Source organism: Balaenoptera physalus, assembly GCF_965194825.1.
Source record: "Balaenoptera physalus genome assembly, chromosome: 10".
Taxonomy (NCBI): domain Eukaryota; kingdom Metazoa; phylum Chordata; class Mammalia; order Artiodactyla; family Balaenopteridae; genus Balaenoptera; species Balaenoptera physalus.
The window spans coordinates 17602842-17674930 of NC_138889.1; the positions used below are offsets into that span (position 1 = coordinate 17602842).

At 48.5% G+C, this 72089-nt stretch overlaps 1 long non-coding RNA gene across 1 annotated transcript; it reads right to left on the minus strand.

The window, feature by feature from the left end:
* Positions 1-10556: 10556 nt before the first annotated feature.
* On the minus strand, positions 10557-54475 carry LOC309637118. The gene is made up of 2 exons (XR_014250420.1): positions 54404-54475; positions 10557-24651 (listed from the first exon to the last, which is right to left on the minus strand). It is a non-coding gene; the product is annotated as an uncharacterized lncRNA (long non-coding RNA).
* Between the last annotated feature and the right edge of the window lie 17614 nt (positions 54476-72089).

Consider the following 72089-nt stretch of genomic DNA (forward strand, 5'->3'; position numbering starts at 1 on the left):
ATACTGTATAGTTATATTCACAGGATACTCTGGGAAAGGCAAACTAAAGGAACAAAAAACAGATCAGTAGTTGCCAGGAGCTGAGGATGGGAAGGCGATTGAATGAAAAGGGACTCAAGAGATATATGGAGGGTTGATGGAATTGTTTTGTATTTTTATTGTGGTAGTGATTACATGACTTTATGCATTTGTCAAAACTCATAAAACTGTACACTGAAAAGGGTTAATTGTACCATATATAAAGTATACCTCAATCCAAAAAAAATTGAAGCTCTTTATTCTTCACAAACATACCCTATGAGATATGTACTAAAAATTGTTATCCCCATTTTACAGATGAGGAAATGGAGGAATAAAGAGATTGATTAACTTGTCCAAGGTCACATAGCCAGTAAGTGGTAGAGTTGTGATTGGGATCCAGGCTCTAGAGCTCCAGTTTCCATCCTTTTAGCCATCAGGCCATACTGCCTCTGACACTTGGGAATGTATTCTTAAGTATATTTTGGCTCATCCATTGGATTTTAACCAACTTGAAGATACAGTCTAATTCATTTTATTTGTGTTTCAAATACATGAGAATAACTTGAAGATATTGTAGTCTTAAAAACACTTGAACAGAAAAAGAGTACAGAGAGGGAAGGGTGAAGGGCCCCATCACTCCTGCCCCTGCACATACCCCTGCTTCAGGAGTGTTCTTGTTGACAAGATGGCCTTCCACCATGGACGGATATGCTTACATATGCACATCATATGTATTTCCAGTATCCACTCAATCTCCAGTCATGGACACGTACTTGACTTGGAAACAAAGCCCATAATAGGTTCATAATCTTGCTTTTCATAGACTAGCTGTATGACCCACAGGAAGCTAGGTCACCTCTATGTACCAGTTTTTTTCATTTCTAAAATAGAAGTAATAATACCTACTTTTAATAAGGATAGATCCCTTATCATATAACAGTTCAGTAAATGCTATTTAATCCAAACGTGTGGGTAATTGAATTGCAAGATGGCAGCTCCGACTGCAAACACCAGGTCTCCATTCAGTCAACTCCACTGAATGAGGGTGATTCACACTCAGCTAGGTCTGAATTCAGCACCTGTTGTTTTTTTCAACAATCCACTACTCAATCCTAACAAGCAATCTGGGTCTTATGTCACTCAAGGTATGACTGTAGGAATTGAAGGGATGGGAAATACTTAGCCTAGAGAGGCAAAGATTCTTCAGGGATGTGACCATTGGTTTAAAATATTTGAAGGCTGTCGTATAGGAAGAGAAGGCAGATTTGTTCTCAGTGGCTCCAGGGCAGAGCCGGAATTAATCTGGTTGCAGATTTTGTATTATGGAATAAAATTGTCCAACAACTACTCTTAGCCAGCAAAGGAGGAGCTGCCCGTGAGGCAGTGAGCTTCCCACCACTTTCAGGTAATTAAGCTGTGCAATTATTTGTCAGAAAGCCAAAGAAAATTCCCAGCAAGTCAATTTCGGGATCCCATGCCTCTCGGTACAGGGGTGCACATGCCCAGAACATATGTAGGTGTATATGAACACTGAAAAGGGCCAGTGTGCCCCATCCATCCTTTCATCCTCCCCAGTAATGGGGGTAAGTGGAGTTACATGCATCCAGGAACCCAGGCAATACACAGATAGATGGTTTCATCAGCTGGTCTTGCATTAAAGGGGAGCAAAGGAGAGAATGTCCTGCCCTCCAAAAATGCAGACCTATTTGGATCCTAGTTGAGGTCCCTTGGCAGCTGACACAGATGCCCATCTGCCATGCTGGCACAGTGCCCCCAGCAACGGGAGCTCTGCTTCCTGCTGGTGGGCATAGGTGCCAGGTGGTTGTATATAACTGCAGGGGGGACCTGGGTCCCACACAGCTCAGGGCACTTGCAATCCCCATGTCCACACCCCGCCTTCCCCACCTGGGGCATGGAGGCGCCCCGGAGCTCCAGAGAGTTAAGTGAGAAGCCAGGCACTGGAGGGGTTGGGGTTACCAGATGAACAGGCCTTGCTTCATCCAGCATGTCGTGGAGCCAAGACCACCCAAGGAACAACCAAATGGACGCTTGGAAGGAAAGGCCAAGGCACACATGACACCTACTCAAAGGGCATCACAAGGGGTTGGGCCCTTGAGAGGGAGATGGGGTGTTAGAGGATGCCCCGGACTCTGTCATTCTCCTCCAAGGATGCAGAGGAAGAACTCTAAGGGAGGATCCTCATGTTTTTCTACATCTGACCTTGGTGGAGAAGTTCATCCTCCTCTGCTGTTGAATGGGAGTGTCCGAGCGCGTGGTCACCTCTGCCTAGCTGTGTGGGAGCGTGTCCACTGCGCTGGCTTGTGTGTGTGTGTGTGTGTGTGTGTGTGTGTGCGTGTGCATGCCCACGTCTGAGGGTTGCAGTCATTGCGTATTGCTGATGCGGCAAAATCACATAAAGGCTGGGCAGCTAATCCAATCATTCATGCTTCCCTTGTTCTGACTCTTGGATCTGATAGATAAAAATGCCCAGGCAAATGACCAGTTTCATGGACTGTTTCCTCTTTTGTCAATACAAGGAATTGTGAGCTTTCATCTTGTCCCTCCTCTCCAGAGAGAGGACTCAAATATTTATGACCTGCTTTTACAACACTAATCGTATTTCTAATTGTTTTCCCCTCTCAGCAGCATTGCTTCCCTCACCCCGGTGACGATGGGCAGTTCTGGGGTTTATGAAGAGTGGTTTGTCACAAGTGAAATTCAGAAGAGATCTGGAATGAGGCGGCCGCATTTCCTGCTTAGTGGTCCTCCTCCGTTCTGAAGCCTGGGCTCTGGCTGGACGCCAAGGCTACACGTCCAACGGGCCCTACAGAAAGGATGGGATTGGCTCTCGTCTCCCCGTCCCCAGAGATGCGGCCGCCAGGGAAGCATAGAGGGCAGCTCCTTGTGCTGGGTGCCCTTCGACCACAGGGCCAGGCAAGTCCCTGCCTCAAGTCCCTACCTCGAAAATCTCTTCCCTCTCCCCCCACTCCCAAACTGCTTCTTGTATTTCCTCTCAGCAAAAGGCCCGTGGGTGAGTTTATTTTTAAGGGTCTGAAGACTGATTTTTACATTTTCAGATCAATGAAAAAGTGCTGGAATGAGAGTGGTGTCCTGGGCAGCACGTTTGACTAGGAATGGGGGAAGCTGAGATCTGGTCACTCAATTACTCATTCATTCATTTATACAGCAAACATTTATGGGGGCTTCCCCCGTGAGAAGCATCACCTGCCTCCTGGGAGTAGAGAGGCCACTGCCTCCTGTCAAGCTCCTGGAACCTTTCACCTCCCAAACCACAGCCAGTTCTTTATCGCCACCAACACTGCCTTCCAAGAGCCGCCGTCACAGCATTTCACAGGACGGCCGGAGGAACAACACTGCTTAAGTGAAAAGAGGTCCGGACCAAGCGTTGGGAAGACCCTGCTCTGCTTCTTACTAGTTCATGACCTTGAACCAATCACCTGGGCTGTCTTAGGTCCAGTTTCTTTATTCCTTCATAGGACAGGAATCAAAACAGTCTTGGACCCTACATTGAATTTGAAAACTAGATGAGATAATGTAGGTAAACGCTGTCTGTAAACGACATGTGAAGCAACCTGTGTAAAATGAGAAATCACTATTATTAATAATCCCAGAGCCCTAGCTATCTCTTCCGGTCTCCCCATGCAGGGTAAAAAGTGGACATTAGGATGTGATGTTGGGGAAGAAAATCCCTATTGACTGCCCCCTTTTCGAAAGAGGGAGAGAAATCTTCTCTCCAGTAAATCTTGGAGGGTCCCCCCCCTGAGACTTGGCTGGAGCTAAGCAGCATTCCACAGGTAAAGGACGTAAGCTCAGTCATAAGTAAAAGAATAAAAGAGGTTAAGTCTAGGGTGAACTCACCCTAGGGAGAAGTCTTTGGCTACTGGTGAGATGTGTAAGCCCGGCCTCACAGAGCCCTGGATCTGTTGTCCAATCAGGGTTCCAGGGAGCTGATACGTTTCGTGAGTTTCCTGAGCCAGGGAGGGCAGGGGTGAGGCAGCAGAAAACCATGATGGGGAGAGGGTGTGGCTACTCTCCGTGCTCTACCCCTCACCCCAGACCCAGCCTCTCTGTGTCTCCTTTCTGATGCTCTTTCATCTGGAGGCAGCAGACTAATTGGTGACCATGGTGGTATATGAAGAAAGGAATTCTCTAAGCAGGTGAGGTTGGAAAAGAAAGTTAAAGTAACACAGCATGTTTTACATAGAAAAGACCTCGGATATCAGCTCTTCCCAATCCCTCCTTGCACTGGTATGATCTGAACAAGCAGTGGTGTTGGCTGTAGGGACTAGGTTAATCTATATGACCTTGGAACAGTCTCTTACTTCTCTGAACCTGGGGATTTGACTTCTTAATTTGTCACTTGGTGGTAACAGTAAGTTAACCACCTTATGGGGTTAGAGGGATCGTATGAGGTAATACTGTGTAAAGCCCTTCCAGAAATGGTATGGCCTAGAGGAAAGAAAGCATGTAGGAGAGAGCCTGGATTTATGATTCAATGGTTCTATCTGCCTGTGGCCTTAGTGAAGTCGTTTAATGTCTCTGAGCTGCATTTTTTTTACCTGTGAAACGGAAATAATGATAATGATGCCCACCTCAATGGGTGAAGAATAGCAAGTAAGATAATGAAAGCCCTTGAGATGTGAAGTGCGTTTCAACATTAGCGACGGCCCTTCTGATAAAGACACTGAGGGCCAGGGAGGCCACCTGACTTGCCCAAGGCCCACAGCTAATGTGGAACCGGACCCACATTCAGAAGCCAGCCAGGCCCTGACTTCCAACAGGTCCCCTGTCCACTCCTGCCCTCTGGGGAGGAGCCTCGCCCCCCCTGACAGCCCAGGCTTGCGGCACGGGCCTGCTGGCGGCCACCCTAACGAAATGCAGTGGGGGGGGGGGGGATTTTACATCTATTTGACGGCTGCTGTTTATATTTGCCTTCCCTCCGGAGTTAACTAGAGTCCTTCCAGCATTGATTAGCTCTATCAGGTTTCCTAATGGAGTAAACACAGGGCCCCTTGGATATTGACGCGAATTTAACAAATATACCCCTTACAACACCAAAATCGGCCACAGGACACAGCATTTATAAGCACAGGCCACTTCTGCCTGAACCCCCAGCTGGACGTGAGCTGTGACTTCCCCTGGGGCTGCTGCGGCAGAGGCTCTGAGCTGAACTCATGCATCCATGGGACTGTTCCTAGTTTTTCCTTTTTCATTTTGAGGCAGAAGTGATTCATTTGAGCCTCGTGGAGGCAGAGGACAAGTATGTGTGGAAATGGCGAGGCAGAAGAGAAGCTGAGCTCGTGCCAATGTCTGGGCCTCCCGGAGCTTCTCCCAACGGGCTGGCCTCCTTTGCCAGCCTCTCCCCACCCCCAGCCCGGGGACCACTCTGAGCAGGGATATTGCAGCCCCGCTTCAAGCCGACATCTGGAGCTCGGACTGAGCCCTTCAACCACCCTCCACGTAAACTCAGTCTCCCGTTCCCCGGCTCTGCCTGCACCCCACTCTACAGGCCCTCCTCCCCACAGCCTCCTCACCCAAGCCTGTCGGGTGCCCAATCCTGAGCCCCGACCCTCCCCCAGCAGAGTCGCGGCCCGCCTTTCAGCTGCTCGCTTCCGCTGCTGCCTCCTGACCTCAGCCTGCTCCCCCAGGAAGACTGCAGCGAGGCTGCGATCAGCCAGGTGAGCTGCGATGGGGCCGTGGGGGGCGAGGGGGGCGAGGAGGGTGAATCTCCACCCCGGCTCCACGGCTCTCATCTGCCCCGCGGGGAAATTCCAGATTAGGCTCAGCGCCTGTGCTCGGACCCCCACCCCCAGCTTTCTGAAACCAATCTTTTTTTCATCATGCCTTTGAGCTGCTGGGGTGTGTGTGTGTGTGGGAAGAACCTCTGGCATGGCTCATTGATGAGGTGCGGCTGGTTTGGGAGAAAGGGTTCCTGCTGTCTTTTGGGGAGCGGCACCTAGCACCCGTCCTCTCCGGGCACAAACTCCCTTCCAGGGCCTCCTCCTCTCGTTTGGCGCAGAGATTCGGAGCCAAGCTTCTGAGATCCCCAAGGGTGTGCAGGTAGCCTCCGCCTCCTTCTGAAAAGAGCCCCAGCCTGGAGAGGGAGGGGCGGGAGGGGACACTGGCTTCTCTGCCTGCTCCTCCTGCCCCAGCAGGGCTTCCCTGGTCCCTGCCTGGTTCCACCTCCCCAGGTCCCCAAGCACTGACTCACCCCCACGGCTTCCTAAGGAGCCACACAATAGATTTATTGAGGGGAGCTATAAATTTCAGCAAGGTCGACCCTGGGAGGAGCCAGTGACCTTCTGGGGGGGGGGCCTCCCTCTGGGCTGACTGTATCCAATACAAGAGGGTCTTTCATAACCACTCAGCCTTGGCCACGGGTTAGGGCCGGCCCGTGCAGGGGCGGGTGCTGAGTGCACCCCTGACCCCCCTAATCTCCCCACTAGCACACCCCCATCCCCAGACGGCAGCATCAGGAGGGCAGCGGTCACAGGAACAAACACTTCTGCTTTGAAGGAGACTATTTGGTTGGCTGCTTCATCGTTTCCCCCCAGTTTTGGCCTCAGCCCAAAATCGAGTTGAGGGAAGGATGAAGAAGAATAAATAACTATATCTTGCAGGCCTTTTTTAAAGTTATGACACATCAGGAGATGCCTGGAGGGGAGGGGAGGAGGGGGGAAGGGAGGAGGACCTTTTCCCTCTTTACTGGGGGGAAATTGCTACATTTTCTAACAACAAGTAACTAGAAAACAGCTGAACCTGAAAACTTCAAACTTCAATCAAAGTCACTCTTACAGAGGAGTAGGTGGTTTGCAAAGGCTAGGAAATAAGAAGAAAAAAAAGGACAATTGGTCTGGAATTAATCAAGATATTAATATAAGAAAAGGTAGCAGAACAGACAGGCTGTACCCAGGTGGCTGGGTATGAAGAACCCAGAGCCTAGGGTCCCCTCTCAGCCTATCCCTTCCCCCTGAGAAAAGCTCATGCATTAGGGACAAGACCTTGACTGGGGAGAGGTCAGGGCAGTGTGAAAAAGACGACCTTCCCAGCCACCGGCCACCAACCACCCCAGCCTCGCTTCCACCCACGCCTCTTCTCTGCAGTGACAGGCCAGCAGCGTGGGTGGGGACATCTGTCTCCAAGGGCAGGTACCCATGGGGCAGCGCTGACTGACAGCTGCAACCTACAAAGGGACTTATTTGATGGGAAACAGACGCTTGGGCTCCCCATGGCTGTCAGGCCATTCCCGAGCTCTCAACTCATTTAAACTAAAACCCCAAGTATATTTATTCCCTCATAGACCTGATACAATCCAGTGCTCCTGCCAACTTGCTTTGCAACTTTGCACACAGCAGATCAATGTGTGCAATTTAGGAACAGAGACATGAAGACTTTGGTGAAGACAAGGGGGGTGGGGTAGGGGCAGGCAGGCTGGGAGCTTGGCTCCTGCTTACTGCCCCTCATCCCTCCCTCTTAAAACTCTTGCTTTCCCCCGCCCACCTCATAGCACTGATCTCTGAGCCTTTAAAAGGGGGAGAAGGTCTTTGAGGTGTGGACACAGAAAGACAACTCTTCCACGTTACCCAGAACTGGCATCTTTTTTCATGTGCCTCACGTATAGTACAGGACCGTGATCATAAGTTCATAAAAAAAATCCATCCACGTGTCCTGTTCTGAAGGGCACCCTGTAGAGCTCAGGTCCCCACTCCCCCTGCCAGCCCAAGGAGCTCCCAATTCCTAAGCAGATATTAAGCAACGTGGGGCAGGTGACATAATGTTGAACAAATACAGATGCTATTTACCCTCCATCCATTTTCCTGACTATTCTTAGGGGACTCAAAAAAAAGTTTCACTCAGTTCTGCTGTGAAAGGAGCTTGCAGAATCTGCTGTTTTTAAGAGAGTGATTCTAGCAGGTTTTGGAAGATTCTTCTCCACGTTTCCAACCTCTCCTATCAAGGAGACAACTCAAGGGGAGACGACTCAATTCTGCCAGCTGGTGTTAAAACAACAGACCTGAAGCTCATTTTCATAAGGTCACCAGCAAACTCCCTCAGCACCAAAGCAAGGCCTTTTGCCCACTTTCACATACACCCTCAGGCTGAACATGGCTCCTTTTTCCCAGCAAACTTGCCCTTGATGTTTACTTCCAGCTGAATTCACTTGAACCGTGACACCAGGGAGAGGGGCACGGTGAATTTTGCTTTGGGGTGCACAACGCCTGCTAGGAAGGATATGAATGCCTAGTAGGGTTTAGATGAAGCAAAAAGGATTCTGCATCTGCTGAGTACAGGGCTCTGTGATGTGACTTTGTGTACATTTCTAGACTCTTCTACCAGTATCACCTTCCCACCCCGGCCAAAATTCCCCAAACCACAGATGAAAACCAGTTAGATCGATTTACCCACAGTCACACAACATGTGAGGGATAGCACTAGGATTCAAAACCAGATTTTCTGACCCCAACGCTAAGGCCATTTCCTTGAAAGCACCATGATGTGGAGGAAAGACGGGCTCCTGGCCCAGGCAAACCTGGATTCAAATCCTAGGTCACATCTCATTCCAGCACTTGCTAATGGCATGGCCTTGGACAATTACACTTTTGGGGTATTAGTTTCCTCATCTGTGAAATGGAGGACCTAACACCTATCTCACAGGATGGCTGGGAGGATTACATGAGCTAACACCTGTAAAATCTAGCATGACGGCAGGCTTGAAGTAGGTATAAATAGATATGTTACGTCCCTTTCTCCTGACTTTCCTCCATTTTAGAAGAGAAAAATAAGTTGAAGATATGTTTTATGGTAGTTTAACGTAAATGTACAACTCAATGGTTTTCACCAAATGCACCATGATATCAGACAAAGGAATATTTCCACTTGCCCTACCCGGGGACTCCCCTTCTGCCCCTTCCCAGTTACCATCTCCCTTCAAAGGTAACCACTATCCTGACTTCTAACACTATAGATTCGTTTTACCTGCTTCTGACTTATATAAATGGAATCATCTAGTATGTTCACGGTTGTGTCTGCTTGCTTTCATTCACCATATTTATGAGACTCATCCATGATGCTGCATTGGTTATAGTTTGTTCTCTCTTTTCTATATAGTTTCCCAGAGTGTGAATATACCCAATTTATTTATCCATTCCATTTTTGATAAATATTTGGTTTTTTTTCCAATATTTTGCTTTTACTAAAATGCTGCTCTGAACATACTTGTGTCTGTCTTTTGATAAATACACATACGGTTTTTCTGTTAGCTCTAAGAAATGTGTGTTTTGTATCAGTAGAAACTGCCAAACTGTTTTCCAAAATTGTTGTTGCAATTCTCACTCCTACCAGTAGTGTTTGAGTTCTGATTGTTCCACATCCTCAGGACATACTTGGCATTGTCTCTTTTTTATTTGAAACATTCCACTGAAAACCGGGTGATATTTCACAGTGATTTTAATTTACATACCCCTGATTATCAAAAGAGTTGAGCACCTTTTCACATGTTTATTGGTCACTTGGAGATCTTTGGGGAAAAGCCAGTTCAAGTATTTTGTCCATTTTTTCTATTGAATTATCTGCCTTTTTCCTACTGGTTTGTAGTGTTCTTTACATATTCTGAATATGAGTCCTTTGAGAGATATATATTTTGCACATATCTTCTCCAGCTCTGTGGCTTACCTTTTTTGCCTTCTTAGTTGTGTGGTTTTACCTTTTTTATTATTAATTGAAGTTATTAATTTTAATGTAGTTTAATTCATCAATTTTTTTCCCCTTATGGTTAAGCATTTTGTGTCCTGTTGAAGGAATCTTTATCTAGCCTGGCTCCTGAAGATATCCTTCCATGTTTTTTTCTAAAAGCCTTTATAATTTTACCATTCTCATTTAGAATTATAATTTATCTGTTTGGTGTGAGGTAGGGATTTAAAAAAAATTTTTTTTTCAAATAAGGATATCCAGTTGACTTAGCATCACTTATTGAAAAAGGCCATCCTTGTCCCCACGGCACTGCAGTCACCTTTATCATAAATGAGGTGACTGAATATGTGTGGGGGCCTGATTCTAGACTGTGCCATGTTCAATTCGTCTATCTGTCTATCATTTCATCTGTAGAACACTGTCTTTATTATTACAGTTTTAGGTAAGCCTTCAAGATACTTTCTAAAAAACTAAAACACCAATATCTTCCCAATCCAGGAATTGAGGAAATCTGTGCCCCCTTCCTTGTCTCAGGTAGCTTGTTCTGGTGCCAAACCATCCTTCCAGTTAGTTGGATGGGAAGAGGGGAAGGAGTAGGGAGAAAGTAGAAAAATTTGTTTTGAACATTTCATCTTCAGACTAAGTGAGATTGGGGTAAGTTGCCATGTGTCCTTCAAGGTGAGAAAAACCCGAAGACATAAGAAAGTTCACAGAGCAATGGGAAGAGCTTGGGCCTAACAGTGAGAATTCCCAAATTCTAGGCTCAGTCATATCTCTCATTAGCTGTGTGACCTTGAACATCCCGGTTCCTCTGTCTGGGCCTCTTTGCCTTCTTCTGTAAAAAGAGGGGATGGAACTAGATGTCCTCCAATGTCCCTTCTATCTCTGAGAGTCTATCACTCTGACTCTTAGCCAAGGAAAAGAGAAACTGGTGTAGGAAATGACTCTTCAGTCTATAAAGGTATTTTCTATTAGAGCAATAGAACTTTCCTATTCTTATTCATCCCCAGTGCAATATCTATTCAACGATGTGGACTCTGTTGGGCAGGATGTCTCCTCTGTATTCAGCATGGGGCTGTTCATGACTTCCTCTGTTCTGAGACTTGGTCTAGAAAGAGACAGGTATGGTTTTGCTGTGAGACAGACATGGGGTTCAAATCCTGATTGTGCAACTTACTTGCTATGTGACTTTGGGATAATCACTCCACTTCTTTCAACCTCAGTTGCTTCATTTGTAAAATGGAGGCTAAGAATACTTCTCATGTAATTTTTTTTTAATAGATCTTTATTGGAGTACAATTGCTTCACAATACTGTGTTAGTTTCTGCTGTACACCAAAGTGAATCAGCCATATGCATACACATGTCCCCACATCCCCTCCCTCTTGAGCCTGCCTCCCACCCTCCCTATCCCACCCCTCTAGGTCATCGCAAAGCACCGAGCTGATCCCCCTGTGCTACGCTGCTGCTTCCCACTAGCTATTTTACATTCGGTAGTGTATATATGTCGATGCTACTCTCACTTCGCCCCAGCTTCCCCCTCACCACCCCCACCCCGTGTCCTCAAGTCCATTCTCTATGTTTATGTCTTTATTCCTGCCCTGCCACCAGGTTCATCAATACCATTATTTTTTTTTAGATTCCATATATACGCGTTAGCATATGGTATTTGTTTTTCTCTTTCTGACTTACTTCACTCTGTATGACAGACTCTAGGTCCATCCGCCTCACTACAAATAACTCAATTTCTTTTCTTTTCATGGCTAATATTCCGTTGTATATATGTGCCACATCTTTTTTATCCATTCATCTGTCAATGGACATTTAGGTTGGTTCCATGTCCTGGTTATTGTAAATAGTGCTGCAATGCCTTCTCATGTACTTTTGCCAGCCTAGAATATCTCCACAAGGACAAGCTACTATTTACAAGCTACATAGTGTGGCTGCAGTGTCTAAAAAACAGGTGTCTCGTCACTTCTGACCTGTCCAGTTGCTTTCCTGCTTCTCATCCCCATCTGTCATAAGCCAGCCAGTAAAGGTATCAGCAAATTAATCATTCACCTGGAGCCAACCCAAGGTAATGCACACCTGCTCAGAGATTACTTGGGTTTATTTTTGGTCTGAGTTCCCAGATGCTTCAATCCTGGAGAATGTGGTTGTGAGTGTTTGTGAGGTCAGAGGAGAAGGGCTAAGTCAACAGGAAGAGTTAATGGGGGATCAGAAGTGATTACGTTCACAAAACTATTTAGCCCAGGGGCTGATGCATGGTAAACACTTAATAGTGATATCTGCTGGTATTTCTATTATTCTATTAATTATACCTGTTCAGTTAAAGGACAGCACAGGTGTTCTTATGTGAAAAACACCTGTGGTCCTGCCCCTTAGATGGGGCATACCTAATGTGGCATGACCTCTACCTTTTTCCATGTTGAGAATAACCACAGGATTCCACCCCCCAAGCCAATTCAGCTTTTGGTTGAAACAAAACCACTGTAGGTTACTTCTTTGGCAGGAGATGGAGAGAAAAATGAAGAGATGGGTTGTTAGGGAAGATGTCTGTGCCCTCCACCCAGTGGCTCCTAGGGAGCACTTCCCTTCCCTATAGAAAACAGGATTCTCCTATAGCTGGACTCTCTGAACTGTCAAAGGCCCCTGTGGCCAGAGAGCAGGCCTCTGGTCACCAGTCCCTGAGCTTCCACTGGTCAAAAAGGGCCACTTTATCTTTCCCACTCCATCACTGTGCCCTGCAGAGGTGACTGCCTGCTGTTCAGTGATGTCTCTGTGCTAGAACCACCCCCCAAACCCCATCAGATGTTACAGAGAGGTATTGCCTTCTTCTCTGTCTCTTCTTCTGTGTGGCTGGAGGGGAGCAGGTTGGGCACACAGGCCCTCCGCCGGATATAACAACAGATCCGTGCATTGCACGCAGTTCCCAGCATATTTGTTTGACCCATGTCCAGGTTCACTTAGACATCTGCTTCTAAGCCGACAGCTGAACATAAAAGCAGTCCCAAGCGGCTGTTTTCAGGTCTTCAGCACTGGTTAGCCGCAGTTGGGAAATCTTCTCCTTCCCTGTGCCCCTAAGTGAATTATCACATGTTATCAAGTCAGAGCTTCGGGGTGGCCGAAGAGTAGCTCTGCTGCTCTTGCTCTGATGATCCATCGCCCACCGAGTGGGTGATTAAGATATTCTCTGCCTGGGAGTGTGCATCAATCTGCGGCTCGGCTGTCCTTTCAAGGGGGCATGGCGGAGGGGCGCCTGGCATTTCTGTCCCCTAGATGTTTGAGTCGCACACTCTGTACCTTGAATCCACTGAGACATCCTGAGTCTGATCACCAATCTACCTCCAGCCCATACTAACTCCCTCCCAGTCATTGCCCCTGCATCCGAGCCATTCAAGGGACACCTTCTTCCAGCGCCAGCCCTCCCAGAGCACAGGATGCCAGGTCTGCCCCACAGTGCCCAGGGACGGGCCCTCCAGCCCCTCCTTGCCCCTCTGCAACCAGGTCATCCCTGCTGCTCTCAGCCCCCAGGCCACGTGGAGGATTAGATTGCACATGAATAAGCAATATTCACTTGGCTCTGAAAGCCTAGAATAAATCCCTTGAGCTGCTGTACGGGAGCAGTGCAATATTTCCCATCGCCTCCCCATCCCCTACCTCCCCCCTCACCCGGCTCCTATTCCATTTGAAGGCCTTTTTTTCTGGGATGTACTTGCAGGTGGGTAACTATATTAGAAAAACATCATCAAAACACAGCATTCAGAGCAGAAAACCAGATCCCTGGGAGCAGTCACTCGATTAACAATAAGGAGAGGTGCTGGAAGAAAGCATCCCCCATCTGACCTCTCTCTCTGCTGGCAGGAGGACGGCGGTCAGTCCTTTGCTTTCCGCACAAACTCCTGCTGGTCACCAGCCCCACTTGTGGAAGGAAAAACCCCCCAGAGGCTTCACGGGAGCCACCCACCCTGTGAAAAGCCTGCCCTTCAGAAAGGGCTGGAAAGGCAAGGCACCCCTGTGGTACGATGTCTTAGTTAGCTCAGGCTGCTTTAACAAAACACCATAGACTGGGTGCCTTAAACAACAGACATTTATTCCTCTCAGTTCTGGAGACTGGGCAGTCCAAGATCAAGGTGTGGGCAGATTCAGTTCCTGCTGAACGTCCTCTTCCTGGCTTGCAGACGGCCGCCTTCTTGCCGTGTGCTCTCACGGCCCTTCTTTGGTGCTTGTGCATGGACAGAGTGGGGTCTCTCTGTCTTCTTCTTCTTATAAGGGCACTAATCCCATCAAGAGGGTCTCACCCTCATGACCTCATCTAAACCTTATTACCTCCCAAAGGCCCCACCTCCAAATATTACTATCACATTGGGGGTTAGGGCTTCAACAAAGGAATTTGGGGAGGATGCAAAAATCAGCCCACAACAAGGTGACTGACTCTTTTTACCCAACTCACAGTGAATATTCAACACCAATTGTAAGAGTCAAATCCCGCCTACCACTTACCAGTTGTGCTTCCTTAGGTAAGTGACTTTATCTCTCTGTGCCTCATTTTTCTTACCTGTCAAGGGGGAAATAATGCTCTTCAATGTGATGGCGAAGTCACAGTGAAATGTTTAGAACTGTGCCTGACCCGTACTAAATGCTTAAGAAACACGAACAATCTTTATACTCCTTTCATCCTGCCACCTCCACTTCCCATCCCAGGCCAAATATCAAGAGGCATGCCAGGTACAGCAGAAGGAAATAAGGAGGAAATTTTATTTAGTTGTCTTTGATGAAGTACCCACCACCCCCTCAGTGGTCCTTCATCAGGCCTGGAAAATGTCTGTTAAACTTCTTTGTCTCTAGCACATGATGGGTGCTCAATTAATCTATTTCAAGAGAAGAAAGAGACAGGAAAAGGAGGGAAGGAAGGGAAACGTAAGAGGGAGGAGAGAGGAGGAGCGGTAAAGAGGAGAGATAATGGAAGGAATTAGTGCAAACCCAGTCTGTACAAAATTGAACTCATCAGCTATCTCCTCCCACCCTGGCCCCAGCCTGCTTTCCCTCCTGACTTCATCCCTATCAGTGGTATTAACATTTTCTATTGTCGGAGGCGCAAAACCTCAGGGTCATCGTCAACTCTCCCCCTTTCTTGTTCCCCTTATGCATCCAACCACTGACCCATAGTAACCCCTTTTTTTTTTTTTGACGTATAATTGACTTACACTGTTATATTAATTTCAGGTACACAACATAGTAATTTGACACTCCCATCTATTACAAAATGATCACCATGACCAGTCCAGCCACCATCTGTCACCATAAAAGTTATTTGTATATTATTAACTGTATTTCCCATGCTGTACATTACATTTATTTATTCATTATTTATTTTATAACTGGGAGTTTGTACCTCCCAATCCCTTCCACTTATTTCACTTATTCCCCCATCACCCACAGCAGCAACCTGTTTGTTCTCTGTATCTGTGAGTCTGTTTATGTTTTGTTATGGTTTTTCTCCTGTTTTTATTTTTTAGATTCCACGTATAAGTGATATCATACAGTGTTTTTAACTTTGTCTGACTTATCTCACTTAACATAATACCCTCTAGGTCCATCCATGTTGTTGGAAATGGCAAGATTTCATTCTTTATTATGGCTGAGTAATAGTCCATTGTATATATACACCACATCTTTTTTACCCATTTTTCTATTGATGGGCACTTAGGTTGCTTCCATATCTTGGCTATTATAAATAATGCTACACTGAACATTGGGGTGCATATATTTTTTCAAATTAGTCTTTTGTTTTCTTTGGGAAAATACCCAGAAGTAGATTTGCTTGATCATATGGTAATTCCATTTTCAATTTTTTTAGGAACTTCCATACTGGTTTTTATAGTGACTGCACCAATTTACTATCCCACCAGTAAGTGTACAAGGGTTCCCTTTTCTCCACATTCTTGCCAACACTTGCTATTTGTTGTCTTTTTGATAATAGACCTTCTCATAAATGTGAAGTGGTATCTCAATGTGTTTTTTTTTTTAAATAAATTTATTTATTTATTTATTTTTGGCTGCGTTGGGTGTTCGTTGCTGCACGCGGGTTTTCTCTAGTTGTGGCGAGCTGGGGCTACTCTTCATTGCCGTGCGTGGGTTTCTTATTGCGGTGGCTTCTCTTGTTGCAGAGCACCGGCTCTAGGCGCACAGGCTTCAGTAGTTGTAGCATGCGGGCTCAGTAGCTGTGGTTCACGGGCTCTAGAGCGCAGATTCAGTAGTTGTGGTGCCTGGGCTTAGTTGCTCCGCGGCATGTGGAATCTTCCCAGACCAGGGCTCGAACCCATGTCCCCAGCATTGGCAGGCGGATTCTTGACCACTGCGCCACCAGGGTAGCCCTCAATGTGGTTTTGATTTGCATTTGCCTTATAATTTGTGATGCTGAATATTTTTTCATGTGTCTGTTGGTCATCTAAATGTCTCCTTTGGAAAACTATTTGGGTCCTCTGCCCAATTTTTAATCAGGTTGTTTGTTTTTTTGATGTTGGGTTGTATGAGTTCTTTGTATATTTTGGATATTAACCCCTTATCATTGTTTGCAAATATCTTTCTCCCATTCAGCAGGCTGCTTTTCATTTTGTTGATAGTTTCCTTCACTGTGCAAAAGGTTTTTAGTTTGATGTAGTCCCATTTGTTTATTTTTGCTTTTGTTTCCTTTGCCTAAGGAGACATATATTAAAAAAAAAAAATAGCTAAGACCAATGTCAAAGAGCATACTGCCTGTGTTTTCTTCTAGGAGTTTTATGGTTTCAGGTCTTACATTTAAGTTTTTAATCCATTTTGAGCTTATGTTTGTATATGGTATGAGAAAGCAGTCCAATTTGATTCTTTTGCATGTAGCTGCCCAGTTTTCCCAACACTATTTATTGAAGAGGCTGTCTTTTCATAGTAACTCTTCATAATGTTTCTCGACATATTTTTTTCCTTTTCTGGCAACTCTCACTGTAGTTCACAGCTTTATCAACTCCCCTTCCCCATAATGTGATGGTCCTGCCTCTAACCTGTGTCCTCGCAAGCCATTCTGTCTAATGCATCCAGATTAATCTTCTTAAATTACCATTCCCACTGCATTATCCTCTTTCAGAAACTGACAGTGGCCCTTTCCCATGGGTCCCCACATCATTCCAGCCTCATTCTCCACTTCTCTTCTGTACAGACGCCCTCCTCCAGCCTGGTATGTCTTCTCTCTGTTCAGGATGCATTAAGTGCATTTGCATCATGAAAAATTTCAATTGGATGCTAGATCTGAACTGTCTGAAATGGTAGCCATTAGCCATGTTTGGCTACTGAGCACTTGAAATCTGGCTAATGCTACCAAAAACTAAATTTTTAATTTTATTTAATTTAAATTAAAAAGCAGAAGCAGTGTAAAATATTTTGGCATTAGACACGCTTTTATTGTTTTGATAGAAGCACATTTCACTTTAACCTTTGTATCCCATTAGATATCACTGTTGTACTGTAGTACATGTATCAGCAACGTGTGTCATTTCTTGTACTGAAAACACAGAACAAATCGGGAGAGAGATAAATAAGGAGTTTGGGATTAACATATACATACAACTATATATAAAATAGATAAGCAATAAGGACCTACAGTATAGCACAGGGAACTATACTCAATATCTTGTAATAACCTATAATGGAAAAGAATCTGAAAAAGAATTGATATAAATATATGTATGTATAACTGAATCCCTTTGCTGTACACCTGAAACTAACACGATATTGTAAATCAACTATATTTCAATGAAAAAATAAAAGATAAAAATAAATAAATAAAAACAACACTGGTTGTGTCAGTGTCAATGGATTGATTCAGTTGGAATGATTTTATTTTCTATGCACTGATATACCACTGTAATGTGATTTTTAAAATATTTTATGCAGATAGCATGAGCTACAGTGATACTTCTTTTTATTTCTTTTAATGTACCTAATAAAACATGTAAAAATACATATGCGGCTTGCATTATATTTCCATCGAATTGCTCAGTAGTAGCTCTGCGTGATGTTGACACACAGGAACTTAATGGTAAGGGAGGCGGGAAACAGGCCTCCTGGAGATGGTTACGGCAGCCTCTATATTGATCCAGTCCTGCCTGTGGCATCTAGGAACCAGCTTAGGCACAGTGGGGACCTTCAGTAAACGTTGCAGAAGGTGGTAGAGTGTGGTGAGTAGGGGGAGAGGCTTGGAATGATCAGACACTGAATTTGAATCCCGGCTCTGACAACGGGATCGATGACTCCGAGCCTCGGTTTTTCCATCTGCTGAACTGGCGTGTTAACATTACCGAATTCAGAGGGTTAGAGAAAAATGACATAAGATAATACCTACTCTTAGCATGGGACTTGCCGGTAACGAGTGCTCAATAATTGAGCGCTAATAAATTACTTTTGGAGGCCCTTCGATTCCTCTTCTCTGTGATTCCCAGTCACATGGTTGCTGCAGAGGATGACCTTCTGACTCACAGAGATGAGGTTCATTGCAGCAATAAAGTCACCTCGTAGAGAAGTATGTTTTGCCCATAGACTCAGCACAAAATGCATTCTCAAATGCCCATCAGCTAACCACGATGACCTGCCCTTGCAAATCCCATGATCAGCTCTGAGCTCCACCTCCAGTCTCCCTGGGATGGGGCGTGGGGGTGGGGTGGAATGGGCCCTGTTTCCATGCAGTTCCTGGGTTTGTCAAAAAGTAATCTTCAGGATGCCTAGCCCTCCTCCCAAAGCACACCTCCAGGCTCTCCCAAGGTCAACTGAACCCCCAGGCTAGAAGTCACCAGAATTGTGGTATAAGTGACTCTCCAGAGAAGTGCCAAGGAAAGCCTCTTCTCCTTATTCTTACCTTGCTCTCTGCCGATATAAGAGGGCGTGCTGAGTCCTGGCACAACCCCGCAGACTGACCAATGTCTTGGCGACCTCTCCTGGGGTCTTGCCAGGCAGGAGGAGAGGAAGCAGTTTTATAGCTGAGTCATTGGAGCTCATATTCTCTCCCAGTGCTTCTAAGTGGAGAAGAGAAACAACAGTGATTGCAGACAACACTCGAAGAAACAAGAAAGCAGAAACCAACTCCAAGTTCTCTGCAATGTTCTGGGACCCGGAACCAAGGAGAGAGCCAGAGAGTCTTGGATTTAGCACCAAAAAGGCAGAGAGTAACTCAGAGGGCAAAGCACCACAACCTTCTCACAAGTGAACGCACGTGGGAGCCAGTCCTCTAGTTAAAGTAACCAATAAACCTACAAGGGCTGTTAGAGTTCCTCCAGTGTCACAGGGAGCTGTAAAGGGGTCTTAAAGGAGAGGAAGAGCAGGACCCTTGTGGCTGTGACTGACACTTTTTCTAATGAAAGAAAGAAAAGAAGGAATTTATTAAAAGGATCCTGAGTATCTACCATAATCAGAGCTAAGATTAAATAACCAAGCCATGGGAAATATAGAGATGTGACAACAGACCAGCTTTGTCTATGTGGCAGAATTACTCCAAGGAGCAGAGATTACTGGGAGCCTAGTACAACATGCATTCCTCCTTTCCTCCTTAGAACCCCAGTTTTATTGAGCAGCAATGGTTCCCAGCTAAAAGATTACATTTCCCAGCTATCTTTGCAGCTAGGTTTGGCCATGTGACTAGGTTTGGGTCAATGAGATGTGAGGAGAAGAGCTAGGCCTTCTAAAAAATGAGGGCCATGCTCTTTTTCTCCCTTTTGTCCTTCCAACCTCCTGAAATGCAAATAAGACCACTGAAGTTCCTGCACCCTTACTGGAACAGGAGATAACTTGGAGGCTGGAAACTGCCCTGAGGATGGAGAAGCAGAAAGATCGGAGCCTGACCTTGGAGCCCTCAGCTGGCCCTGCACTGCCTACTTCTGGACTGTTTTTACAGAAGAGCAACATATATGTCTATTTTATTTAATTATTATTTTTGTTTAGTTGTGCTTTTTTGTGGCATGGGTGGGATGGGGGTTTCAGCTAAATGCAGCAAAATCCAATCTTAACTGATATACTACAATTAGGCTGTTTCCTATTTACTGTATTCTTAAGCAGACATGGTCTGACTAGCTTCCTCAGTTCTTAATTCAAAATCCTGGGAAAGTCCTCAGATTGGCCCAGCCTGGGTCAGCTACCATCCCTGGACCAAGCAGCTGTGGTCATGGGAGCATATCCTGAGAAAACCAGGAGCTGAGGGGAGAAAGGGTGGATCTCATGCTGACCTCTGCCCACAGAGAGAGGGGTAGCAGGTCATAGAGGTAAAGACAGAAATGAGTAGACAATGCCTGCAAGTCTCCTATAAGAAGAGATGGGTTTAAATTACCTTAATCTTGGATGGACCTAGAGATTATCATACTAAGTGAAGTAAATCAGACAGAGAAAGACAAATATCATATGATATCACTTATATGTGGAATCTAAAATACGACACAAATGAACCTATCTGTGAAACAGAAATAGACTCACGGACAAAGAGAACAGATTTGTGGTTGCCAAGGGAGAGGTGGCTGGGGGAGGGATGGAGTGGGAGGTGGGGTGAGCAGATGTAAGCTATTATATATAAAATGGATAAACAACAAGCTCCTACTGTATAGCACAGAGAATTATATTCAATATCCTATGATAAACCATAATGGAAAAGAATGTAAAAAAAAGAACGTATATATAACTGAATCAGTTTGCTGTACGGCAGAAATTAACAGAACATTGTAAATCAACTATACTGCAATTAAAAAAAAAAAGAATCCTTTAAGGTAGTTGTGTAATATCCCCATTTTACAGAAACAAAACTGACACTGAGACAGGTTAAAGTCACTTGTCCAATGGCTCACAGCCAGAGAGCATTGGAGCTAAATTTCAAGTCAGGGTACAATTTCTATCGCATTAACTATTTGTCAAGCTCAATTCATTATTGAGCTTCCCTTACAGAGAGAACTGGATTAGAGATGACATACCTCCCCTCCCATCCCTACCTCCACCCCCTAAAAAAGACACAGCTCTGTAGTCATGTCACTTAGAATCTAACTGGGGGGAGGGAGCAGACAACAGTGGGACTATGTAAAATTACAAAGCAGAAAAGTAACTGTAAATTAAATAATGTCTCCAGGAGAGATGGATGTGTAAGGACTGCCCGTCAGACCCTCCAGGAGAGTCGGCCGTGATTCTGTTGTTAGTCCAGAAAATCTGTGAACCTGGCAGCAGAGCTGTGAGAGCAACAATATCCTTACTGGAACTTATTTTTAAGAGCTTTTGATTAGCCTGAAACATTAGTGTGACTTATTTTCTCAGCTCTCGTAAATATTTAATTATCAAAAATCATGGTGTCTTTTTTTTTTTTTTTAACCTTTTTGAATCTAAATCACAGTGAGAATTTTATTAAGGCTGTCTTGGCAGTGAATGGCATCCCAGTGTGGCATCTTTTAACTGACATCCCTATAATTAGAAAGAATTGTCTTTTCATACCACAAATTTGAACTGGCTAATTACTCACTGAATATTTAGCTTCTTACGTAGGCAAATATTATGTGAAGAGAGGAACTTTACTGAATAAGTATTCAACCCAGAAAACTTCCCAGGAGCCAGCTATGACCCTGTCTATCTGAGGTCTTCTACACTGCTCTTCACCCCAACTATTCACCACCCACCTCTGCCATCTCAGACTCACACACATGAATGTATACACCACACACACACACACACACACACACACACACACACACACACACCACATCCTGGCACTTCTGAGAAAAGCCGAGGGGGTCCTTAGTTGTTGTTTGGATTTTCACATTTTTATTTCTTAATACTGTAAAATATTTCTGAAAATATTTCAACCACTCAGAAAATTTAAGGAATATTATGATAAATACCCTTGTGCCCATATCCCAGCATCATAAATAAAACATGACCAATAAGGTTGGATGCCCACGTACTACAGCCCCTTCCTCCCAACCCTCCCTCCCACTCCCTATTCCCACGCTCTTGAATTTGACCATCTTTGAATTTGGTGTCGACATTCCTATGTATTCTTCATAAAGAGTACATGGTTTGGTTTTGCATCGCTTACAGCTTTTCTAAGTGGTATCACAGTGTATATACTCTTCTGCAACATGCTTTTTTAGCTCCATGGTGTTTCATAGAATCATCCATGTTGATACATGTAGTTCCACTTCATTCATTTTTATTGCTGAAAAGAACTCCATTCAATGAGTATTTCACAACTTACTCAACTTATTCATTTCATTCTCTTGTTAATAGAAATTTAGGTTGTTTATTCTTTTTTTTTTCTCCTGTTACTAACAATGCTGCTATGATTCCTCCGGTGTCTGTCTCTTTTTGCACCTATATGTTTCTCTAGAGCCTGTGCCTAGAGTACAGTTGCCCAATTGTAGGGCAATGTATCTTCAACTTTACTAAATACTTCCAAATATTTGTAGCTCAATGAGCAACAGATAAACCACTCAAGAAAAACTGATGTTTTGAACCCACCTTACAGTTTTCGGCCTGAAGGACTGTGTCAGCATTCCTTGCCAATACTCTCCCGTGGCTTCAGTAACTTTCCAGAAGCCTCTTTTGTGTTCCTTTCTCAAAGAATGCTGGTGTCAGTGAGCTGCCAATCACAGGCCCAAAGCCATGGCCCCAGTGAGAAGGCTGCGAAGGCTTACGTGCTTCCTGTTCAAGCTGGTCTCCTTCGAGCTCTCGGAGATTTGCAGCAGGCAGGGCGGCGTGATCTGCAACTCTTGTCTGACACCCACCAGCACCAGAAGTACAGAAGATCAGTGACATATACCTCAGCTTCCCAGGGCCTCAGCAGGGACTGCAAGTCCTCAGGAAACTAAAACACAGCTCCAGGGGAGGAATATATTGGTTCTATTGCCGTAAGGAGAAAGCTGAGAAGTCTTAAGGACCTACCTTGTCTGGGGCTCCATTGCACAAGGAGGATTTCAGAGAGGGACAAGCCCTCCAGATCAAAGGAATGAGTGACTCTCTTCTGAAGGATAAGCAAGCACTGTAGTGATGGGAAGAGGGGAGAGATGGAGGGAGCACAGGTCGGCCTGATTCCCCCAGGAATCACCTTCTATAAGAAGCTGCTGGGTCAGTCCTTCACCAAACTCTGAAGTGTGGAGAAAAGGGGCTCGTGTCTTGAGAGCTGACCTCTGGTCTTATCAAGGGCAGATTGAAGCAGGCATCCAGGAGGTACTCTGGCAGCATCGCCACCAGCCTCATCCAAGAGTTCCCTTCATCCCAGGCCTCCCAGCCCCTTCTGGGAGGGCTGCTTCCTTCCCCCTTAAGCACACTGCCAGGTCAAAGTCTACCGCGGCTTAGGGGCGCTGAGTGCCAACCTTGAAGGAAACTGTGTTCTCTGCAGCCCTGCAGGCCAAGAAGGAAATGCCCAGGGCAAACGGCACCTGACCCCGGGTGACCTGTCCACATAAGGTCTCCAGGTAGCTTTGCAGCCCTGAGATCTTCCGTCCACCTCTGCCACCATATCGCCCCCCAGCACTTCACGGGACCTAGTCCCTCACCCTGCAGCTGGGGTGGGGGTGGTCTCTTTACGGACCTGGTGGTCTCATGTATGGCTGCCTCTTTGTAAACCTGGGGAGGCCGAGGCACAGCCCTCAGTAACTGAGTACTTCCCTCATCCTCCTCTCCCACTGGGGCAGGAACTAGCCCTTCTGACGGGCCCAGTGTGGCTCAAAACGGAAGCTAGTTCCCAAGCCACTAGCCAATAGCAGAGCTGGAATTTGCCATCGGCGCCTCATCTACAGAGGGAGGAAAGTTCTAAGATGCTGGGAGCTAAACCCCAGGAGGACCAGGGGAGCTTTATCTCTGCCCCCTGGCTGTACAGTCCCCACTCCCACTCAGCTCCGCAACAATGCCTGGACTAACTTCATCCAATTCTACTTTAAAAAAGAAAACCCCGGAAATAATTACTTCAGTCAGACATTATTTACTTAAGTAATTCTTCACTCAAATGTCTTTAGGCTTTATTTTACTAATACTACATAATTACGTAATTGTGTAATTAGGAAGAAATTAAATGACAAATGTTTGCTGAGAACAAATGGAAAAAAAAAATAGATCCTTTATTTCCCTGAGTGCTCTCGGCTCAGTATGTTACATCTCCTTCCCCTCCTCCCAGCTCTCCCCGGTCTCCCCACCCCCAGTCCCCCGCAGTGGGGATCAAACAGGTGGGGTACCTGGACACATAGCAGCAGGTGTGGGCCCCTGAGCCGGAGGCAGAAAGCAGACACCTGTTAGAACTAACCTGTGTGTGTCTCTCTATACAGCCCGACCTCCCTCCCCGGGTGGGAGGCAGGAGTCAAGCCTCATGTGGTTTCCCCTTACTGGCCCGGGAGGTCCACGGAGCTCCATCCCACGGCAGCCCGAGAGGAGTAAGCACAGCTGGCCCTACGGATTACCCTCCTGTAAGCAAGTCCAGTTCAGCTCATCCTGCAGATTCCCGGGGCGGAGAGCTTCCCAGTCTGAAGAAGAGGAATGAAGGGTCTACTAGATTGAGAGGGGGATGGGAACACATCTGCTTTGCCACCTTCACAGGGACCCACAGTGTCTGCCTGGCACTCTACCCAAGGAAGAGGCATGGCACACACCCCAGGACTGAGCTGCTCATAGGGGGACCCATTCCCGTGGACCACCACGCCTCCTCCCTCCTTTCCTTCTCCAACCTCAGCAGCTGTGGAAGCCAGTGGAGCTTCCTGCCAGTAAAAATCCAATCAATCAACCACCTACCCAACACCCATGGAGTGTGCCTTTTGTTCAAGTTCTGAGGGGGACACAAAAAGCAGGCAGGCCACAGCTATGCTCATTAATACGTCAGCTGCTTGGAGCTTGGCATGTAGATCAGTGTTATTCACAGTAGGAAGTTTCCTAGGCCAGCCTGCCAAAAAAAAAAAAGAAAAGATCACTTTAAATGTCCCCAGCATCCAGTACCAATAAGGAGGAGTCTGAGCCGTGGACTCGGTTATGGAGGTTCACATCTGTCTCCAACACTTCCAGGCTGTGCCCCTGGAGAAGTCACTAATCTTGCCGTGCCTCCATTTGCCCATCCGTAAAATGGGAATGGTGCACACCCTACCAGATTACTGGGAGGATTAAATGAATTGGTAGCAACAAGGCACTCAGAACAGCACCAAGGGTTATGAAGCAGGAGCTAGGAACTACAGAAGCCAACCCAGAGTAGAAAGGCTGCGGGGAAAAGCTCCTCCCCAGCCCCACCAGCTCTGAGCTGATGATGCCTCAGGAGCTGGGGCAGGGCCAGCAGGGCAGGAGGTTGGGAAAAGATGAGAAAGGTCTTAAAGGGACTCTGGTCCCCAGGGACAGTGCCATGGTGCCCTGTAGGAGGGACTTCCTGCTGACTGAATGCTCCAGAGAAACGTCTGCCTGGGGCCTCTTACTTCGCTGGCCGACTGTAGGAAAGAACACAGGGCCCCACTCTGACATCCTTGAAGGAAATACTTTCTGAGTTTGTCTTTTTTTTCCCCTCAACAAACGGGATCAAGGGATTAAAGTGACTTCCTCCAAGGTCTCTATTCATTAGTTTCATATGAAACAGACAAAGAGCGTGTCCAAACACTAATGGTGGGTCTTCGGGTGTCCACCGAGGTGAAGAAACCCTGCTTCTGGCCGTCTCAGATGGGACGGAGGCGGGGAAGGGGGATAATAGACGGGGCTGGGCTCCCTGAGCCCTTGCGACAGCAGGAGAGGGAGGAGCCAGGGGTTTGGCCTTCCCAGCTCCCCAGTCCTCTCTGCAGGAGAAAGAACATCCCCTTCAGAGTCTGAATCCCAGCGCAGCAACTTGCTATCTGAGCGACCCTGGGCGAGTTGTGTGACCTCTCGGAGCCTCAGTTTCTTCTTTTATAAATCAGGTCTTATAAAATGATTCAGTGATCCTTCATGAGATTGTTAGAAGTATTACATGAAATAATGCATTATAAAGCACTTAGCTCAGGGCCCTGGCACATCCTAAGAACCTAACAGATGGTCATTCATTCCTTCATTATTATTACCATTCTTATTTCGTGGCACCACTACTAGTCCTGCCGCCCCAGATCAGATCTTAGAGGGGTATCCGGAGCGGGTGCCTAGGGAAGGGGTGGGTTCCAGGCGACTGCAGGCAGCATGAAGTCCGCAGAGGAGAGTGGAGAGGGGCAACCAGGAAGAGAGGGGAGTAAAGAAAATTCTAACAGTTGGAGAAGATGGGGCAGTTCAGAGCCAGGGCTGCTGTCCCCATGCACTGTCCAGATATGAGAGACAGACTGGTTGGTAGCTCTCGGCAGAAGACAAACATCCACCCAATAGGGAGGAAATTCTACCCTTTTCTTTCCAGCATCCTCCATGAAGCTTCTTATTTCTAGGAGCTCCTTTGAGGTCTTTAAATTATAATCCACTGGGGTTAAGAGTCACTTGTTCTCTGTCAGAGGCTAGCCTCAGAAAACCGCACTTTTTAAGATTTTCCCATATTGACATTCGGCAAACCAGCTGCCCACACCTCCGTCTCGCTACTCAGTCTTCTGGGCTTCTGTTCATGGGGCTCGGCCTGGGCATGTTCTGTGTGACGCTAACCAGGGCTCTTGCTGTGGCCACGCTCCCACCCTGCATTTCCTTGAAGGCTGAGTTTGGTGTCTTGTCTATGCTGTCCCACCCCTGGCTGCCAGCCCGGCTCCTGTATTTCCTTTGCTCCTGCCCCCTCATGGCCTCCGCCACCCCCTAGCTGAGGCAGGTCCTCCCACCTCGTTCTGTGTTGTCCTTTTTTCCAGGCAGCTACAGGGTCAAGCAGCAAAGGAGCCAGGGAATCCAGAGGGAGAAGAGCCACACCCCTTCTCTCTGGGTTCAATTTCAAGTTTAATTCAATGCAACGGATATTTATAGAGCATCTAACACCAGAAGGCTCAGAACCAAGTGTGTGTGAGCGTAAGTGTGTATGTGTGAGAGTGTGTGTGTGTTGGGGGGTCCTCTGATGGGCTAGATGGAGACTCGTCTTTGTTGGTTCAACTCGTATCTTTCAAAAAAATGAAATTCGGGACTCCTTTGAATGTTCTATAGAACACATTGCAGCCAGCCAATACTGACCGATGGATGAACTGAGTTTTTGAATCCCAGGGCTTTCTCACAAGTTGGGTCCCCAGGGTAGGGACGAAACTCTACCCCAGCAGCCTTCAGCTGCTCCAAATCTCCCCACTAAGCCTTGGCTTTGCCTCCTGTGGCTCGTTGGCTGAGAGCTGGTAGTAACCAGGATAAGTCTGCAATTAACAAGGTCTCCCTCGTCACCTAACCTTAACAAGGACAGAGACAGCCAGCGCACAGCCTGCCCTCGCTGCCTCCTCTGTGCTGTTTGTTAGCCTCACAGATGATTATTAGAGGCGCCGCAGAGCTAATCACCTCCCTGGTGGACAACCCCCCCTCCCGCTGGCTCCTGCTCCTACATTATCTGCGTTTGACCTGACTTCCCAGGGCTCCCAGGCTGCCTGCTGGCGGCTCCCAGGGAGGAGCAGAGGTGAGCCCACCTGGGCAGGACTGGAGGATCATCTCCCCCAGGAGGGTGACCTCTGCCCTGAGCCCCCAAGGACAGGGACTGGGGAGGTAGAGGGGTGGGGAGGAGAGGGAAGGGGGGAAGGAGAGGGAGGAGGAATGTTGGAGAAGTCCTATAAACTAAAAATGCCTTGGCACTTATTCATCTCTGGTTAAGCCCTTGTTAGTACATCCAGAGGGATGTGCACAGGGAAAGGCAGGAAGACCAAGCTACGGCAGAGCTCCCCTCCCACAAATCAATGGCGGGTAATGGAGGAAGGTCATTAGCAATTCTCTCCTTCCCCCAAAGACTGCAGAGGAGAAAACAAACTTCAATTCCAGCAGAAGGAATTTGAGCAGCCAGAGGAAGAACCTCTTCACTGCAAAGAGGCTTTGCATCCTTGGATAATTTCCATGCCTTCTTCTGCAGCCCAGCTAGCCCTCACCAGTTTTCACCTGGCTTTTCCCCTGCTCACACCTCCTGGGTGGCCTCCACTGGGCAGGAAGAAGTCTGAAGACAGGAACCTGATGTTGAAGCCATGCCCTTGCCACTTCAGGGCACTCTCTTGGCCTATCTAAGCCCTACTCTTCCTGCAAACCCAGCTCAGGGTCACTCCAGCCTTCTTCTGGCCTCGGTTCACCTGCCCCCCTGCCTTGTTCCAGGGGTAGGACCCATCCATGCCTTCCACATTTCTGAGCCGCCTCCCTCCTAAGTGCAGTGTGTCACACAGAGAAAGTGATCAACAGATACCATGTGCTTAACACGAGGGACAATGTGAGTCCTGGTGTTCTGGTCATTTGTAGGATGTTATAATCAGAGTTTTAGAATCACAGGGAAAAAGAGCAAGAAAGGGAATGATCAGTTACAGGAACTTATTACCCCATGTCTTCCTTGTGACCACCCTATTTGGTAGGTATTTTTATTCCCATTTTATGTATATGCAAACTGAGGCTTAGTGAGGTCATTTGCACAGGGCCACATAGCCAGTAAGTAGCAGAGCTCTGGGATACGAATTGAGGTCTAACCCCAAAGCCTAAATTTCCTTCACTATAGGATGTCCACCTTGGTCAAAAATCCCTTAGATGTGAGGTCAATTTGACCTAGCTTTCTATGACAGAACTCACACAGGATTTGCAAAAACGGTGGAGTAAGTGAGATATCACATTTCAGATCACATCCATATCCTCACCACCCCTTTGGAAGAATCCCATTTCATTTAGTGATTTCTGAAAATGAAAGGTACTCACTAATTCAACAAATGTTCAGTAAGTAAACTGAGTGCATGCAATATGCCAGGTTCTGTTTTAGGTGCCAGGAATACAGCAGGGAACAAGACAGATAAAAAGCCCTGCCCACTCATCAACAACAAAACAAATAACCTGATTAAAAAATGGGCAAAGAACTCGAATAGATATTTCTTCAAAGAGGAAATACAAATGGCCAATAAGCACATGAAAAGATGCTCAACATCACTAATCATTAGGGAAATGCAAATCAAAACCACAATGAGAAATCACTTTACACCCATTAGGATGGCTATTACTAAAAACCAACAAACAAACAAAAACAGGAAATGAGTGTTGATGAGGATGTTAAGAAATTAGAACACTTGTGCTCTGCTGGTGGGAATGTAAAATTGCAGAGCCCCTATAGAACACAGTATGGCGGTTCCTCAAAAATTAAAAACAGAATTGTTACCGAGTCCCGGCTTATACTGCTTTACACATGACAGACCAATAAATCGAGGGACAAATTGTTGGGGCAAGGGATAGCGACTTTATTCAGAAAACCAGCAGACCAAGAAGATGGTAGACTAGCGTCCCAAAGAACCATTTTACCTGAGTTCAAATTCAGGCTTCTTTTATACTACAAGGGGAGGGGATGTGGTTGGTTGGTGCCAATTTCTTGGTGCCAGAATCCTTTGTTCTTGCAACTGGCCAGGTAGATCTGGTCACAATCTTCCTCCAACAAGACAAATGTTATTCTCTTTTCTGCAACTTTTTATCTCTGTATGAATGGAAAAGTGTTATACCTTTAAAGGTCAGAGGCTTGAGAAGGGGCTATCCTGTATATTTCAGGCTACAGGCAACATTGTTTTACAAAGGTGCAGAGCCAGCATGACTAAGCACAGGCAACAGAGCACAAGGGTTAGAGATAAAGGAACAGATCCGATGTGGAGTCAGTTTGTTCTTCTTTGCTACAGAATTATCGTATGAACTCGGCACTTCCACTTCTGGGTGTATATCTAAAAGAATGGAAAGCAGAATCTTGAAGAGATATTTGGGCTTGCATGCTCAAAGCAGCAGCATTCACAACAGCCAAGAGGTGGAAGCAACCCAAGTATCCACCCATCTACAGATGGGTGGATAAACAAAATGTGGTATTTACATACAATGGAATATTATTCAATCTTAAAAAGGAAGGAAACTTTGACTCATGTTACAACATGGATGACCCTTGAGGACATCATGCTAAGTGAAATAAGCCAGTCACGAAAAGTCAAATACCATATGATTATACTGATATGAGGCACCTAGAGCAGTCAGCTTTCCTAGAGACAGAAAGTAGAAGGGTGGATGCTCGGGGCTGGGGGAGGTGGGGATGGAGAGTTGTTGTTTAATGGATACAGAGCATCAGTTATACAAGATGAAAAACTTCTGAAGATTGGTTGTACAATAATGTGAATGTATTTGACACTACTGAACTGTACTTAGAGACAGTTAAGATAGTCAATTTTATGTTATGTGTTCTTAACAACAATTAAAAATAAAAATTTAAAAAGAAAAGAAATCCCCTGCTCTTGTGGAGCTTCCATTCCTGCACTGAGTTCATGCCCTGTTGGCTTTCTCCTCCCGGGCCTCCTTCCCCTTCCATGGGTGAGAGGGGCCAGGCAGGAAGTCAAGTTGCCATAGGGTTCATAGCTCTGCACTGCACACTCACGCCTGACACCCCAGCATTTCTTTGCAGGTCTCCTCAAGCTGGGAGGCTCAGGCCAGCTCCTCTCCTGACCCCCTGTGGCTCGCCTAACTCTCACTGGCGCCCCCTGGAGGAGAGTCGTGATGGTGGTCATCACAGCCCTGATGGAGGCTCCTTGAGGGCACATCTGGGGTTCATCTCTGGAAACCAGAGGCCTTCTTGGTTTCACCCCCTCCCTGACTCTCCGGGGCCAGGAGTTTGTTGACTTGTCACAGATCACCCGAGGGGTGTGCATGCGGGTGTATGTATATGTGTGTGCACACACACAGAGTAGGGGTAGGAAGGTGGACGTGGGAGGAGTCCTTCCGGGAGGACCACAGATGTGGCCAGCTGCCCACAGGCCTCCAGCAGCCGGCCCTTTCCCCAGAGAGCCCACCTGGCGCTAATTGTTTGTTGTTCTGCCGTGGATGCACCTTCTCCCCCAAAGTCCTCTCTGTCCAGATGTTGTCATCTGCCAACCCCATCAAGTGGGGCCGGCCTGGGGTCTGGCTCTCGCCTGTCAGCCCTGACATCTTCAGTGGATAATGGAACGCAAGGATGTGAGAGGCAGAGCAGGTGCATGCTAATGAGGAGATCAATTTTAATTATGATTTTAATTAAACACCCGATCCAGTAGGAAATATGACAAGAACTGGGCTGGGGCTATGCAGCCGGGAAGGAGGGAGGGCTGTAGGGGGAGGGAAGGAGTCTCCAGGCAGCCTCAGGATTTATAAGAATAAAGGACAGCACAGTCGGGAAATGGAGAAAAACCTGTGCAGCCTGAATTTTGCACCTAGTGAGGCTTTTCCTCCAAAGAGTGCTCAGACATCTCGACTCCTGCAGGGAGGGTCTTGGCCACGAGGAGGCCTCGGAGAGGGCCAGGCCTGCCCTCTGTTCACCTGGGGAAATCGAGGCCCTGGGAGGGGGGCATGTGACTGTCCCTGCTCTGTCCCCATAACATGCTGCCCAGGCCTCCAGTCAAGTACTGATCGCACTGCATCTTCCTCAACTCCTCCCAGCCCCCATCTGTTCATATCAAGTGTTTATAAAGTGAGGGCTCTTTGTGCCATGCAAACCCTTCAGGGGCAAGGCCACAGGTGGACACTTAGAGGGTTGTTGATGCTCACATTGGCCATGCCTCCTACTGCAAAGGAATTCGCTGTCATAAGGGATCATCCCCAAACTCCACATTCCACTGGTGCTCTGAACAGTACCTGGCATGTAGTAGGCTTTCAGGAAATGGTGGACAACGAATAATTACATGACAAAGAAAGTCCCTAAAATGTAAGGAGAAGTCAGGAGTGCACCCAATTAGTCAGTTGTTCTCAAGTCAGGCTATCAAATTTCTCAACACTGCCCTGATTGGAAGAAAGCATTGTGTGCCCCGTGTGTGTGTGTGTGTGTGTGTGTGTGTGTGTGTGTGTGTGTGTGGGCATTGCTGTGTCATGTGCTGTGTAAGTGGCGGCAGATGACAGCAGCTGGTGGGGAGGAAACTCAAGGGGGCAAAGGAACGAATGCTGCAGGACTCTTGATAGCAGACAATTCTAGAATAACGCAATAGCAGAATTGCCAGAGACGTTACGGATGAGCGCTGCCCGCCAGAACTTTTTGCAGTGGCATAGATGGTCTATACCTACACTGCCTGATACAGCAGCCAGTGGCCACGTGTAGCTATTGAGCATTTGAAATGTGGCTAGTGTGACTGAGCTGCTGAATTTTGTATTTAATTTCCATTCATTTCAATTCAAATAGCCACACGTCGCCAGTGGCTACCATATTGGATGGCGCAGTTATAGATCACCTAATCAAATTCTTTCTTTGTCCAGCAGAGGAAACTGGGACCCAAAGAAGTAGTCCTTGGACATCACCCCAGCTCATGCATAGGCCTTCACAGGCAGCGCATTAAGGGTCCATCCCGTATGGCTTCCTGGTGCATAAACAGAGTGCTTGTCAGGCGCTTCCACTTCTGGGAATGTTGATAAAGTCCCTCGATAAGGCCTAAGGGCCAAGTCCAAAAACATTCTCCCCAGTTCCCTGGATAAAGTTGCACTGGGAAGAGCTGGAGGCCAAGGCAAGACTTTACTTAATAACCCAGCTACTTCTTCTGCCTTGTCTCCATCACCACCAGTGCCCCAGCAGGCAGGGCCCATCTGGTTGTTCCCACCTAGGTAATGTGGGGTCTTCCCAGCCTCTTGGCCTGCAGCTAAAGTCTTGTCACTGGCGTGAACAGAGAAGCTGAGATTGGAGATGGTGGCAGAAGTTAATTGGGATTAGACGCGCATGTTCCATGATTAACGAAAGCACAGATGGTCCAGAGCTACTTCTTAAGCCAGATTATCTTCTAACTACTCTCCCCTCCTCCCTCTTCACCCTACCTGCAGCAGTCCGCCTCCACAGGTGCTCTGGAGAGGTGTCGATTGGGCTGTTTCTCCTTCTTGCAAGTTATGACTCAATACCTAAACCTTTTCCATAATAAATGAGGTCATCTGCAGGAGGAAAGGAGAAAACGGGGACTCTGGGCCTCACTCTGACACACCCATCAGCCCCTTCTTTCCTTCTCTCTTGTCTCCTCTGCTGTTTGCTTCGTTCTCGGGCTGCCAATGGAAGAGACAAAGTCGGGGTACCCACAAATCGCTTCTTACAGTCAGAACACAAAGAATGTCTGCTGTCAACACATTTCAGACTCCCAGATTGGCAGTGACAGCAAATCAGGGAAAAGCATGGGCTACAAGTCCCCAGAGAATTCCCCCAGCCTACCCCCAAAGCCCCTCACTGTTGGAGCAATTGAATTCCAAGCTTCAGATGAACTCTGGTTCTCAGACTCTGGGAGCTAGTTCACCAGGAGCACCTTCTTAGAGAAGACCAGCTCCGAATTCTCTCTTCCTTTCACATGAGGAAGCGATCAAGAAGGACAGAACGTTACGCAATTTGCATCTGTGATTCAAATTTGCTCCTCCCAAATCTGAGCAGGTTCCCTAGCAGCTAGACCCTGGTGTGCGGTCACACTGTCCTTAGACCCAGCTCCACTTCGTGAGTTCAGGACCCTCAAAGTAGGACAGAGGCAGCCTCGCTGTGGACACGGCAGTCTTCCTGGAAAGGAAGGACCCTGCCTGTCAGAGACCTGTTAGCTGAAACAGACAAAAATGTAAGAGACAACCTGCTGACCTTCTGGGGCGCAGGGGGAGAGAGGCGCATGCAGGGCGAGAAGGCAGTGCGTTGTGAGACAGGCTATGAAGCCATCAGCGAGCGAAGGGCCAGGGACAGACAGGGCGTGTAACCTTGTACCTTGGCCTTTCTCATGCTAAGTGCGGTCTCCGTAGGAGAAAGAAATTCTCTCTTTAAAAGAACTGACAGAGTGGTTTTGCAACTCCCAATCAATAATTCCTTTGGCCCCTTTCTTAAGGAACTCCTTCCTGAGAGCAGTGTATCTGTTAAAGGAACCAGCCAGCACCCCTCTGTTTGCTGGTGCCCAGCCCTCGTGCCTTCTTCAATTCATTTCAACAAAGTCATTGAGCATCTACTCTGTGCTTTCTTTTGTGTCTCCCCACCCACCCCGGAGAACAATGGCTCTGGATAGTGAAGTGGGGGTGGGGGTGGGAGTGGGGAGCCAATGGTAGGAGCAGAAATGGAAGCAGAGGAGAGCAGTGACGGACACCATGTCTTAACTGGTATTCAGATTCTTGCCTGGCTTGGTTTTGTCCCCAGCATTAGCCTGTCTCCTAGGGTTCTCCTTGCCTTGGGTGACACCTTGAGCCTCCCCCAGCTCACTTGCATGTACTCAGTCAACTGGAGATGACACCAGGCTCCAGACAAACTCCAGGTGGGCATGCCTGCCACCCGTCTCCAGGGTAGTGCGTTCAAAGCCAAACAAATGCAGCATTATTTTAAGCTGCACACCCACACAGTGCTCCTAGGAGCATCTAGGCAGGGAGACCAGCAGAGAGACGAAGATTTCAGCCTGACAGCCAGAGAGACCCACATCTTGCCCCTGACCCTGAACGAACATGTTTCTTCTCCTGCCTGGAACTGTCTTCCCATTACCGTGCTTTGCAGGCAATTAGCAAGCCCTGACCAAGAGACAAGAACTTTATTAGCACTGATAACATCTCCCATCATCCCAGGCCTTTCTGCCCAAGATCACCATGTACCCTGTAGGCAAGAATCCTCTTCTGCCCGCCTCCTCTGGGATGGGGGAAGTGTGGATGGAGTTGCTCCTCTCTCAAATTGACGATGTTGCGACCAGGGCTCAGAGCTTAAGGAAAATGCCTCCAGTTAGAGAATAAATTCAGGTGGAGCCTTGACATCCTCATCTTTGAGCTTTTCTCACACCTACTGACTGTGGCAAATCCATCAACAAGTATTTAATGAGCAACTACTATACATGAGGCATCACAGGACACTTGCAGATGTCTAAGATAAGACACCTCTTCTCACTTGAAGAAATTTACACTTTTCTTGAGGAGACACATCCAGGGCACACTGGTGGCTACTCTAGTGCAAACTGGGGGATCCACTCACATGGAGCACAGCACAGCGGCCCTTGGGGGTGATGCCCGTGACCGTGACTGTGTTACCCACAACAGGAGGAGGGATGAACCAAGCACTGTAGGAATGGGAGGGGGTAATTGTGGGATGAAGGGATGGAAAGGCTTCACCAAAGTCATGGGGCTTGAGTTTAGCTTAGAAGGATGATTTGGGTTTAGTTGAAAGGAGACAGGTGCGGAAGACATTCTGATGGGAAAAATCCCATTAGGTAGGAGATCTGGCCAGAAAGACCCAGAAAGAGTTCAAGAGACACTGAACAGAACAGTTTGGCTGGAAAGGAGAGCTTATGTGAAGCAGAGATGGCAGACCTGTTTGCACATGTAAACTGAGGGCCAAACACCACTAAAGAACCCCTGGCTGAACTCTGTCCTGTTAGAGACCCACATCCCAGATCTTCCTAGTGAGGACAGAGGGATCTTGGGTTTGAGTTACTGGGTAAGGTTCAGATCTGGATTTGTGGCTGGAACCCCCGAGTGGCTGCCCACGCCCCATGGGCTTCAGGGCTCCATTCAGCCTTCTTCCCCACTTCTCCTCACCCGGAGCCTCGCGCCCAGCAGCTAAGGACAGCAGGAGTGATTTCTTAAATCACTTGAGATTTATGTGACCCCAACAGAGTATTTAATATCTGTAAATTCCCTTGAAACCTCTGTTTCCTTCATTGTAAAGAGGGGGTAATAATAATACCTATCTTACAGGGTTGCTGTGAGGATCAAATGAGATAAATTATGCAAAGTGTTTTGGCATATAGTAATTGCTCCATAAGATCGGGTATTATGATTATTATACCAAAATCCCTAATAAATTGTAGCTGTTCTTTGTTGTGATGGCACTTTATTTCATTCCTTTATCTAGCAAACTCTCAAATCTCAGCTTAAGTATTATGTCTTCGGGAAAGCCTTCTCCATCTCTCCCAGCAAGAGGCAGTTAGTTATTTCCCCAGTGCGTTCCTATAACACCCAGCCCACGTTTCTATTACAGCATCAGTACACTAGATTGATTTAAGTGTCTGTGTACACCCCACTCCACCACAACCACACATGCAGGAGTCTGAGCTACTTGAGAGTAGATTCCATGCCCCGTTCATCAGCATATACCCAGTGTCCACTTCAGGGCCTCAGCAATACAACGTTTAAGAAACGTCTATTGACTGCTCAGAAATTGCCATAACATAAAATATTTGTTAATTTATGTGTCTAAACATACATAATATCACTTTATTCGTATTCCAGTTGGTGAGGTGCATGCTTTGTTCCATGGGAGCAGCATTCCTTGGGGTTTGAGCAGAACTGGACCACCGAGGGAGCTGCAGCCGGAAAGTAGGACTCCCACATGTCTGGCCCCACTCTCAGAGGAATCCTCTGGAGCATAGCGTCCCTGAGACCACCACTCCCACCTGCAGCTTTGGGGCTTCCCTTCCCTGCTTCAGCAACTCGGCCCTGCAGAAAAAGTCTGCCCCAAGCAGAACAGGGCTGAAAATCATATTTTCACGGTAAGTCAAACCTCCTCTCCTACCTTAAATGAAAGGTATTATTTTTGAGAAGAGAATGTCACACTCTACCACCAAAATTCTGCTTCCTCAGCAGAAACCCTGGCAGTTTCTCTGCACAGCTGGCAGCTCTCCACCCAAGGCCAATGCTGGGAAATTCACCAGGCCCAACGCAAATCATGGGAGCACAAGTTCCTCTGTGATTAAAACAAGGGAAAGCAAAGTCAAGGAGCCTTCACTTTGCAGAAACAGGGCAGGGGTAGGAGATACTGTCCAGACACTCCACCCCAGGACCCAGAGCAAGTCCTAACTCTTCTTGGGAAATTCACCCATCACTTTGCCAAATAAATAAATTATCCCCCCCAGCTCAGCAACGTCTGTGCCTTTCCTGTGATAGATGATATCCTTTCAGCTTCATCTTTGGTATCTATAAAAATATACCCTTCTTAGCTGCCAACAAGCTATCAGTCCCTCATCTCTAAGCAATTCATTCTAGAGACCGAAACCTCTTTCTGATTCACCCACACTGAACCTTCCCTGGGTTAAAAAGCTTTGTACAGAGATGGGAGGGTGGAATATGTGTCAGGCAGTGAGTGAATTCGAATAAATGGGAAACTGTCTCTACTTTTTTTTTTAAACATCTTTATTGGAGTATAATTGCTTTACAATGGTTTGTTAGTTTCTGCTGTATAACAAAGTGAATCAGCTATACATAAACATATATCGCCATATCTCCTCCCTCTTGCATCTCCCTCCCACCCTCCCTATCCCACCTCTCTAGGTGGTCACAAATCACCAAGCTGATCTCCCTGTGCTTTGCGGCTACTTCCCACAAGCTATCTATTTTACATTTGGTAGTGTATATATGTCCATGCCACTGTCTCACTTCATCCCAGCTTACACTTCCCCTTCCCCGTGTCTTCAAGTCCATTCTCTACGTCTGCGTCTTTATTCCTGTCCTGTCACTAGGTTCTTCAGAACCTTTTTTTTTTTTTTTTTTTTTAGATTCCATATATATGTGTTAGCATACGGTATTTGTTTTCCTCTTTCTGACTTACTTCACTCTGTATGACAGTCTCTAGGTCCATCCACCTCACTACAAATAACTCTCTAGTTTTTAATGAGTGAGAAGGCACTTGGAAGAACAGGTCAGAAGCAGCCTTCTGTCCCTTGAGCTTCCTGTTGTGTCAGCTTCTGTGTGTGTGGCCTAGGGGCTGATCAGGTTCCAAGTCCCCAGGAGTCCCAGAAGCACTGGCTGCTTACCTAGCCGCCAGCTCTAAGTACGGACACAAGGGCACCGTGGTCACATTTTCCCAGATCTGGATGATTTGGGCCCTACTTAGCCTCTCCAGCCACTCCCGCAGGCTCCTGCCTCCTGACAGAAATATGAGTCAGCTCTGGGCAAAACCCAGATGATTAGCTCTGGTGTTCTGTGTCTTCTGGAGGCCCTGTGGCTGTGCTCAGGTGCCGACCTATTCCATCCTGGCACCCTCTCTACGGATTCAGCTTCTCTGAGGCCAGGAGGCCAGATGTTTTGCCTAGATGGATTCAGGGGCACAGGTGGTGACCTATGCGTGGCCTGCAAGGTCTCGTGGCAAGGCACCCCCATCCAGATGTTCCCCCTTGTAGGCACCTTGGCCGGCAGGGCGCATCATGTTATCGTGCAATGCTTTCCAAGGGGCCCATCTCCTCGGGAAATCTCCCAGTGACCACAAGTACCCTCCTTACCAAGGACTCTCCACTCAGAAATCTCCAGTCTCTTCCTGAAGCGCCTCACTCCATTGCGTGATGGGGCTGTGTGCAAACATTTGCTGTGATTTGTAAAATGATCCATATAATTAGGGAAAAGAGTTAAATAAAGGGACTGATTTCAGAGAGCGGGCTCTTAATGACACTAATACCTGACAAAAGGGGTCATTATGATGGGCTAATGGGCCTTGCCTGGCGTTCAGCTCTCTCAGGACACAATCCAACACACTCAATTATCAGCTAATCAGGGCCATTTTGTCAGAGGTTATTGCCCTGAAGTATCAATTATAGGAACATTATTAATACTTTATGGAGAAACCACTTGCATGAAAGTGTTAAACTCATGGGGCGAGCACTTCACCCCTCCCCTCCCCACTAGGACCCATCATCTGCCATCTCTTTTCGCCCCCATTTAATTCCCCAACTGGGTAATTTTCCCAGACCCCACTGGTTCTACTGGGAAGGAGCCAGGGCCATGATGATGTTCCCAATCCTGTCACCTGTGACCGAACTGGCACTCCCAACTCTTAATGCCACCAGCTGGCAACAAGTGGCTTAATCCGAAGCCAAGGCATCACTGCCTCAAGATGAGGGAGGGAAGCTGAGGGCCATAGCATTGTAGGAACAAGAGGTTTGTGGGTGTGTGTGTGTGTGTCTGTGTGTATGTCTTTCTCTCTCTGTCTCCCTCTCTCTCTCTCTCCATCTCCCTCTCTCTGCCTGTCTCTGTCTCTGTGTGTATATGTCTATCTCCTTGTCTTTCTATCTTCCTCTCTCTCTTCTTCACTCCCTTCCCCCTCCTAATCCTCTTCCTCCTCCACTTTCTCCCTCTTCTTCTCCCTCTCCTCCCCCTCCTCCTCTCCTTCTTCTTCCTCTTCCCCTTCCCCTTCTCCCTCTCTCTCTCTCTCCAGTGTTGTCCTTTCAAAGAAATGGAAAACAGATACACAGGGACCCTCACTTCCAGATACAGCCTGTTCAGGATGCCATCTTTGCTGTTCCCTAGAATCTACTTCTCCTCCACGCCGGACACAGGAATTTCTCACCACTATGGAGGCACCATCAACACAGAAACTGGAGGAATAACTCTAAAAACACGCAAAGGACTTTGGAGTCAGATCAATGAGAATTCCAATCCCATGACTAACTGGCAGTGGGATCTCAGGCAAGTCACCTAACCTCTTGGAGCTGTGGTTGTCAGATCTCCCAGGACACAGCGTAGTTTAGAATACCAGCTGGGCCACTTACTAATTGTGCAAACTTGAGAAAGTTATTCCACCTCTCTGAACCTAGTTTTTCACACATAGGATAGAAATAGGTCTGTCCATATGCTGGAGCTATGACAAAGGTTAGATGAGAATGTGCACATAAGCACTGGTCCTGCGCCTGACACATTCCATCCACGGGGAGCAGGAAACTTACTCTGCAGTGGGGCTCTGGGGTTGAAATACTTGCTCCTAAATAAACAATGAACATAAATGCTCAATGGAAGTAAGTTCTCTCTGTTCCCACACTCCTGAATAATTAGATAACTGCCAGGAGGGGGAGGGTTAAGCACTTTTTCCAGCTAGAACAGAAAGCAGTAGTGACCCCTTGAGACCCCTTCCAGTGTTCTGTTGTCGTGCGGAGGTGCCCAGCCCACCTGGGAGAAGCTGGCCTTTGGGGATGGGTGAGAATCTCCACTGTCATGGCCCAGCAAGTCTAGACCTGCCCCTCACAATCAGGCACCTAGCCAGCAGAAAGGAGATTCGGCACCATGTGGGCATCTCCTATAATCTGGCTTATAGGCAGAGTTTAGACTCATGAGAGAAAAGTAAGAAGGAAGGAAGGGGGAATTTGCTTTGGCATTTAATGGTCTCTCTCATCACTGTCAACCCTACTCTGTGGTTTCGAAAAGAGAAGTAAAAACATGGCTGTGTTCATGCCTTCACCAACTGTTGTTGAGGACCTGGCATGAGTTGAGCAGTTTGATCACAGTCTGAATGGGAAAGGCCAACTCAGGAACAGATCAATTCTACTGGAGTTTGATCTATGTGCTAATGTAAGTGTTTATCTATGCATGTTTAAAGCTTCCTGTAACTCCTGGTTAAGCCAAAAGACTGTGAGTTATTCCATTTCGGAAGCAAAGATCAAGAACAGAAACGTATGAAAACATTCAAGTGTTGGAAGAATTGGCGAAATTGGTGATCATCCTCAGCTCAACTGAGTACAGACATCGAAGAATGAATTTCGTTCGTAACTGTGAGATCTGGGGTCAAAAGTGTGAATCTGAACGTAGTTTAAAATGCAGAAAAAGCCTGCCACCTCTTTCCTGGGGACCAGAAAGCAGCCTAGGCGTTTGGCTGACTCGAGGAGAATCCCGTCCAGTGGAGAGAGATGGTCAACATTTACAGTCAGTATCCTCCAGATGCGGCCGGAAAGGAGGAACAGACACTTATAGACAAAAGGCTTCCACATCATGCTCAGGGCAGCCTGACGCAGGGCTCGATGGCGAGCAGTGTTGGTTGAAGGTCTGAAGGTGCTGAGAATCAATCCTTCCGCTCCTTGATCATGGGGTATAAATGTGCTGTTCAGTGAGCCTGGGTCATTAGCGTTTGCGGTAAGAAGTTATGGGGTTAAGTGCTACCAGGGGTTTGAGCTGGGCTGACAGAGCCTGAGCCGCAGAGTAGGGTGGTTGCCTAGCAACAACACCTGTAGCACATTAAGCAGGCAGTCAGCTTTGTCAGCTTCTAGCAGGGGCTTTGCAGAGCGGAAGATGGGGGTGGAGGAAGGATAAGGGGGCACAGAAGTGGAAATCCGGACAGTGGCTCTCAAGACGAAAGAGGGGACAAAACTGAAAGTCCCACCAATGAGGCTTTATGTCTATTTTCCTCAAGCAGGAGGCAGGTAGGCAGCTCAGGTGGGAGTCCAGGGTAGGTGTCCTTAGTATGGCTCTTGTCTCTTCCTAAGACCCTCACATGAAGCCCCGTGTGAAGCTGGAACCCTCTTCCTCAACCCAAGCTCTCTCTCAAAGAAGGAATCTCAGGATTTGCTGACTTGGGGAGGGGGTGGGAATGGTGAGGAGGAGGCGCTTTGTGGTTTTGTTTCTGGATTTGGGAGGATTGGGAGCTCTTTCCGTTGACTCATCTTCGAGGAAGGGCCACGGAAACAAAAGCAAAGACCCTGAGAGGGTAAAATCTTTCTCACTGCCTTCCTTTCTCACCTTCCCACGCACCCCTCTGGACTGCATCTCATGCACACCTGAGATCTGACTGAAAGAAAGAAAAGATTTGGGGAAGGGCAGAGAACTTAATAGTATTGTTGCCACTGTCTTTATAGAATTCATGGTCTAGCTAGCCCCTTGACTTTTCTCAGAATTCCCAAGCTGCCTCGGGGGTGGGGGAAGGGGAGCGTGGAAGGGCAAAGAGCCGTGTACCATATGGGAGGGGCCTATTCAAAATGTAGCCCCAGCAATCAGAAGACTTGGGGTCAACTCCACTGTGTCACTTGTAAGCGACGTAGCTGTTGGCCTATACCTGTACTGAGGCTCGATTTTCTCATCTGTAAAGTGGGTGGTAATTACATCTGCCCTACTTACCTTATGGGGATCGAAGAAGGCATGTTACAAACGCTATAAATCCTCCTACGTGTATAAAGTATCCGTAATACAGAGAAGACACCGACGTACCTGCTCTTTTGGACTGGCCTGAGCTATTCGCTATTTGGCCCAAAGCAGAGGAGAGAGAAGCAGCCACGTGACTGTTGCTGGGTAACTCAGTGGCAGAAGGGCTCTGAGAGGAGGCCTATTTAACTATTCTATTGTAGGTTCACTGGTTCAAATCCAGCCCTAGGCCAACAATTACAGTAATCATTGGGTTTGGAATTCAGAGAGGCTGACTTTCAGAAGACCTTTTGCTTATCTATTACCCACTGAGTTTTTAGCAGACGCTTATGCATGAGGTTATGAAAGGAGGCTGGAGAACCTGACTCATGGCCCTAAACACGCATCCACCCACCCTCCCCTCCGCAGATCAAGCTTCTCCTTCTAGATTATCTTAAAAGGCGGTCCAGTGACAAGGGGCACGCGTGTGTCCTCTGGGTTTGGAAATCCACATCAGCATGCCAGCCAGACGTGCCGCCGCCTGAGGGTCCCCCTCCTACCTTGATCCTCCCTTCACGTCTGAAGAAGCAGGAAAGTCTCCCTTGCCACACATCACCTAAGATAGATCCTCCCCAACTCTTTAAGTCACACCACATCTGATTAGGAAAAAGGAGAATCTCTGCAAAAAGCAGCAGAGAGAAGGCCCACCCAGGCTAACGTAGCTAGCTACTCACTGGTCCGGAAGGCACCAGACCTCTGCGGGGTTTTGTGGGCTTTCTGCCTGGGTGGCCCCGGGGTCTGCAGTTGCCCTGCCGCCCCCAGGGTGACAGACAGTGTGACTGTGTGTGAGCTGCTCGCTCCATGGCTTCTCCGATCCCCATGTTGTGCTGTTATTTTCGTGCTCTGGGTTATATTTAACTCAAGTCATAATATTTGGGGTTGGGGGGGGGGCGGGTTGGAAGCCTGCTGTTTCACCAAGAAAGGCATTTGAATATTCTCAGTTCCAGAGAATTCCAAGGGCTCCGGGAAGAGAGTGAGGCAGTTGCCCCAGATTTGTCTGACACATTGCGGTCACGTGGACTCCATTAGCGGATGACTGAGGCGGTGAGCAGGCAGCCTAAAGGAATGTTGTAGAAAGGATGAAGGGAAGCTAGTGAGTGATGTCAGCAGGAGGCTGATGCCTCTGGGGGTCCCAGGGCACTCGCCCCACACATCCCCAAAGGGAGGGAATCTCTAATTGGCACTATGGTCCGCCCCCGTTACCTCCCCACCTCTTACGGCTGGTGTCAGTCTGAGGGGGAGGCAGAACTCGAGTCCCATGTGATGTGAGAGGCACATGCAGCTTATCCCCCACAGAAGCTCTCATTCCCGATGCCTCTGATAAGAAAGGAAAGCATCCAAAGGGAGCCCATCCTCATCCCGGGAGTCGGTGTTTCCCCCAGAGAAGCCCCGGCAAGGTTAGCACGGGGCAAAATCCAGAGCTGTCCAAAAAAATGCGGAAACACAGATAATTCTATTTCGTTCCTTACAGGATAAAGATATCCTTGAGGACACAGATTCACCTGTTTCCAGATTGTATGGACACGCTATATGTACTTTTAAATTCTGAATCTCTATTTTCCAAAAGTTCTTTCTATGTTGCATTATACAACACGTTTCTCTGGGAGACTCCAACTTTTTTCTTTTCTTCTTTTTTTTGGCATCACTTCCCTGAGGCAGGAAGGGCAGTTCAGGCAGAATCCCAAATGCACGGAGGTGGCGTCTCTGAGTAGATGGAGAGTGAGGACAGGCAGGCCAGCCACGTGTTTCTCATTATGGTGTCTAGACACAGGCAGGTCTCAAAGCTGCAGGAGAGGAAAGGTGTCATGTCCCAAGGCACCAAACACTTTCCAATCTGAGCAGACACCAATCCCCTCACCAGTGAGGGCAGCTGGCCGGAGACCCACACAGTATTCCATGAGGACAGGTCCTACTCACGCCTGTGAGTGGAGGGGTCCAGGAGTCAGTGACTCAGGGGGCGGAAATTAAGGAGGCCCTTGCAGTCAGAGGCTATCCTGGTCCCCAGCCGTGGAGAGCATCATCTCATCTCCAGTTGGAACTAAAGCACTAAAACCAGCCTTTGCTTCACATTCATGGGAACTGACATATGGTATAATTTTTTTTTTAAATCTTCCAAGTTCCCTAGGCAGCTTTGACGTGAATATTAATACTAACATAATTTCATGATGATTAGAGAACACAATTAGGGGCTATTAATAATGACACAAATAATGACATTTAAGGCCTCATTTTTAATTTGAGTAATATTCTGTCTGGTGGTATTTAAACAGTCCTGTCTGGCACAATTAGGGCAGTGCTAGGGTGCAGTCACTGCTCACAGAATCGTCAGACCCACCTCCCCCACTCATCTACATGGCAGAGGAGATAGATGGGGAAGGTTGCCCCAGACCTGAGATGCTGTAGCAGAGGCCCCTTGGACAGAGGGCCTTGTGAGCGGATTGCAACAGAAGAGTCCAGCTCGAGGAAGATGGCTGGTGGCTGGATTGGAGTCCACTGAGAAGCTCGTTGCTTCCATCCTTAGGTATCACTCTCCTCCTCAGAGTTGGAGGGACGGTGCAGGTTTCAATGTTCCCATATCAATCATACTTGAGCTGCAGAATGTAGCTCCCGTTCCATCCCAGAAGCCTCTCCAACACATTATCCTACTCCTATCATAGCATCTAGTACATTCGATTCTAATTATCTGTTTACTCATCCACCTCCCCAGCAGACTGCTCACTTGTTGAAGGGCTGGGCTGTCTATTTGTCTTTAAACCCTCAGTTCCCAGGCACATAGCAGGCTCTCAGTGAGTGTTTGTTGAATGACTTAATGACCAAATGACAGTGTTCTACCTTCCATCCACTGGGTGCATGTTGGAAGCTGAAATCCCATCACAGCATTATACCTGCAGGAGCTCTAAACTGCATCTTTGGGGCATTTCTGACCAACAGCAAACATGTAGAAGCTGACTGGGCTGGTCGAGGGGTGCAGAGAGAGGAAATGTCCGTGAGATACAAAACTTCAGGGGCTCAATGGGTAGAAGCCAGGGATGGTTAGGACTTAACCCAAAGACCTTGACCTTGGTTAAACGGCATTAACCCACTGGGGAAAGCATACTCTAATTTCATAATATATTTTAGTGTTGTAGACTCAATTCTGTCTGAAGAGAATTGATAGATAAGCCTGGACTAGAAACTAGGTTTTCTCTCAATCCAGGATTCTACACCAGAAAGGAGGAACCGAACCAACAAACTTCCTGATAAGTGAGGATCTTAAATGAATAACTAGGAAGAAGAGGAGGAGGAGGAGGAGGAGGGGGAGGGGAAGGAGGGGGGAGGAGAAGAAAGAGGTGAGGGCGCGGGGAGGAAGGAAAGAATATTGGTGAGCATTTATCCTGGGCAGGCATTTCAGGTACTTTACACCATCTTCTCTGATCCTCACAATAATCCTATGAGATATATATTATTATTATTTTCACTTCACAGATGGTGGAACTGTAGTTTAAAGAAGTTAAATCAACGCGCCAGGTCCCGCAGCGGTACGTGGCTGATCCTGGCTTCAAACCCATGTCTGTCCGACTCCAGAGCCCAGATTGTCACCACCCACTGAACTCGGACAGGTGACCGAGGAGGAGGAAGAGGAGGACATGTAGGATGCTGATGCCTCACAAGAGGGACAGGAGAGCCCCTTGATGCCCCTCCCACCTAAGGATCCTGCGGGGTCTGCAGGGGGACCGACGGAAATCCTCTGGCCAAGAGCCAGAGCAGGCAGCCCTGGAGCCAATGAGGGCAGGAGGCTAGACTCCTGGATCCGGTGGCCCTGGACATGTCCAAGGACACAGCTGGCAGGCAGCCGGCTGCAGTGCAGGCCGACGGTGCTTTGGCCGAGGCCAGCAAGGCTGCAGAGGCCGGGGCAGGGTCTGCAAACAGCAGGAAAAGTTAAGTGGAACCTTTCTGGGTAATTGACTCTGCCTGCCTGCAGGACCCCCTGCCAGGCCCAGGCAGGCCCGGGCCTGACACACTGCAACCTGTCTGGCATCTGTTCTGTGGGGCAGGGCGCCTGGTTGACAGCAGCCTGGAATTTCGTTATAAGACTCCCCCTTTCCGTTGCAAGGCTCCTTTTGTCTGAATCCCTGATGCCCACAGGCATGATGGGATTGAATGGAGGATGGAGGACTGGGGCCCACCAGAGGCCCTCCAGCCTCCCTCAGCATCCCTTCCAGCTGGTGAGCTGGTACCCACACCCCTCCCAATGCCACGTGCAAACTATCAGAGAGGCGTGGGGAATTCAGAAGGGCACTGGGTCCCCATCAAGGGATTCCTGTAGCAGCAGGAAGCCCCTGAAAGCCCCCGAAGCTGGTCACTCACCAATTTTCTCCTCCTAGGGCAGAATACTTATTTTCTGCTGCTACTTACCACCATCCCCCAAATCCTTCCCTCTCCCTCCTGATCCGCACAGCCTGGGCATTCTGCCCACCCATCCCTCACACCCAGCCTTCCCAAAGCAACAGCAGGAGATGTGATCTGCTTTGACAGGGACCCAGGGTCCCCGTGCCTTGACCATTTGGGGAAGCAGCTGCAGAGGGCATGTGGGGGACTCAGGAAGGGCTCAGAGGAGACGGGAGCACAGGAATCAAAGGTAGCGTGAGGACAGAGCTTCCCAGGACCCAGGTGGGGGGACAAAGTAGCAGAGCAGCCATGTAGGAACAAGCCAGGGGCAGGGCGAGACCAAGCCCCCCGACCCCGGCTCCTCTTTCGGCTCTGGGGTTGCTTCTCACTCTAGTTTCACATGGGTTTAAACCAACCTTCTTGTCTTCCCCTACTCACCTGCAGCTTCTCCCGGTGCCGAGGTCTAGGACTGACACTGCCATTCTCCCAGCTGTGAGTTACCTCGGGGGTCTCCTGAGTGCACCTCCACAGCCAATCAGAAGCAGAGTAACACTGATTCCCCCTCCCGGTGTTTCACTACATTCCATGGGTACCAGTCAAGGTGAAGCCTTTAGACCCTCTTGCCCAGACTGTTACAACTGCCTCCTAGCTAACACCTGGGCCTTCTATCTCTCCTCACGTCACCCCCTGCTATATATACCATTATCAGAATTAAATTCCTGAAGGGTAAAAGTTATATCCAACATTTACAAAGACCTTACTGTGTGTCAGGCATTATTCTAAGCACTCCACAGACATTACTCATTTGATCCTTACAACGGCTCCATGGGGTAAGTACTGTTTATCATTCCTATTTTACAGATGAAAGAACTGAGGCACAGGGAGATTAAATAATCTGCCCAAAGTTGCATAGCGAGGCAGTGACAGGGCCAGGAATCAAAATCTCCACTCTTTCTCCTATGAGTAGCAATGCTCACATCAGACTCCCTCTTTCTTCAAAAATGTTTAGGGTTTTCTCACTCTCTATCCCACCCCAAATCCACCTCAGTAGCTTCCACGCCTTCAAAACCCTGTCCTAACCTAACTTCCTAGTCTCATTCTCAACCCCCGCTTTCCAGCCCAAGCTGCTACGTTTTCTTCCCCCAGAGATACTGAGCCTGGGAAGCTTTGTTCTCGGTGTACCTTCTATCGCCCCATTTCTGCCTGCCCAAATCCCTCCCTTCTCATCCCCTAGCCCAGCCAAAAGTCAGTCTTTGCCCTTTTTGAACTCTTCTTAGGAAAGCAGATTGTTACAGTGGCAAGAGAATTGGCCTGGGACATACTGGGTTAAAATACTTACTCTTAAATACCTATTCTAAAACACTTATTAATGGCTCTGTCACCTTGAGAAAGCAAATTCACCTCTCTGAAAATCAGTTTCCTTGTCTATAAAAAGGGGGTGATGATAATAGTACTTATTTTCCAGAGTTGCTGTAACGATTAAGAGATGTGATTCGGGGAAATTACCACGCGGCTCCTAATGGATCCTCAGTCAAGGCTAACATCCCCACCCGGCCCCACCCCCCAGCTTCCTGCCCTCACAGCATTTACCCCGTCTCCCTGGCATTTTAGCTGTTCAAGTCCTCAGGAAACTGTAAAAGTTACTTAAGGGCAGGGGTGACCCATCAGTCTCTGAATTCCCCTGCACAACTTGCCAAGTGCCAGACATTGCTGGTGCTCCATCCATGAATGAATAAATGCATGAATCCATCTAAATGCTTGACCAGGGTCAATTCAAATGTTAGAGAGGGGATCCACCTACCAAAGAAGGTAGATCCAGACCATCTCTGAGTCCCCTTCAACCTTGAGAGTCCATAACGGGAACAATCTCCTTCCTAGACAGAACTTGTGCAAAACACAGAATTCTCTCCCTATCTCACTAACGACATCAGTGTGAGGTCACATTGACTCTTCAAATCCGTTTCCAGCCCACTCATTTTTCTCCTCCGAATTCTTTTTTCCGGGGGTCTGGCATTTCCAGTCCATCCTAGGAGGCTGAGGTTCTCTGGCGGCCCCAAAGCACGGCGGCCCCTGGCGGAAAAGTCAAACCAGCAAATAGAAATGTCACTCAATCATTTCCCCGTGCTTTCCTCTCATTGGCCTTCTCCACCGCATATAATGAGAACTGCTTTTTGCCCAAATATTGTTTGAATTTCAAATACACAATTTCCCCGGGGGTGACCAGATGAAAAGAAAACTCGGGTTTGCAGCATAAGACCTCTATGAGGAAGTTGCCTTGAATGAACACCAAAACGAAATTTTTATTGAGTTCCTTGAAATGACAGAAGCACATCAAGGCAACCGGGCTCCCTTCCCACTGTGGTGTGCTAAAATTATTTTAAATGAACACCAAGGAAGCACCCCTCAAGGGGTGAGGGAAGAAGGAAAAGATTTTAAACGCAGTGGGCAAAATGATATATCCGTTCATGGTGTCTACCCCATCCTTACAAGCACCCCAGCGTGTGCCTTCCTACATGCCTCTCTGTACAGGCATTGACTGTCCACAGCTGGGGTTCTTAATCAGAGTGGGGAGGAGAGTCTAAGGGGCCTTAGGGCAATGATTCTCAATCTTGGCTGCATTAGAATCCCCTGGAGTGTTGTAGAAAAAATACTGATGCCCAGATCCCACCCTGGACCGTTTCAATCAGAATCTATGTGTGTAAGGCCTAGACCTCAGAATTTTATCAGAGCTCCCAGCTGATTCAAATGTGCAGCCAGGGTGGGAGGTATACATAGATTCGGAGGGTGTAACCCCCCAGAAATGGCGGCTAAACTTTTGTATGCATGAGAATGTGTGTGTTTCTGGGGTGAGGGGTCATAACTTTCAGATGATTCTTTAAAATATCTGCAACTCCAAACGGGTTTTAAAAATAGGTCTACAGCTTGTGTCTTGGGTTCCTTCCAGCAGGAAAATGATATGAACCTAAGATGTTGAGGGTTAAGCGCTAATCAGCAAACAAAAGTTCTCTGGTTCCTCGAGGGGTGAGCTTGTTGATCAAGATCCCACATGGCAAGAAGCTGTCAGTGAGGGGCCCAGGGACACTGACGGGGGCGGGGGGGGAAGACCCACTGAAAAACAGAGGGAAGCATTCTTGCAGGCAAAAACTGGGCACTGGGCACTCGGTGTAATTTACTATTTCAGCAGCCCTGCCTGTGGCTCAGCTGACAGCTGTGCCCAGCTTGGCCTCCGAATCTGGACATCAGAAGCCAAGACCATAGAGAGGGTCGAATGCCCAGGATCTCTTATTTTGGGAGCTCCAATATCTCTGGCTGACCAGCGCACTCCATAAAACTGTCCTGAGAGCCAGCTGGTAAGTGTGTGCTGGGGGCTGGAGAGAGGCAGATGGGGGTGGAGCCCCTGAACGGCATCCCCAAGACCAAAGCGGTCCCTTGGAGCCTACAGTACCATCAGAACATGATTTCAATAAATCCGGGAAGGGGGCGGGGGAAAGCTGCGCAAGGAGGGAAGGTGCTGGCCTCCTCTACACCCCAGGAGCCCTCCTCCAAGCCCCGGAGGCCATCCTGTTATCAACACCACTCACCCCCACTCCTCCTGTCCCGCCCCCACCCCCATCCCCCAGGGCCTGGTGGGACCTCAGAATCTGGGCTCTGCCAGGGTACAGCCAGGCCTGCCTGCAGCTCTGCCACTGCCAAAAGGCAAGAGGGCCAGGTTCAGGGGCTTCCCAGCTCCAAGTCAGCTGCTTAAGCGCTCAGCCCTGCTCATGAAAGGGCCCCCTCTTCCTCTCTTCTCAGCTCTGTGCTCTAATTTATCCTCCCCTTTGATAACCAACTCCAAACACATTCAGTCAAGGCCGGGCCATCAGCGCACAAAGGCCTGTGCTCTCCCAGCTGAATGCGACACTTCACTCTTGGGGGGATTTCTATAGAAGGCAAAATCCACCAAACAAGCTATTACACTTAAATCAGACAATGCCCGAGGTGAGGAGACCAGCGTTAATGACTCAGCTAGCAGCGGGCTTCTCTATCTGGAAGCTCTACCACAGCATGGGAGAACAACCCGCTGCCCTTCCCAGCCTCACGGCCAGATGCCTCTCCTGCTCCCGGACTAGAAAGTTGACCCTCCGTGTCCGCTGGTTCTCTGAATCCTGAGGGTTGATTTTCCCCAGGCCTGCATAGACTGACTCTTGATTCCCTTTTTGCCTAGGAAAAAGAACCCGAGAAAGGAAGTCTGTCTGCCCCCTTCTCTCTCCTTCATTCTGAAGATGAGGAAACCACGGGAATTGTTGAACGTCACACAGGCAGCTAGAGGCAGAGCCAGGATTAGAATGCCTTGTTCTCACCTCATTCAATTCATACAAGAACTAATATAAATTAGGTGATGCATAGAAGGCACTTTGCATAGTTTCCGGCAGAGGAAAACACTCAATAAATACCGGTTGTTTTTTGTTGTAGTAGTAGCAGCATTTTTAGGTGTCATTCAACTACTCAGGCAGTGCTTGTCATGAGCCAGACAGTCTTCGGGGTGAACGTGACACAGCGCTGCCCTCCTGGAGCTTACATTCTAATGGAAGATTCGAACTGGTCAACAGACAATTGCAGTACAGAGTGGTAAGTGATAGCACAGGGGAAGTAAAGGATGCCTCAGGAGTCCACAGGAAGCGCACCTAATCCAGACTGTGGGGCTTGGTGAAGAGAATCTGGTGTTTTAGCTGAGACTGAAGGAGGAGTTGGATCTAGCCAGATGAAGGGGGGTAGGAAGGAGGGGGACAGGTTGGGGAAGATAGAGATTTCTAGGAGGAGGGTATAATTGAACGTGCAAAGGCAGATGAGGTATGCAAAGGTGAAGAGGGTAAGATGCAACGGGATAACTGGCCTTGACGGGGTGAAGACAGGGTTGTGCAGGGCGGAAGGTCAATGGCTGTGAGACGTGAGGCTGGAGAAATAGGCACAAGTCATCTCATGAATCACATGATAAGCCATAGAAAGGAGCCTGGGCTGTATCCAGAGGAGCAAGGGGATGACAGGATCCATGGGCATGGTAGAGATCTCAGGATGTATTGGGGGAAATGGGCTGCGGGGGAGCAGGGCAGGGAGAACACTTAGCAGGTCAAGCCCCAGTTTAGCACTTGTTCCAAATTCCATTTCAACCCATTACGTGGTTCTAATCTTGAGTCACCAAATAAGGCCCACCATTAAGATGACTCAGGGAAGGCGGAGTAAGCGGAAAGTAGAGAGCTGTGGCCACAGGAACAGAGAAATCGAACGACAGGTTCCGCTGGCCACTTGGTCCATTATCCAAAGCCTGGAGCGCCGTATAGTGAGAGCAAGTTCTTCCCCACCAAACAGATACGTGACCTTGGGCCACCTCCATTTCCCCATCTGTACAATGAGGACATTTACTAAGTAAGTGGTATGCTGCCTTGCAGTTCTCCCATTCTGTTGTTCTATTACTTGAAATATAGATCATATATTTTTATTCTAAGAAGCGTTGCTTTGCATTTTAATGTTTATAAAAACAACACAAAATGGTTTGCATATTATAATAGAGGAAACACAGCCCATCAAAATCAAGCACCCTGCATAACCATCCGACATTTCCTCTTCTGGGTCCAAGAGAGGCCCAGATTTGACACAGACCAGGCAAAGCTGGTTGGGAGCTATGGGCCTGAGCTGTCCCAGCTTCTCCTTGCAGCCTGTGAAACCCTCTTTCCCAGGCCCATTGCCCTGAGGAGTGAGGTTCTACAGAAGGCCACAGCACTCTCTCATCCAATAGCTCTGACAGTTGCTAAGGTAGAGGCCAAAGCTCCAAGGATTTTGGGCAGGTAAACAAAACAACAAATTCAGGCTGGGGTGAGAAAACAAAAAACCACATTAGAGCTGTCTTTGGCTGGAAAGTTGCTTTCCATCCCGTAGCTTTAGGACGCCAGCAGCATAGTGTCCAGAGGCACACAGCTGGATAGAACAATTCAAAAATTGCCTTGTTGGACTACAACGTGCCAATTTTTCCAATCTAGAGCCATTTTCACTATTACAGTCTATGCCGTCTAAGCCAGGAGATTTTTCTTCTGGGAGGGAAAATTGATTCCGAGGTTACCATTAACCCCCATTAGCACAGCACACCCCATTCCAAAACTATTCTTGGGAACCAAGGGGGCCAGAGGAAGCTCTAGAGGCCCATGGCGAGGTTGGTGCCCAACATCCCGGGTGCTAACAGCCAAAGTCCATTAGCCCCATGTCTCAGGGGGGGCAAGAGAGTGAGCGAGATGGAGAGAGGCGGGTGAGAGGAGTACAGAAGGATCTGGGAATGCGTTTTTCCAGGAATTCCTAGGCTTTGGAAGTTTGCTGGCACAGCTCACTTCATCTGGGTGGATTAGGAACTTACATGAGCTGAACAGCAGGAACCAAAGCTAAACTCTGCAGAGACCCTCTTTATTTTGACCTGTAGCTCTCACCTGTGACTGCCCTCTCTAAAGGGGGCCAGAGCCCGGTAGAGGAGTGTTCTCCAGGAGCTGGTTTGGAGTTGCCCATCCCATTCCCATTCCTTGTACCCAGCTGCTCAGGGCCCAGGTCTCTGCCAGATAACACAGCTATAAGGCAACTGGCTTTGTCTGCCCAGGTGCTCTATATGGAAAATCACTCCAAGTCATTCTAAGCACAGTCAAGAGCCAGCAGCCTTGATCATGGGGTGTCCTGTGACCTCCATCTTCCCAAACACAGAGCAAAGACCCACCAGCCCAGCAGAGGAGGCAGTGGTGACAGCGGCTGCTACAAAACAAGGAGAGAAAGACAACGGTGGGAACAAAAGGGAACAGCAGGCAACCAAGGAAAGCAGCACATCCACTACCTCTCAAGCGTTATTTTTTACATGCCTATGACAGAGCAGTCGGCACTGGTCTTGGATCCAGCAAGCCAGACTCTGAATTCTGGCTCTGCCACTTGACCTTGAATAAGTTAATCTTTCCCAGCCTCTGTTTCTTCTCCCCTACCCTGGAAGTAAAAATAACCATCTGGCATAGTTGAAGTCAACATTAAATAAGGTAACATAGCAAAGGAATGATTATATCCTAGTTTGCTCAGCAAATATATATGTATGTGTGTATATAAACAACTAAGGAAGCCCACCATCCACTCTAAAATGTCTCTTTATTGTTTATAGAACGACATAGTTTCATCCTTCTTGCCAGAGTTTGCTTCAGTGTCTGAGATTGTGGCTATGCGGATGACCAGCTCTGAACTGGTCAGAGAGCTTAGAAAGGAGGCCCCCTTAGTGCTGGGGGTTCTGGAGAGAGGAAAGCGCTCCAATACAGCAGGTCTTCCTTCCGTAAACATTTAGAGCATCTGCTACATGCTGGGTCCTGTACTGGGCACTGGGGCTCCCCAGTGAGCCGTATTTGGTCCAGTTCCAGCCCCCCAGGTGCCAGGGAAGCCAAGGCACCAGACCCATAAATACAGCTCATTACAACCCTACACGGTGAGGGCAGGGCAGGGTCACTGAGGGGGGTCATGGGACGGAAGGCGCGAGGAGGGCCCCCCAGGGGTGGGTCCGGGCACAGCGGCTGCTTCCGTCCCTGCAGAAACTGGGAAGTTGACCTCTCTTAGTCATCGGGTGATTTGTGCGGGAGGGGAGGGGAGCGCGCAGGGCTAAGTGCTGACGGGACGTCCCTGTCAACACAATGTTCCGCCTGGCCGGGCCTTCATATATAAAGATATTTAATGAATTAGTTAATTAATGAGAGGAGTTTGATTGATAGATCATATGGCGTTCGCAGCAGGGTGAGTCTGACCCTCGATATCGCCGCCTGGGCTGCAGTCCGTCCCCCTCACTGGTCGGGAGAGCGCGGTAGCTCCGGCAATTTGCATGCATTTAATGTAGCTCTTTAATAGGATGTAATGTTAGCGAAAGCCAAAAGCGCAGCAGCTGTAACTTAAAAGACAGCCCCATTACTGCAAGCCTTATAATTAGGGTAAGAGGGAGACTCGGTCTGCCATATGTTAAACTCTTTTGAGGTTAATAGCTCTGTAAGATTTTTGCAATTTAAAAAAATTACACTTGAAGGATGACAAGGCCCATCAATGAGGAGCCTCTCCACCGGAGGGAAGGGACAGAAGGGGCCCATGTCCCCCAAGGCCCTCCTTCCCGGGGACGTGGCCAGGTGGCCCCTCTCCCGCCACAGGTCACTCGTGTCCCCACCTGCTTCCCGCACCCCGGCCCCCTTAGCGCCTGGCCGCGGCTCAGCTCCGCGGAATCGGAGCTCGCCCACCTGGCTCGGCGCAGTCCCCGCAGTCCCCGCAGTCCCCGCAGTCCCTGCATCCTCCGAGGGAGGGAGGGAGGGCGCCAGGCGATCGGTGCGCACCGTGCCGGGAGCAGCGCGGCGCGTGCTTACCTTGCAAAGTCCCGGGCAACTCCAGAGCAATTACGGGTCCCCGCAGGTTCCCGGGCGCTGTTTGCACATTCCCGGCCTGAATCAGAGAACACGCAGCAGGCGCTGCCCCGGGGTGGGGAGACGAATTCGCTGGGAATTTGCTTGGTAATTACCAGGCACAAGGCCCTGGGGGTGTTTGCCACCTCTGTGCCACAGCCCACGCGGCAGGGTTGGGGATGGGGTGAGGGGCGAGTGTGATGCGGAGCCCTAGCTTGGGCCCGATGGACCCTGGAGCGCTGGCCCCTGCGCCCCGACCGCGACGTGGAACAGGAGGGCCTCCCTCCACTCACCAAGCCCTTGTGAGCCCGGCTGCGCCCTCCCAGGCTCCGGTGTCTTTCCCGAGGGCCCCTTCCCAGCGACCCAGGGGCCCCGGGGGGCGGTGGGGGGCAGTCAGCGGGAGTCCGTCTCTGGAGACTGGAGTACCCTCCTCCCGCGGTCCCGTCCCACAGCCTGAGCCCGGCGGGGCGCCCGGGAGAGCAGCCCGCCGGGCACATCCTCTTCCTCAGGAGTTCTGCCGCCGGCATCTTTCCCCTCCCCCTAGCTGCCACGCGGAGTGCGTGGGAGTCGGACCAAATTCCTGATGACAGACACTCCAGACAAAACAAGGGGAAAAAAAAGAAAACCCTCTTATTTTATTATTATTTTTTTTAAGGGGGCTCTTGTTAAAAGGAAATTACGGGAGCGATCAAATTACTGCTAATTGCACAATCACCTGATTATCTCTGGTACCAAAATTACACACGATCCTTTTCCCCTCCCAGCCACTTAAAGAATTCTCAGGGACATCTCTTGGGGAAGGACACAGATCTCTCTGGCCAAAACACCAAAGAATATGAGGAAAGGGGGCTTGTGGGTGAGGGTAGCAAAGGGAAGATTCAGAGAGGCCAGGGTAGATCCCCAGAGAGGAGAAGGAAAGGTTTAGGACAGGATTAGGGAAGAGATGGAGTAGAGGAGAGAGGTGGCCAAAGAGAACAAGGATGCATCTTCCGGTGAATTGTACGTCAGAGCTCACAGGGCTTCGAAGAGGTGAGACCCACGGAGGTTAGGTCACTTGCCCAAGGTCTTTGGAGCTCGCTGCCTGAGTGTGGGCTGCCTGAGTGTGGGCTGGTGTTGGGTGGGGCCTGGGGGAAGCTGTTGAAACCCTCTAAACCCTCATTGCATTTGGGGGCAGAGGTTATGGTGGGCTTCTGCAACCCAGGTACAAAAACGTTTGTTCACATTACAAATCTTGATTTGAAATGCTGCTTATTGGGAGCTACTAAAAATGAACACAACAGTAATAGCTAACTTTTGTTAGTGCTGGTTTATAAAGCATTTTCCCATCTGCTTTCTCACATGATTCTCTCACCTACCCTGTTCCATCGGAATCACCCATTTTCGAACGAGCTAACAGAAACTCAGATGATGTGAAGAACTCCTCAGAGGTCACTGGAACACCTAAAGCTCCAGGCCTGGCATCTTTGCCCTGTGTCTCAGAGCCTGTCTTGGAGAGACGAGCCAAGGCTTAAGGGATTTCTCTGTGTGGGTCTGAGGCCATGAAAATAAGGTGCTGAAGTTAGGTTTTATTATCTTCTTTACATTCATTATTTTTTTAAGTCAATGGCCCAGGCAGTCTCTCCGCTTGGATGTGGCCCAATCATCTGGAGCTATTTTTTTTTCCCACGGGAAGGGACTTCAGTTGACACACCAGCCTGAAATGTCACTTTCGGGTCACCAGCGATGCCTCAGCTCCTTGATGGGAAAAGGCACGGATAGGTCCTGGTTGAAGAGTCCACTTCCTGTTCTCCCCTACCCATTTTGCCAGCCAATCAGGATGAAGAGAGAGACCTTTTCCCCCAGTTCCCCCCCATCCTCTCTGCTGCCAAAAACTGGGGGGGCAGGAGGCTTAGAGGATGCAGCCCCAAGAACCCTGTCAGTGCCCTGCAGACATGAGGGCCACTGCAACTTCCCGGAGACTCTTTGGCAGTCAAGACCCCTCCTCCATAAGCACCACATCCCCACCACTCGTTTCCCCATGGAGCAGCCATGGCAGATTCAGAATTACCATCTACAGATCAGTAACAGGCCAATTACGGGCGCCTTGCCTGCAGCCAGCGGGACCTCCCTCTGGAGGAGCCTGGGGACGCATGCAGGAACATAGGTTCCCTTCATTAGGGCAGCTGGCCTCCGAGTGAGACCAGAGCAAGGCTGAAGACTCCCAGGGCTGGGGGCTGGGAAGCATCTTCCCAGGAAGGGCTTTGAACTCAGGAGAAGTGAGGAAGATGTGGAGGTGAATTGGCCTAAGAGGGTCTCTCAGAGGAAGAGGCTGACCCCAGGCCTGCCCACCCGTCCAACCAGCTCCCAACATCCTCTCCCCCTACACACAGCCCACTTGAGAGAAGTTAATGAAAAGTAAACAAGCCGATTCTTCCCATCAACTACCCCTGGGTAGAAGGTCCCGTGGCTGAAGGGGTCAGTGGGCGGTCAAGCAGGCTATCTGAGGCCAGAGCAGGCAAAGGGCTTAAGTTTAGGGCTATTTCCCAATAAAGCCCTGCTTGACAAAGTCCCCAGGCTCTAGAGAGGCCCCTTCCCCTAAAACCAAGCCCTCCGTCTATTTAGGAAACGTGGTCCCTGTGATATAGATGCTGAGGATTAAAGATGAATCACGCTTGCCCTGCTAGGAGTCCAGAGTCTAGTGGGAAAGACAGACACGTGGCCGCTAGACTTGGGGAAATCACATATCTCCGAGTTCAACACCCTCAAGTCATAGAGAAGAGGAAACAGAGGTTGGGAGTGAAATGCCTTGAGCCAGGTCGCCCAGTTGGCGGCTGGGTCTCGGGGGGAAGCAGCTATCCCGACTCCCCGTCCAGTGCTCCTCCCATCACTAGGCGGAGCTGAGCGGGAGCGGATACTGCACGCAGCCCCACGGAAGAGCCGCAGCCGCCTTCCACACCTGCCGCTTTCTTCCAGGTGAAGGTGCGTGATTAGCAGCCACTTCTCAATCCTCCCCGCTCAGCCAAAGGTCTGGTGTTTCATTTCTACCCAGCAGAGGAACTGATAACATTTAAATTATTTCATGTAAAAGGAAATTTCCTCAACCCCATCTGTTCTCAGGCAGGATACCTTGGCCAGGACAGGACATAGGGAGACTGGGGACACGGGTCCGCAAGAGGGGTGGTGGACCACAGCTGGAGCCCTCTCCTGGTCAACCAAGGGGAATGCATTTTGTACTGTACTCTCTTGTTCAGTGAGAACAAGGTTGGATACCCCCTGCTGTTCTGCCATGCCAGACCACCTCCAGCCTCAGGGCCTTTGCTCTGGCTGTTCCCTTTACCTAGACTTTCCCAGCTATCAGCACGACTCACTCCTTCACCTCTTTTAAGTCTTTGCCCCAAGGGGACATGGTGAAGGACATCTCCCCTGACCTCACTAAGTAAAAGCGAAATACCCTCCTCCCCGCGTTCAGCATCCCCACCCTGCTTTCCAGTTCTCCATAGCACTTCACGACTTCTAGCTTATTATATAATGTATTCACTCGTCATATTTTGTGTATGTCCCACTTCTGCCACCAGTAGAAATCAAATGTCAAGAGGGCAAGGGCCTCCTGTGTTTTGTTCACAGTAGCTAGAACACTACTTAGCACATATTAGATGCTCAGTAAATAATGAGTAAAGGAATGAATCAAGAGTCTTCAAATATGAGAGCTGGGAGAAACCTTGAAAATGAACTAATCTCAAACCCTCAAATTGTGGGTGAGGAAAACGGGAGCTGGAGAGAGTAAGAGAAGGAGGAGGTGGTGACATTTGAGGTAGACCTTCTTTCCCTTCTTCCTCTTTTTCTTCTTCTTCAACTAGTTCATTCCATGCATTTGTTTATTCATTTATCCATTCAGAAAGTATTCATTGGACATTTACTACTTTCTAAACACCGTGCAAAAAATAATCGTAATATTAGACACATATCGATCACTTTGTTCCATTTATCTCATTTGAACAACCCTGTAAGCTTAGTTCTATCATTATCCCCATTTCACAGATGATAAATTAAGGCTCAGAGAGGTTAAGCAACCTGCCTAGTCACACAGCTAGAAAACAGCTTAGGCGAGACACATACCAAGGTCTGTTTGACTCCAAACTTATATATTGCACCACGACATCTTTTTTCCCTCTTTTCCTTTACCTTCCTGTCTCTCGGGCCAGACTAAATGGCCCAACCAAGGCTGCAGCCAAGGTCACCCAGAGCTGGAGCCCTTTTGAGGTGGCACAATCCTGCTGCTCCAAAGACCCCCATGAAGCCACCTCTCTCCACCCCATCTGCCCTCCTCCTCCTGGCCACACGCTCTGAGCCCCACATACAGGCACTGGTGTGATTCACAGCACCAAGATCGGTCCCTGGGAGGGAAAGAGGGCTCACAAAACCTTACGGCAGTTTTATGACGTATTCTTAGCTTTTACAGGCAGACTGGGCGGCCGAGGCTGGCGAACAGCAAGTGTCTTGGGCAGATGGGCGGGCTCCATGGACCAAGAACTAGTGAGAAGAGCTGCAAGTTTTTTGTGAAGACAGCACCATCTTTTAGCCGCCCGAACGGGGAAGGGCAATACAAGAAGCAAACATTTCTTCAGACCTCTATAGTTTAAAGAACACTTTGACATTGACATTTAATGCCGACCAGGCAAAGCAGGTATTATTTCAGATTCACAGATGAGGAACCCTGCAGAGAGGTTGTGGAGACTCCAGCTTTCCTTCCTGAATTCAGATCTGATGCTATGCTCCTGGGATCGCCTGGCACAGCACTAACTCTCAATGACCCCTGCTACTTCTGCCCACAGAGACAGGCAGTCCCAGGCAGTCACCCCTTATGTGGTCTCAGTCCAGACTCCATCACCAGGACATCCCAGAGCAGCTCCCGAGTAAATTTCTGCTACCAACATCCAAGTACTGGGGAACATTTTACCCATGTCTGTGCCCCCGGAGCCCTAGCTTGACTCCTCCACCTCCCTTCATACTTCTCCTCTTCTATTCTGCAGGCCACCCCCATCTTGTCATTTCCAATGCACAGCTTATATCAGCACCAGATGCAGGGGGTTCGGAGAGGTGGCAATGCCTCATAGATGTAATCACCTGCACTCTCTGACTTATTCGGATCATTCCTGAATTTCTAATGAAAGATAAATAACGTGGGTCTGGTCATGCCTTTTTGACAGATGAGGAAACAGGTTTAGAGAGGTCAAGCAATTTTCCCCAAGTCACACAGCTGGTGATCGAGAGAACCAGGATCTGAGTCAGGTGTCCTGACTCAAGTCCAGGTCCCCTTCCCTTCTCTTAGGTAAGTTTCAGAGAGTCCCAGGTTGCTCCTAGTTGTTCAGTGTGGCACTGTTTCAGATTCAATGGGAGTCTTGCTTCCTCCCTAGTTGAAAGCTAGGACTGGCTTTCTTAGCTACTTTGACCCAGAGTGTCTGGGCATATTTTAGCTTGTGGTTTTTCTAGTAGGTGGGTGGTGTTCCTTAGTTATCAAATGCCAGCACCAGTCCCCTGCTGAACACAACTGGCACCTCTAACATCCCCTCACGTGGCCCGAGCTAGGGACCCAGTTAATCATACTTAGGCCAGGGATCCTGCATCTTTGGATTACTAAATTCAAGAGGTGTCATAACTTTGAAAATCATTTGTCCAATCATCTAGCATGGTTTAAACTCCTTTTCCATGGAATCTTCTTAGTGAGGCTTTTCCGGGCTTGGCTCCTTGACAACACCCTGAAGTATGGTGAACAGGACCCCATACTAATCTGGGCCCCTCCTGTCCCTGAAGCCCCATCTCTCTCTGTGCCTTCCTCCCCTCTCTCCCCTGCTCCAACCCCCCCGCCATGTCCCAGTCACTGGCAGAGCCTGCAGCCTCTCAGGGGCCGTCCCACCCCTCCAGCCCATGCTGCTCCCTCACAGCTGTGCAGCCCCCCTGTCTGGGTGCCCTCCCAGTCTCCTTTGCCTGCCAATCACCTACTCATCTGTCAAGAGACAGCGCAAAGGTTGCCTCCTCTGTGAAGCCTTTCCTGATACACATGCCTGTCTCTCCCACCAGAGAAATCAACCACCCCTCCTCTACGCAGCCCTCGCTGTACCCTAACGAAGGAACTAGTTCCCTGCTGGGTCTGTGAGCATTTGGAGATCAGGGACACTGTTCGATCTCTCTCGTAATCTTATCAGAGATCCTGGTACACTGAAGATGCACCACGTGTGCTTACTGAATACAGAAAGACGTTAATGGATGACCGTTGGCTGCATGCATGGAAAGAGAAGAAACTACGCCATCACAGAGTTTAAAACTTCACCTGTGTGTCCATCGATGGATGAACTGAAAAACAAAATATCATCTATACATACAATGGAATATTACTCAGTCTTAAGAATGATAGGAATTCGGACTTGTGTTATGACATGGATGAACCTTGAGGACATTATGCTGAGTGAAATAAGCCAGACACAAAAGGACAAACACTGTACGATCCCACTTATATGAGGTACTAGAGTAGTCCAATTCAGAGACAGAAAGCAGATGGTGGTTGCCAGGGCTGGCGGTGGTGGTAGGATGACCACGAAGGCTCCCTGGTGGGAAGGACACCACAGGGGAGTCTTCCCGTGTCCCCTCAAAGCCCTCCCTGGTAGTGGAGCAGTCTGCCTCTCCCCCACAGCTACAGAACATTCCATAGCAGTGAGTCTGCCCCGGTGGGATTAAGCTCTACCCTAGCCCTCCCCTTCCTCAGTGTAACCGGTGAAAAGTTGCATCTGGACTCTGCCTCAAAAACCAGTGTTTGGGAGATATATACCTATACACACACACTTTTGTTCCTTGATTTGCACAAAGGTACCACCGGCAGGCTTTGCATTTCTGGGCTGTCTTGCTTTGCTCGCCTCACACCCTTTGGCTCCTGAGAATGCTGGGAAACTCAAACGACGGCAGTGTCATGGCCTGAACCCTTCAGCTCTTACCAGACCCTCCTCACGTGTAGCTCTGCAACCCTCTGCAGTGGATGGCCGGGTGCTGACAGCAACGTGGTGGGAAGCAGGCGAGCATCTATCCAGGAGCAGCAGGGGAGAGCTGGCGTGAAGCCTCCCTTCCCTGCACAGGCCATGAGGAGGAAGGATAGTTAAGGCTGGAACCTCAAATGCAAACTGCTTGCAAAGAATCTGTCACACACGGAACCTCTCCTAGGAAAGTCAGACCCTGAAAACTCAAGTCAGTGTCGTACCGGAGGGCTCGTTTATTGAGCACCTATTATTTGCAACGCGCTGGACTGCATACTTTGGGCTGTGCCTGCTGCAGCACCTCCAGTCTAGAAGGGCAGATGCCAAGGACCCAGGCAGATGCTAGGTTGTAATACAGGACCTATGCACAGTGTCAAGACATGCATTTCAAATGCCTTAAGGGTTCAGAGTGGGAGCGAGATGCTCAAACCCTGGCAAGGTCTCCAGCCAAGCCAGCCTATAAACACAAATAGCCTGGGGGGCTGCCTTTCCAGGAGGGTAGGGAGCACATTGAAAGGTTGGCAGGATCCATTATTCTTCTGGAATAGAAGAGGCTAGGGCCATACACTGACTACTCCTCCCCAGGCAGGCACCTGGTGTTTTCCCAAGCCTTGGAATAGGAAGGAGGGAAGATACTGAAGTCCCAACCAGTCCGGAAAACAAGATATAGGTTGAGCAGAAACAAAGCCAGTCTTCAGGATCAGACAGACCTGCGTTCAGTCTTGGCTCTTTCACTTACTGTGTGGCCTTGGGAAAGTTACTGAACCTCTCTGAGCCTTAGGTTCTCCATCTGTAATATGAGGAAGACAACCCTTTCACGTTATGAAATAAAGAGGTGTATGGAAAGCCTCTAGCATAGACCTAGGAAGGCGTTAGAAGTTTCCCAGTGCTGTTGGGAGATTCCTTATTTCTGAGCTTGGGACACTGGTGAAGATGTTGCATGGTCCAATGTTAATTAGTACTGATACAGGGTTTTGGTGAGGATGAAATGAGCTACCATACATAAAAGAGCATCTAGCAGCATCTGGCACAGACTAAGTGGCAGTGTGGTGTAGACGTGCAGAATGGACTCTGGAGGCAAACTCTGGGGTTTGTTGCTTGGGGTGTGAGCCTGAACACATTATTTTTAAGTTCTCTGTGACTTGGTTTCCTCTTCTGTGACTCGAGGATGGTAATAACGGTGCTCATCTCACAGAGTCGTGGGATTTTCATGATATAATAGGTACAGAGAACATGGAGAAGTCCCGCACCCTCAGTAAGGGCTCTGTGAGTGTTTGCTCTCATGATTATGATGTTCTGTGTCCGTCTTTGCCACTGCTGTTGTTTGGGGCAAGAACACTGGACTTGAATTCAGAAAACCCACGTTCGAGTTCTGGCTCCGACAATCGACGGCTGCCTAACAGTGGACAGACAAAGCGACTTTGCTTCTCTGAATCCGTTTCCGTGTCTGAAAACCAGAGACAATAATGCTCATCCCACTCACCTTGATGGGTTAATGTGAGAACAAAAGCACTTTGTAAACTGTAAAGAGTAATAAAATTATAACAGGTAAATGAAAAACTAAAGTTGTAATACAGTGTTAAAGTACCTTTTTAATTTGTGGAAAAGAAAAAAATAGAGAGAGATAAACATGCACGTTTATTTGGAAATGGGAAATTTCTCAAAGGTTAACTAATGGGACCTAGGAGATGAGAATGGGCTTGGGACATTTACATTTCACTTGAAACCCTTCAGTACTATTCAAATACATTTTTTGAAACAAGCATGTTTTCCTCCCCTAACTTAAAACCAGAGCAATATTTTTCCGGACATTATGGATTTTTAGTAGATTGCCTAGAACTTCAGACCATTCGGATGCTTGTCCTGGTTCTGAAGTAGAAATGAACAGGCACTCGTGGCCTCAGTTTTTCCATCGGTGAAATGGAATAGCCGTTCCCTTGTCACCACCCAGCTTTACAAAGCTATGGGGAAGATAAAGATATGATCCCGAGGAAAAATAAAAATGAAGACAAACACAAAAGCTTTTTTGAAACTAACTTAATTACCTCTAACCGAAAATCCAGGAGTTTCTAGGTCTGTCCAGACATAGGCATGGCTCCCACCCAGAGCCTGAGGGAAAGGAGATGCTCTATCGTTTCTGCCCTGGGGGGCTCGGCATTGGTGTTCCCAGTGCCTCTGACCCTGCCCACAGCCTGAGCAGGCCAGGGCCCCTCTGCCGTCCAGACTGCCGGAAGAACCCACCCCATACACACAGACCCAGTTCAAGGATCCGGAGAGGAGGAATCTTCAAGGAGCAAGCCCCAGAAGACAGACTGCGTTACCCCCCACCTAAGCAAGACATCTCTGCTGCTCCAGAGGAGAGGCGAGAGGAAGCCAGGCTGGGGAAGTGGCTTGAGCCCGCAGACCTCAGACCCCACCCCCCAGCCCCATGTCCCCGCCCTCCTCTCTCAGAGCCTCCCAGAAGCCTCTCTCCTCTTCCCTTCCCCGGGGCAGTGGCTGCTTGGTATTCACACCATGTCATCCTTGCCTGTCTCCATTTGGAAAAGTCTCTTTGTGACCTCTCTGTATCTCTCAGTTGCCTTTGTGGGGAGAGGGAGTGAAGGGGAAGGGAGAGAGAGATCATCTCAGCATTTACCCAATTAGTGGTAATTAGAAGGCAAGGCCCGGTGCTCTCCTCGCAGCTGCTCCAAAGGGCAGAGACGGCTCCAGAGTAGCCGCTAAACGGGCATTGGACACACTCTGTCTGCGAGAGCTCCGAGCTGCCGGCTCCTGGCCCTCAGAGCCCCACCTCGCTCCCCGCCCAGTGGACCCCCTCATCTTTCTCACCACAGCTGCTTCTCCCAGGTCATTTCTGGGTTCGCCCTGGATTCTCAGCCCCCAAAACAGCAACCTTGGGCTGTGTCAACCAGGGCCCCCTATGGGCCTATACCTGGGTTTAGGCCTGGTTCCCATGGTAACCCAAGCCCCACCCCCTGCAGAGTGCAGCTCCGCAGGAACGGGCATCTACCTTCCCAGGACACCCACTGCTTTGGTTCCTAGTTACCTTGAAGTACTCTGGTCTGGCACAGAGAGCCCTACAAGGCAGGGCAGCTGGTCCTAACTCCATACTCTTGGGTCACAGTTGGGTCACAATTCCTCTTCCACTCACTTGGGTCCAGACCGCAGGTCTACAACTGCAGCGGAACCTTAAATCTGATGGCATCTCAAGAGGTCAGCATGCCTAGCCCTCCTCAGCAGGTGATCTCAGTAGGTGGAATGGAATTGAGAAGCTATTTTTACTAGGAGCACGGCCTGCCCTGACCCCGGCATAAGGAACCAGCTGTTTGGGACTGTCCATTCTTATTAATGGCTCTGATGAGCCTCTATGGAGATCCATTATCTCCATGCCAGGGAATATACTATTAATTCCCATCTGTGCCAGATTACTTACAGTTAGTGGTTGGTACTTTTCCACGGTCTCACAACACATCTTAATCAGATGGTGAGTGGGTTTAATTAGCCGAAGTATAGGTTTTATTTTTTTTATTCATATAACTACTTAATCTAATGGAAGCCTATTATCTGTGGCTTCTTTCCCATGCAGAGTTATTGCTGTTTTTAATTGATGGTGCATCAGGGGTTACAGCTACAATATGGCAGCTAGAACACAAAGTCGCCTTTCCCCAGAATGAAGGTTGAGAAAATGAGTTGTCAGTGAGGCATCAGATTTCTCGTTTTCACTGAGATGTGAGCTCCCATGTAGAAACTGCTGGCTCCTGCCAAAAGGCAGAAAATGCGGATCTCAGCTGGGCGACCCCTGGGCTTCACTGCTGCAAAATGCCCTTCAGGAGCCCTGGGGCTGAAGCCAAATCAGGAACAGCTGGGGAAGGTAGCTATTTGTCAATCCAACCAGATCATAAGCAACCCCAGGGCAGGAACCAAGTCTTTTTCTTGTTCTGCTTCCTCCATCCCACAGACCCTGGGACAGGCTCAGGTACCTGTGTGCTCTCCACAGACAGGTGGTGAATTAAACTCAGGGCTGAGGTGGTGCAGGAAACCCGGACTCTTGCAGAGAGAGTCACCATCTTGAATGTGAAGATGATCCTGAAGTTCTCCACGCAGAGAGAGGGATCCACGTTCAGATGTGAACTGGGGCTCTCAGCCAATCCACAGAAGATCCTAGCCGTTCCCATTTAGAAATCAGACCCTGGTTTTCAACTGGGATGGATTACCAACGTTCCAGTGACCATTTGGGACAGAGTGCGATCTCTAGGAACCAAAAAGTGTCCCATTCACCCAGATTATAAGGGAAATGAGCAGAAGGGTGGAATGATATCTGGTCAAAAGTAGGAATCCATCCATTTTCTTTGCGTGTGTGTGTGTGTGTGTGTGTGTGTGTGTGTTTATTGAAGTATAGTTGATTTACAATGTTGTGTTAATTTCTGCTACACAGCAAGGTGATTCAGTTGTACATATACATATATATTCTTTTTCATATTCTTTTCCATTATGTTTATTACAGGATATTGATATAGTTCCCTGTGCTATACAGTAGGACCTTGCTGTTTATCCACTCCATATATAATAGCTTAAATCTGCTAACCCCAACTTCCCACTCCATCCTTCCCCCACCCCCCCTCCCCCTTGGCAACCACAAGTCTGTTCTCTATGTCTGTGAGTCTGTTTCTGTTTCATAGATAGGTTCGTTTGTGTAAATCCATCCATTTTCTAATAACTCCAAAAGGCTTGGGCTTCCTAGAGGTAAGCTATCTTGAAGGCTCGGTAGGAGAACCTGGCAGCCGGTTAGTAAAGCCCCAAGCTGACCCAGAATGGAAGGACTCTAGGGTCTTTGACCAATTTCCCGAGTACCTTGGGCTGAGCAGGACAGGGAGCCCTACTCACCCCTGAGGGAAGCTGAGGCGCTGTGGACAGGGAGTGTTGTCCCTCTTGCCCACCCGCACACGCCCATCCTCACTTTATCTCTCGCCTCCAGCTCTCCCCAGGCCCGTTAACTCCAGTCAGAGGAAATCTGCATAGCTAGGTTCAGAGCCTTATTTCCCCTCCTGCTTGTCTCTTCCTGTTAAATAATGTGATACAGAAAGGAGGCCACAGGAAGGAAAGGTGCTGGGGCTTTGGGGTTGAACCGTCTCTTCCAGGAGGCTCCAAGTTACCTGGGCAGGAGTCATGCACTTTCTCTTCTGGCCCCCGGCTCTAGTGGGGTATCGTTGTCGGTGGCATTAGGTTTATTCCTTCCTTCCCATTTTGCAAAAATATGTGTACAGAGACTCCTGTGCCCGACCCACAGTCAGCAGCAGACAGGAGCCACAGATTCCTCTTGCAGCGTTTTACAGGGTGACGGATCAGATAATGTACACTTAGCGAGTGCACAAATAATGTGAATCAGGGTTGGCATAGTGCAGTGAGGTGTAAAAAAAGCAATTTGAATTGTTCTAGGGAAACGCCAGAGCCGCTCTGACATGCTTGCTTGCCAGAACGCTGCCCTGTGCCCCTCCGGAGGGCTGAGCTCCAGGCTCTGGCCGGAATGGCAACGAGGCTGCCCAGCACGGCTGGCCTGAAGGGGAGCTCCCCCAGAGACGAGAGAGGTTCTGCATCCACACACAGAAAGGAGATGGCATGAGTGAGCGGATGAAACAGGGCTCCAATTCACACTGGAGGGGATGGTTTGACCCACTGAGCTGTTGAGACAACCATAGTAAGGAGGGAGGAAAAGAGAACGAGAGAGGCTAAACTCTGTGTCGCTGGGGATGGCCACACCTGGGCAGCAAGTTGATGCCGGACGTGTATCGACTGGGGTAGATCTATCCTTAGCCTCCCTGGACTGCCAGAAGTCATCTAGTCCATTCCCCTGCCTCCAGACAGAACTGTGCCTCCTCTCCCACCCAAAAAAATGGGTTCTGAACTTGTTTCAAAGGCTCTCCAAGAAAAGGAGATTTCACATCCTCTCTTAGTCACCTGTTCTTAGTGTCTCAGTATGCCCACCCTCCGCAAGTTCTTCACTTTCAGTCTAAGTCAAATCCTTCAGGCACCCCTCAGCTTACACATTTTCACGAGGGTCTGGCCACACTTGATCAGTTGATGGCATTCGAGATTACGTGTGCCCAAGCAAAGACCTGGCCGTAGTGCCACGTACCCCCTCTCCTGGTGAGAGGGGCCAGCCATCCTCCCGCTGTCCTTTCCAACCCTGGCTGCACTGAGCCTGCTTTGTCAAGCTCCCATTGCTCTCCGGCTCTGCAGAGCCAGACTACCCGTTGACACTCCGCAGGTTGACGAAGCCGATCCTCCTCTGGTGCTGTCCCCATCAGCCTCTGTCCTCACAGCCCCTCCTCCCACCATGCTGCTTCCATGAGGTTTCCTGTCCGGAGCAGGAGACAGGCTGTTTATCACTGTGACACCCGCTGGGCAGCCTTACCTCGCAAAGCCAAAGTGTCTCTGCAGCCCTCCCAGCGCTCACCTCCCCCAGCCCTAACCATCATCCCCCAGCCCCCTGGGGGAAACCAAGGCTCTGCGCACAGAAGATGGTCAATAAAATGGTTTGAATTTATTTTTCAATAAGAGCGAGCAGACATTGCCAACCGCTTCCATTAAGTACCGTAGTCAAACCAAGCTCTAAGCCTGAAACTCAGCATCTGGGTGGTTTACGAGACCTGGTCAGAGGGGAAAGTGGTAGGAAATCTCTTGATTGTTTCAAATGAAAGCCGATTACAGGGAGTGAGGGAGTTTTTTGGTGGCTCGGGAAGCTGAGAGGTTTCGGGATAATGGATGGCCAGGCTGTCGCCTGTCCACCTGCATTACTGACCTCAGAATGGCCAGGCAGGGAGCCCAGCGCAGATTAAGAACCCAAACAAAAGGGAAGATAGGACAGGCCTGGGGACAGGCAGCCTGCTGAGGGACTGGCTGAGGCCTCCAGATTTTTTTCCCAGGAAATCTGGGGACAAATTTCCATGTTGTCGTTGCATAAATTTGTGTGCTGATTTGCATACATTTGCATTTTGCCTTCAAAACACCCAAACTCCCAGAATATAAAATAAAATGCAATTAATTAATTAATTAATTAGTATGATGGATGGCAAATGAAGCCAAACTAAAAATACAGTATCAGTGAGGGACCTTGATAAAGGGACAGATTTTTGAGCTTGTCCCCCTAACCCAGGATGGATCTCGGGGATATGGTACAACCTGTTCTGAAGTTGTCTGTCTCCCTGGCTAACAGTAAGCTCTGGGGAGCAGGAACAGACAGAATTCTTTGATCCCTACATTCCTGGGCTCCAGCACAGTGTTTGTCACGTATGAGATGATTAATAACTGTTTTGTAGAATATGTGACTCAATGGCCAAGTGAATGAGTGACTCCCCTGCAAACTTATGATCAGATGATAGGATCAGAAAGAACTTGGGACTTCCCTGGTGGTGCAGTGGTTAAGAATCTGCCTACCAATTCAGGGGACATGGGTTCGAGCCCTGGTCCAGGAAGATCCCACATGCATCCGAGCAACTGAGCCCGTGCGCCACAACTACTGAGACCGCCTGCCACAACTACTGAAGCCCACGCGCCTAGAGCCCGTGCTCCACAACAAGAGAAGCCACCGCAATGAGAAACCCATGCACCGCAACGAAGAGTAGCCCCCGCTCACCGCAACTAGAGAAAGGCCGTGTGCAGCAACGAAGACCCAACACAGCCAAAAATAAAATAAATTAATTAATTTAAAAAAAAGAAAGAATGGACGCTCCACCCTCCTAGGAACCAACTAGATGAGGTTCAGGGCTGCCCTCGGAGGGAGGAGTCTTCACAGGCCAGCGAATCAGTTACATAGTTCCAGGCAAACCCTCTGGGGCAGAGTTCTGGGAGCAGGTTTGGAGGGATTCCAGAGCCTGTGGGCTGTCGCAGCCCAGGAGCAGGGGCTCTTGGTCCTGAGCAGGTGTGGACAGAGATCTGGACCACATGATGGCATAAACCAGAGGGCAAAGTAAAGGCAGTGGAGTCTGCCCTGTGTGCCCAAACAATGAGGCTTTATGGTCTTCTGAACCCGGAAAGGACCCAATAAGTGACCCGGCCCATCCATCCTCTGTGCCTAGCACAGGGCTTTGCACAGAAGTGATTCTTAGCGAATTTTTACTTAAGTACCTTCTACTGAATACTCAACAAATATTGATTAATCCACTGATTGACTGACTGATTGATTCTCTGGTCACCTTTCAGCAGTCCTTAATCCTGTCCTCAACCTCAACATCTCACTCAATAGATACCACCCTTCCTCCATGCTTACAGACACAAGGTTTTCAGAGACTCCAAGAGAGCCACCATCTGGTACCATGTAGCCCACACATATGATGGTGTTGGCCCTACTGTTAACTCTTTGAAACAGGTAGTTCTACCTGATGTCTTACCTAATCTCACTTACTACAACAAAAGTCTGCTCTTTCTGATTCCAAAAATTTGGAAAAAGTATCAAGAATTGCTTTTCGTCCTGCACACATCTCCCGTATTGTTGATTGATTATAACACAGTCAAGAGAATGGACTTTGGAGCTGGCTGCCCAGATTAGAATCCTGGCTCCACCCTCCCCTGCAGAACAAGTTGTCATCTCATCTGTAAAATGGAGATAATAATGATAGTGACTCCATAGGGTTGTCATGGGGATTAAATGAGACAATATCCACAGAACACTTAGAACAGTGTTGACACACGGTAAATGCCACCCGAGTGTTAGTTCTTCTTATTATTTTACAGTAGAACCCCTCGTCCTCACTTTGGAGAGAAAGGTGAAACAGAAATGCCTGACTAAAAGTGATGAGGATTTGGAGGGAGTTTCACAGAAGTGACTCCTCAGGATGCAGAGGGGAGATTGAATCGTTCTCTCTTCACTATGCATCTCGCAAAATATGAACTCGGAATCTAATGCCTGAAGAGAAGCCAGGATGCTGTTTGGATAAAGAGGTGAGAGGCTCTCAGAAGCTGACCCAGGCATCTTCAGCAGGCTGGGACAGGTGGCCTGATTAGGGACACCGGTAGAGCCGGGGATTTGGGGATGTGCCCTCCGGCTTTGGGGATCAAGCTGATGTGAGGCTTGGAGAGCAGATGCAGAGGAAGCAAGCCCGCCCTGGGATTAGCAACCAGGGCATTCTCAGGCTTTGGGCTCTGGGGAAGACAAATGAGAAAGTCCTCAGTTAGATGATGCTGGAAAATCCCAGAAAGGGCACCGGTGCTGACACTGTTTCTCCTCCCGTTGCCCTGGCTCTAAATGCAGCTTAGACACATGACCAAGAAAGAAGAGATTTTGAAGAATCAACCAGCTTATCCATAAATTCCAAGGAAAACACCAAGTAGGGAATCCCAGAGCCTTAAAATTTTCCTGACTTGATGTGAAGGGCATCAATAAAGAGTCAGGTTCCTACCGTAGGGCCAGGGGCTTTTTTGCTGACTTTATTTAATTCATTCTTTGCAACAACTCTGAGACGTAGGTGTTAACTGTTCCCATTTTACAGATGAGAATAAGAGAGATTACAGATTTGCTGAAGCTCTAAAGATAGATAAACAGAGGATGCTGTGTTAGAGGGCAGGTCTACCCAGCTCCAAAGCCTGTGCTCTATTTACCACTCTGAAGGAAGAAGAGTACAAATTGGGGAGAAAAAATGGGAACAGAGGTGTTGAGAAAGGAAGGAGATGCAGGAGCTTTGTGGGGGTTGGAGAGGGGAAGAAGCAGGAGCTGGGAAGTTGTGTGCATATGACATTAAGTGAATAGTATGCAAATGAGATGCAAAATAACATGCAAATGAGTAAGTGGAGTTTTTCTTTTAGCCAACCACTCAACTCCATTTGGCACAATTGCAGCACGAGGCGTACCTGCCCAAAGCTAGCAGTACCCATGCTACAAGTAGAAATAGCTTCTGGGCTAGAGATGCCCCTTTCCCACTCTTTCTGGGGTCTCCTTCCTCCATCCTCCTGCTCTTGTCCTTTGCCCCCTCACCCCTCCCCCGATCCTGAGGCTGAGGCCAATCACACCAGCCTCCCCGCCTCCAGACACCCCAGAAGACAACTGGCCTCATCAGCCTCCTAATGCAGTGACCTCTCACCCCTTGATCTATCTCCATTTCTGTTTACCTTCACTGGGAGGCTTTCTGGCCACCTGGGATCAACAACTGCCACTTTCCTGACCCCGCTTGTCAAGTGAATCTCCCAGCCCAGTGCCTTCCTTTACCAAATGGCAGCAGAGATGAAACGTACCCTTTTAAGGGACTGCCTCTGACACCGACCACACTCAGCAGCTTCTTAAGTATGACAGCTGCTTCCCCGCTGGTCTCCAGGGAATCTGGAAGAAATCTTACAAGGTGATTTTCTGAGATGCTTTATGTAGACAGTAGCTGGTAGCCTCTCCCATTCTTAGAGGCGCCTGAAAAAGAACCTAGGGTCGGCCCCAGCTGTGCATGCCAATTTTAATCCCTCTTTTCTGTTTGGAAGTTCTTGCCAACCTCTACCTTATACCGTCACAATCATAGTGTCAGCCTGTTCTCTGCTATTTTGTCCTTAGTGGAGATGGAGAATCTCTGCCCTCTCACCTTTTAATGTAAGAAAGGAATGGGGAAGTAGAAAGAATACACTTAGCAATACAGAGTTGAGACACTTATTGACAAAATACTGGGCTTTTATTTTCT